The sequence below is a fragment of the Argentina silus genome (genome assembly GCF_951799395.1).
Source record: "Argentina silus genome assembly, chromosome: 8".
NCBI classification, from domain to species: Eukaryota; Metazoa; Chordata; class Actinopteri; order Argentiniformes; family Argentinidae; genus Argentina; species Argentina silus.
The window spans coordinates 5,649,431-5,710,820 of NC_139662.1; the positions used below are offsets into that span (position 1 = coordinate 5,649,431).

A 61,390-nucleotide genomic window follows, 5' to 3' on the forward strand; every position below is an offset into this window, starting at 1 on the left:
ATGTTGGACACTCTATACATATTCATTGTAGCCTATTCAATTACTTCACCTGTGAGAGTCCTGGCCAGCAGGGTATAGTGCGGCACTTGACAACATTCCAATGTCTTGTGAATCTGTCATGCAGATTTCTTGACAGAAAATGGGAACAATGGGAGAGTTCAGACTTGGGAATGATTTGAATGTGAGTTCCCTCACCAGACAGGGTAGGGTGGCACTTCACAACATTCCAAAGGGTTGGGAATGTGTCATGCATATTTCTTTATTGAAATTCAAAACAATAAGAGAGATGAGAGTTGAACATTATTTCAATGTGTGGGCCTTTGGATTCAAAGCACCTTTCTAAAAAACTAAGAACACAGCACAAAAGAGAGTGGAAAAGTAGGCTAAACAATTACATTTGAGTCTGGCATGGTTTTCCATGTTTCGCAGCCATAGAGAAGGACAGATTTTACATTTGTGTTGAAGATGCAGATCTTGGTGTTTATGGCCAATGGTATGGGCAGAGTAAAAGGCCAAGAACACTCCCAATTATGCCCCATGATATGACACCATATACTGATTGTTCTCTACATTCAGTTACTTAAGCTCCAACCATTTCTCAATGTCCTCGACCTTATACGGAAGTCTAATTGTGGCTGGCGAATCTGTTCAACAGAATGACCTTGCGTGGGAGGGAGAGGGGAATCGTGGGAGTTGTAGGATGAGTCAAATTGGAAATGTGGAGACATTTGGAACATCAGGAGTGATCAGGACATTCAAAGCAAGATATCTTGACTCTTATTGTGAATGTGTTTACTATTGACAAATCCACTGGATTACAGGGTAATTTGGCCTTGAAAATAGCAATAATATTTCAGACACACCCGCTCGCGCCACTGCCAGCTAAGACTGTTTTTTTACGCCGTTCAAATATAGCCCATAGATGCTAACAATATGTCAATGTAAAAATTCAAAAACTAAATGAATTATTCAATTTCCAATGGCATCCTGATATGTTTAGAGGTTGAAGGCCCTGATTCTTAAATATCATTTGCTAATACTATTTGTACATAGAGACAAACACACACTCTTCCTTTCTCTATCTTACACACACAAACACAAACACATACACACACCCCACTTACAGTTAATCAAGTAAACTTCATCTGAAGTTGCAGCCTCTCTTTGAAAATGGATGCGTCTGTGTCATTATGGGGAAATAATTGTGGCCACTTTCATCTGTGTGCAATTAGAGTCTCTTCTGTGAAGTTGCTTGCTAGATAAAGGACAAGCACGCATAGAACCTTTGTAACTTTAATCATGCATCTTTTTATTCTAATCTGAATGTGAATCAATACCTTACAGTTGAATGTCAACAACTCAACACATCCTTCAGTCCTCGTAATGATCTACTCTATGATGGGGCCTCCCAGCAGACCTCTGCACAGGAAATGGCTCAGCGTCCAGTAACTGCTACATTTGCAGGGACTGTGTACACCAGTTGTGCTGTGGCTAAGATGGCCAGGTAGTTCAGATTCAAATTCAGAGACTGCATCATGCATGCATGGAGAAGGATAATAAGCCAATACTTAATGTTGTCACTGCAGGAATTGCGTAATGCAATCATGTCATCATGGACCAGAATCTCAAAGGAATGTTTCCAACACTTTGTGGAATCAATGCCATGAAGAAAGTGACACTGTTATTGGCTAGAAGTACAAAGAGGGGTGTTACATTGCAAATGAAAATGGCAAGGTCATTGCAATTCTGAAAGCATTGACTAAATAACATAGAACCTACAGGAAATTATATGATATTAAGTACAGCAGCCTTGCCGACATAATACAAAGGTGACAAAGAGGTGTCATGACATAATTACATGAGCAAACTTTGCATTGATCATGATGTATGACTCCAATACTAATGTTCAAACAAAGATCATTTGAATAGCACTTTACATTACAGCTCAGTATAAGTGGGTAATACAGTAATATGGTAATGTACAGGTATGGTAGCTGTGTTACATTTTTATTCGTGGAATATTTTTCTCTGTTAGCAATAAGCAAACATTAGCCTCAGTTGAAAGTAACTAGATCTAACGTTAGTTGTGGAGCTCAAGCCACAGCCACTAGCTATTCAATACAGGTTTGTAAGGTCACAAACCTGTATTGAATATTAATAAATGCATATTTGCATTTATGCATATTAATAAATGCATAAAGTCTAGTTATTGTTGTGAATTAAATATTGTGGTGAATATTGGAAATATTATTCAGTCCAATAGAAGAGCCAACTTCATCCAACTCCAACAACAAGTGTGATACAAGGTCTTTCCATTAATTTTCCACTCACAAACGATTACATTACAGAGAAACATTTTCTACTGGACAGCTTACTAATGTCAATGTCTCAAGGTGTTAATAATGGAAAATGTAAATTTATATTAACTTATATTAATTTATATTTATATTATTATATAAACTCTTCATGTAGGTCTATGTATCAGACCCATTGGGTAGCTGATGCTGTGTTAAAGATGCAGTGGATGCAGGCATACAGCACTAATAGGTATGACTGTATTGGTCTAGCCATGGTGCTGTAAACATGGTCTTTCTTGTCAGATTGATATGGGATACAAGGGTAGAACAAAATGGAAACAGGTAATATAGAATGTTCCATCTCTGATACCACTGTCATAGTAACTACCTTTGTTTCTTGGTTCTAAATAAAATATGTGCTCATCAGTTTCAATGATTCAAGAACAATATGGAAACAGTGTAACAATAGGAAACAAGCATCGTTCATGCAACATAATTAAGGTAACTACAGTATCAGTAATTACTGGTAATTACCATGGTAATTACCATGCTACTACCCACTTATTCCGAGCTGTAATGTAAAGTGCTAGGGGTTTATTGCATGTATATGCCTTGTTTTAACAGTATTTACTTGTGATGATAGTCCAATAGTCCAATAAGTCCAACTTAGGTATTGTCATCCACACAATGTGTTACAACAGTTACGGTGGTCCAATTTATTGCCATCAGCCCACAGTCATCCTATTTTGATTCACCATACAGTGAAGTGAACTAAGACTGAGATTGGATTCCCCATCCCCTTCTAAACCGCTGATAAAATTGATTTGGTCTGGCACGTATTGTTTTTGCAAATAAATCAGTCGGCTCCTTCCACTTCATGCACTCATGATATCATTTGTTTTCCCTCTTAAATAAATTATTGTCACTTACTTCATCTGTGGGGCAACAATGACCTGTAGCTACAGCGACACAGCCCCCTACCTCTTCTATACAGTATGATAAACAGGAGGATTAAGGATGGTGACGATGCCTCTAGCTTGGGAGTTTGTCAAAGTCAAATAAAGGAAATCCTCCCGACAATAACCTTTAGGGAACAAAGTGTCATTTCTACTTTTAGATATTGTGTCATGCTACACACCAACAATAATCATTTAATTTGATTCCCATTAAATTTCTCTGTTGTTTGGTGTGGACTTGTGACATAACAGAATTGTTGTGAGTGTTTCATGAACAATTGCCTTTTGCTCTGAGATGCTGGGTGACAGATCACATGATTATTCTAGACAAATACATTTAAGTCTGTCCAATGCCACTGACAATTAAATAATTGTTTGTTGATAGTTTGTGCATCATTGATCATCTGTGGGTGATATCGCCAAATAAACTGATATCAGTCTAAAGTCAAGTTTCCTATTGGCATTTACAATTACAGAATTCAATGTATTCAATGCAGGCACATAAATATCGGAAACCCTCCATAAATATTGAAAAGAGGAAGCATTTGCCTTCTTTTAGCTCTATACTGCAACAGTTTGGATTTGAAATCAAACACTTACTATGGGGTCAATGAAGAGATTCTCAGCTTTAATTCTATGGAGTTCTTTTTCACCATTTAGAAAGTACATTTTTTAAACATACTCCCCCTATTTCAGGGCTCGAAAAGTATTGGAAAAAATCATATAATGTCCAAATAAAGTACTCATGTTTAGTATTTGGTCAACAATCCTTTTCATGCAATAACTGAGTATATACTCTGGTGATGCTCTACCAGGCCTGCACTGCAGCCATCTTCAGCCATCTTCAGTTTGTTTTTAGGTCATTTTGCCTATAATCTTATCATCAGGAAATTAAATCCATGTTCAATTGGATTTAAATCTGAAGACTTGACTTGACTTGGCCAGTCAAGAACTTTCTGTTTTTTGACCCTGAAAAACTCCCTAGTTGCTATGGCAGTATGTTTGGGGTCATTGTCTGTATGATGAAGTGCCATCCAACAAATTTGGAGGCATTTGCTTGTACGCAAGCAGACAAGATGTTTCTGTACACTTCAGAATACATTCTGCTGCTGCTATCAGCAGTAACATCATCAATTAAGACAAGTTAGGCAGTTTTTGTGGCAGCTATACATGCCAAACCATAGCACCCCCTCCACCATGTTTCACAGATGAGGTGGTATGCTGTAAATCTTGGGCAGATCCTTTTTCTTAATAATAATAATCTGTCCACAAGACTGTTTTCCAGACCTCTGCAGGTTTTTTACATACTTTTTAGCAAACTGTAACCTGGCCATCCTTTGCATTTTGCAGTGGTTTGCACCTTGCAGTGAAGCCTCTGTAGTTCGGCTGGTGACATATTCTGTGGGTGGTAGTCTCTGACACATTCACACCGAGCTCCTGGAGAGTGTTCCTGATCTGTGGGACAGTTGTTTTGGGTTTTTCTTAATTATGGTGGGCATTCTTCTGTCATCCACTGTAGCAGTCTTCTTTGTCCGTTTGCGATTGCTGAGCTCACCAGTGCTTTTCTTTTTTTGAATAATGTTACAAACTGTTGCTTTTGGTAAGTCTATGGTTTTGGCTATGTTTCTGATTGATTTGTCAGATATTTCAGCCTCATAATGGCTTCCTTGACTTTCATGGACGTCTCTTTGGTCCTCATGTTGACAGACACCAATAGCAAGGCAAATGCAAAGCTTAGAATCAATACTAGACCTTGACAGCTCTCTTACGCCTGCACACATGATGTCAGAACACACCTGACTAACCAGAAACACCTGTCAAACCATTTTCCAATACATTTGGTGCCCTGAAATAGGGGGACTATGTATAAAAAGGGTTGTAATTTTTAAATGGTGAAACCAATCTGAAAAAGGGAAAAAAAAATAATTAAAGCTGAGAATCTCTACTTTAACATCATCATAATTGTTTGATTTCAAATCCAAACTGTTGGAGTATAGAGCTAAAAGACAAAATGCTTCCTATACTTCTGGAGGGCACTGTACATTGTGATTTTGTTTTCAAAGTGATTTGAAAAAAAAGCACTCAAACATGATTGGACCTGTCAAGAAATGCTGATTCGGAATTACAAATCATAAGTGTTTTAATGTATTCTATGGCATCCAATTTGCTTGATCAAAACAGTGAGCAGTGATCAAGTTACCCAAAATAACCATAATATTTCAAATGGACATAATTCAATGAGAGTTTAGAGAACTGTAGTTATGGGGTTGACCATCCATGAGATCAAAATGATAGTTTTAACCATGTATTGAAGCTATACAGTGTTTGCTTACAATTATGTTGTTTACTAACAATGTAAAACAAGCATATATTTGGGGTTTTGATGGGCTGAGACAGTCAAACTAAACTCATGAGGCATGTATTAGTTATATTCTTCAAGTATCAATGGCTATATATCATTAATTTACAAGTCTAAACCTCAAAACTGTGTTATTATATTAATCAACTTTACCCTTTGACACCACATGAAAACATTGTAGTGCCTGCAAAAACACTCAAATGTTAAACTCCACCCAGTTTTGATGCAAAACATCTGCCTGTAAAAAGTCTGCCTCTTGAATAATCTAGCATTAACATGAAATGCCCAGACTTTATTAAATTCTGCATAAGCTTAAACTGAACACACATTAGAAAAGGTCGTTGTTGTGTCAATTAGTTGATTAAGTATCATCTACTCCTGTGCGCTCTGGCAACCTGATCTGTTTTTAAATGGATTCGTATTACAGAGCAACCAAGAGCAGAAAAAGGGGACATGTTCAATTACATGTCACTGTGTTAACTGACAGTTAGGCACTATTTGATAGGGCTTTTACTTTGATTGCTTGCATTTCATTAAGGGCAATCATTTATCATGGAAATGTATTAGTTTGAATCCAGCATTGTGCAACCAAGTTAAGGCAACCAGTAATTAGTACTGTTTACATGTAATTACTTTATGTGGAACCAGGTCAATATGTACAATATGTACAAGGAGACCTGAGGAATATGTTTATTAGCCACTTCTGTTGCAAAGTCTAAATGTGAAAATAAGGGTTTGTTGTCCATTTATACTCAAATATGCCCTTCTTGTAAAGGTAATCATTGTTAGATTTTCATGAAGCCGAAATTAAAATCATTCATGCATCATTGCTTAGAAATCGTACCCATTGAAAAAAAACAGAAAGAAAGAAAGAAAGTCTGAGCCCTATTACTAACTTTAAAGGAGGAGATGAGAGAGAGAGAGAGAGAGAGAGAGAGAGAGAGAGAGAGAGAGAGAGAGAGAGAGAGAGAGAGAGAGTGAGAGAATACAAGACTGCCTCTAAGGAAAGAGGATGAAGGCTCTGTCACAGCAGGAAACCTTCATACTTCAAAATATTTACCAAGCACCTGATCATCAGCTGATTAAACAGACTGGGCCATATTTGGACAGGAATATCACAAGATCTGAACCAGAACATCCACATTCATTGTTGATGAGTGTTACTCCAGTAAACCCCAGAAGCTTCCCAGAGTAGCAGCTGAGACAATATGTTGCACTGAAGGACATTTCAGTGCCATTAGATCATACAAAAAGTTGTAGAAAGACAGAGAGAGAAGATGTAATCAATGTCTGAAGATAAGAAATGATATGTCATTTCTCAAACATGACAATAAATCTGAAATCTGGACGTTGAAATGGCCATGAATTAGTGGCCACAGAGACAGACACCTTACACACTCCGCAAACAAATTCAACTATAGAGATAGAACAGTGTTCTGTATCTGTGAATTCAACTGATTTTTTCAGGCTCCAGTGGAGACCTTGACGATCTTTACAACTTATTGAGCAGTATTTGGCTATAGGCCTACATGGCTATAGGCCATAATGAATTCAGACCTCAGTACACATGCAATTTAAACTGCATGTCAATCCTCCACTGCTTTCACATCACTGTTTAATGTGAATGTTTGAATGTTCTAATGATGTTTCCTGTTCCACTGATGAAGTCATGAAGTGGGAACTGTTGAATCATTGATCCCTGCACTTTAGAGAGTTGTTTTGCTTGTTTGGTGTTGTTTGGTGTACCAACTGTACAGTAGCACCGTCAATCTTTTTTAGGATTAGGTCCTTTGTTGATAGATTTTCATGACATCTTCAACATAATGCTGCCTCTCAGTCAAGCACATTGTGTACAGACATCCTGTCTGTTTCAACATTAAGAACTAAATGGGATTTGGGGTGTTACAGTTTGTTGCGAAACAATGTTTCATGAGCCTGTGTCATCTTCCTGGTGTCATCTCAACAATAATCCATTCATTTAAAACGGAAAATAAAAAACAAACAAAAGAACACAAATGTAAAGCATAACCATGAGAGGCAGGCACATGAAAAGAACCTTTCGACTGCCTTCTCGTCAGGCAAACAATGAGGCGGCACTATTCATCCCATACACTGAGAACATCATGTGTGGGAGTGGGCAAACAGATGGACGACCTGATCTAAATTCTAATCTGGTTATCCAATGAGAAGAGGGACAACTCTGTATTGATTGGCATAAAATTTGCATGGAAGTACACACTGCTGGAAAAATACCATTGCAGAGGCATATGCAGGTGGTCCTCTGTGGCACAGTGGTGGTCCTCTGTGGCTCAGTTAGTAGAGCATGGCGCTAACAACGCTTAGGTTGTGGGTTCATTTCCCACTAGGACCATATATACTGAAAAATGTATGCACTCACTGCAATGTAAGTCACTTTGGATAAAAGCATCAGCTAAATGGCATATACACTCACTGAACACTTTATTAGGAACACTATACTAATACTGGGTAGGGCCTCTCAAAACAGCCTCAGTTCTCTGTGGCATTGATTCCACAAGATGTTGGAGACATTCCTTTGAGATTCTGGTCCATGATGACATGATTGCATTACACAATTCCTGGACATTTTTCAGGTGCACTTTCAAGCTGTGAATCTCCTGTTCTACCACATCCCAAACGTGTTCTATTGGATTCAGATTCGGTGACTGGGAAGGCCACTGAAGAACACTGAACTCATTGTCATGTTCATGAAACCAGTTTGAGATGACTTTTGCTTTGTGACATGGTGCATTATCATGCTGGAAGTAGCCATTAGAAGATGGGTAAATTGTGGCCATGAAGGGATGCACATGGTCAGCAACAATACTCAAATAGGCTGTGGCATTCAAGTGATGATTGATTGGTATTAACAGGCCCAAAGTGTGCCAAGAAAACATTCCCCACACCATTACACCACCTCCACCATGAGAAGGTGTACAGGTGTTCCCAATAAAGTGTCCAGTGAGTGTATATGCCTGTATATGCCTCTAGAGATCATGATTGAAGCTAAAGACGAGGGTGGCAATAGTTGCATTGAAAGGAATGAAATCTGAAAAAAATGAATGAAGAATGAATCTGTGCCACTGGCATTTTTGTTAACTTTTGTGTTTTGTTGATATTTTTGTGTTCTTGCATTTAGTCAGGCTATTTGAAGTGTAAACATCCCTGTTTAGGCACTGTACAGTATCGTTGAGAGAGAAGATACTTTCCGTATACTGTTGAATGTAAGAAGAGAGAAGTGCAAGATATGGGCAATATCAGTAAGTGCAATTTTAGAAATACCTCTGTGGACAGCGTGATTTTGAGAGTCATTGTGCAGCACCTTTTGCTTTGAATGACACGTCCCAGGTTTCAAAACATTGAAAGACAAAATGATTGTCCAAAAACATTGACCATTATCACTGCAATACTTAGCTCTAGCACACATTTACTTAAATCAAATGGTTGATAACATTGGTCATATCAACGAGGAACATTTTGTTTCATAAAAGTACTTTGCTCTTTCTACGCCTCAGAACAAATCATAAGAGTGGTAAAATCTTTTCCCTCTCCTCATCTTCTCTATTTCCTGTGTTTACTCTTTTGTATCATAATGGCAATATTTCCACAATGTTCTCCACCATCTGTGGGAATGTGATACCTTTCTGTAGCAGAATGAACGGGGGGTGGAAGTGATGTTTTCTGTAATCCCAGAATCCCTCACATCGAATCATGCAAATTTGGTGCACTTTGAAGCGAATCCAGCTCCTACCATATGCACAGAGAAAACAACAATCTATTATGCATGCATTGCACCAAGCTTATGGTAATGTTATTTCACTGGTATTCCATAAACTCAAATTGAAGATGCATATATATCTAAGTTACCTTTAAAATGGTATTTGTCTCGGATTGTGTTATGCATTTTTGAATTTCAAGTGATGTATTTAAATACAGCTTTTGATGGCTGTTTGTTTTAAATTAAGGTTATAGTTTTGTCTCAATTGATAGTAACAATGTTAAGACTTTTTTTGCTGCCATTTTCCTGGTATTTACAAAGAAACAATGTGCTAATAATGGGTGCCTTCCTGTACAGTACATTTGGACTTGCTTCAGATTTGTAAACACAACTGATAACTTTCTGGTACTGTAGGTAATGGTGCTTTCTGGTACTGTAGGTAATGGTGCTTTCTGGTACTGTAGGTAATGGTGCTTGATTCAATGAATCCACAAGAGATAATGAGTATTACGTCAATATTAGGTAATACACTCCTACCATGTAAAAGTAAATACAGATAATATTTCTTAAGTGACATGTTCAAAAATGCATTTATAGACAGTTATGTATCTTTATGTGCAGTTTAAGAATTTGTTCTGCATTGCCTATAAACATGGTTCCTTATTCAGCCTCCCTGCATTGACATAACCTCCTCCCTGCTTAACGGCAATCAAATAAGACAAAATAATAGCTGTCACAATGCTTTGCTCCGCTCTTTCCTAGCTGTGGATTAAGAACACAACATTAATGATATTTTGATTTGTTCCCTCACTAATTACTGTTCACAACATGCCAAGAATCATTTTCCATCACAGCTCATTTCTGATTTAGGGGAGGAATCATGCAAACTGTAATTGGCAAGCAGAGATGGGACTGAGAGGTACTGGTGTTTCCCCTGCGGATAGCAGTTTTGTTTCCACACGCAGTTCTTAATGAACAGAGTCACTGGTGCTGCTTGCTTGATTATGCTGTATTGTTGTTCAGTGCTACTGTAGCTAGGTCGGTCTGAGCCTGACGTGTATTGAAACAGTAATATCACCATGAAGCTGGAGTAACCACTTAACTGTCAAGGGATGGCTAGAGTTGGCATAATGCTATAACGAATGTTGTAAAAAAGTTATGACAGCTGATGTCAGCTTTTGTCAACTTACTTTATGGAGTTATTGACTTCACTTCAATGACGATAACTGTTGCCAGCAGTGATCAATTAGTAGATGACGTAATTTAACACTCTGTTTTGTCTCTACACTGTAGTTTGCCCTCACCCCAACCATAACATGTTACACAGGTATGTATTGATAACTAAACCTGTTCTGGGTAGTCCGATGCTGCTTCTTCAACATAATACACATACAATAGATGAGCCGCGTGCATTTCTTTCAAAGTGATTCTCTATATCGGTCACTAACTGATCATCACCAACAAGTTTGGGGCTGGTTGTGGGTCAACGTGGGTGGTGTGAAAGTGAAGATGGCACACTACTCAATAACACACACGCACACACACACACACACACACACGCACACACACACACACACACACACACACACACACACACACACACACACACACACACACACACACACATTGTGGTGTACCTGTTACTGTAGCTTAATGACAGGTACAGAGCCAGTAAGTGTGAACCAGCCTTTTGGTGGTGTTATTGTAAGGCCTATTTCACACACCCAAACACCCAATTCTGTATGTATTGCAACACCTTATCTATATGTTCCAGGCCATGCATAGATGACTCTTTTGCTAAATAACCAAAAGAAAGTTGACAGTGGAAAGTTTGTGTGAACTGATATCTTCTTGTGCTTTGATCTAATGATTTACAGTAAATCAGAGCATTCCTTATAGACGAAAACAATAGCATTTGTCAGTCAACAGTTATGCTACTGTTATTTGGTGGTGGTGGGGGCGGGGGGGGGGGGCTAGTGTACACACATCCATCTATGTACAGTTCAGCTTACACATAAACACACCACACCACACATCAGCATACAGAACACCAATCATTTCAATTTCATATTGTACATCATCCAGTTGTATGATCGTTCAATGCAATTCGTACTCACAAGCTCTCCTCTTTGAAAACACAAGCTTGGAGCCGTAAGATTTGATACAAAGATGTTAACCTACTATTGAGAGACAAGTGTGGGTGGATAGCCACTATCATACAAAATGAAGGGAGGGATGCTGGGTGGCTTTATCTCCCAAACTCTCCTCATGGAGCCCGTGCTGTCTGCCAGTGAGACTCTCAGTTATGCTTTGCCAGTGGAGCATTGATTTTCTACACTGTTAGCTCACATTATTCCCCCTTTCCTCAGAGGAAAATTGCCGGGATGAAAAAAAAGAACTCCCTGTGATCGATTAGACCACTACGCTGCTGAATTTAGGTTACCAGCCAGAGAGGAGGAGGAGGACGGTCCGGAGACAATGCACAGTAGGGGGATCACGTGTTATTCCCATTGAGGCAAATGTTGAGCCTTGTACTGTAGGACTGGTAAAGGCGGGACTGATAATACATATGCTTGCATGCTGGATGGGGATGTAATATGTATGTGGCCTATTCTGGTTCTCTGTCCGATGTAACATAACAGGTTTAAATCCAGGAAAGATGGTCAAAAGAGTTACATTCATTCTTCAGTGGGCAATGTATTTGACTATGTTTGGGCACATTATAGGGGCTGTGTTTGTAAGATGTTCCAGACTGATAACTTGTTGTCAAGCTTCTTTATCTATTGTTTCTACCAGTACAGTCACCCACCCCTTTTTAGTATCTCTCAAACATTTCTCAAAGTTTAAGTTGAGACATGAAGGAAAGATACAGTATCACTCAGAATTGCAATTGGCAAGGGCTACTTAAGTATTCAGAATGCCTTCATAAACATGACATAACTTGACACATTGTGTAGAGTGATAGCATCCACAATAATGCAAATCATTCACTTTCCATACAACCTTTATTCGACATACTGGCCTCAAGGGTAGTATTGATTTTATATAAAATAATCTTTAAAAGGGAAATTACAATGAATAGTTATGTTTTAGTTTCTGTGGGGAACACAACCGAATAGAAACAGTATGAAAATAGTCTCACCATCAACAGTTAGTCACTTAGGCTTACTCTATGAATTAACAATGCCTCCTCCACTCACCCTGTGTTCAGACAATTTTCTAATGACATACATTTTCATTAATGTCAATGGATATTTTATGCATCTTGTTGTATGTTATGTATGCCTTACGTGCTCCTCACATAAACCATTGTGTTACCAGTGATGCATATAACATTAAACTAATGTTCAAATGATAAATGCTTAAGATGAAGTTGCCTGCAGAGTGGAGCGACCCACAGTGGGGAAACCTGGTTATCATGAAGCATGTCTACAAACGGGAGTTCTCAACCAAAAGCAGATTTGCCTCAATGCCATTCTCTTGATAAGATCCTACTGTAGAAAAGGGGACCAATCAGGCACAAACAGATACTACATAACTGTTCAAAAAAAGCTATTGCTCAAATCTTCACCAACACTGACTCTACTAGAGTATTATTACAACTGTATTGCTGATGCTGATGTCAATACCAGTCCTAATAATTATTATGTTGATAATAACAATGGAAATGATTAACATGCATTTGATCTGACTATGTAAGAGAATGGTGATCCACACAACAGCAGCATCGGCCTTCTGTTGGAAGATAAACATTGTCACTCTAATTACATCAGCATAAATATTTCATATTGGGTAAATTAGATCTGTAGCTAAAACATTCTTGTAAATGGAATTTTATCTGTAGCTCAGTACCATTAGTGGCAGAGTTGGAGGCAGCCTAGAGGACTGTAATTAACTCCACTCAAGCGTGGCTAAACATTTTTGACGTTTTTCCTAGTCTGGAATGAACTGTCAGTGCAGAGATAGAGTAACCATCTTGTCACATTGTGTTTGTATAAGAATAGCAGAATGCTGTGTGTTTCATTCCAGAGAGTTAAGAGTTTCATATCAGAGATTTTTCATTATCAGCAAAACCATGGAAAGCGAGCAAAAAGAAAAAAATCTGTGTGTGCGTGCGTGTGTGTGTGTGTGTGTGTGTGTGTGTGTGTGTGTGTGTGTGTGTGTGTGTGTGTGTGTGTGAGTGTGTGTGTGTATTATTATGCAATCAACATTTGTTCTTTTAACTCTAAAACAACACAGTAACAATAGTAGGATATGAAAAATATGTGAAAGATTTCTGAAATGTTCTAACAAATACTGTAGTCAATGCAAAGAAACACCTGTTACAGTACAGTACATTGGCCTACCTCTGCCCTGTATTATAGTGCATGCAGCTTGATTGGTAATGCCATACACTAGTATAACACACATAGGTATAGCTTCAGCAAGTCCTTTTAACTAGCTGCCCCATCCTTAGGGACATCTGCATCTCTTTTACTTTAAAGGTTATGTTTTGGAGTGTGGTTCGCTCTCATATTTTCAGTTTTATTGGGTAGAGATAGCAGAGAAAGACAGGAATGTAAGGGTATGTAAACAGGGCATGGGCCGGATTTGAACCCATGCCAACATGGGCATACGTATGCACTATAGGACATGGTGCTAGACCACTGGACCACCACAGGCCACAAACAAGCCCAACAACATCTTTACCAGCTCTTAGTGGTGACCAGGAACCATCCACCCTGTCACTATGACATATTTTACAACCAGGGTTGTCTTGTGTGCCCAACTACTACACTCTGGCTTTTGTAAACTCATATGTTCAATGCGATAGTAAAGCCAAATGTGGATGTGCAGTTGGAACAACAGACAGGTTGTCGATCAGGTAATGAACCTGGGGGTTGCCCAAGTTTATTACTATAGATAATAAGACACAGTTTGCATCTGTGGAATTTTCCCCATTCATCGACAGATCATCCTATGGCTTTCTCCCAACTCTTTACAGAGTGCTTTTTTTCCCCATTCAGTGTTGACTGACAACTGCTATCCAGAACGTCAAAAACAGACTTTTGTTTTTTGACTGGTGTATGGTAGATGACCTACTGAACAGCTGTTATGTAGCTCAGTCAAAGGTCTCTGGGTAATTCTTATTTTAAGTCAAACTAAAGCTTCAAGACATCTTAACCCATGATAATCATTATTTGCCAGAAAAGCAATGCATATTACATTTAATTGTAATACAGTGGTTAGCAAAGGAAAGGGATTGACATTTATTTTAGAGAGAACATCTTTCATTGACTCAAGGATAACCAAAGTAATTCAAAATTCGGATCTATTCATTTTTTAATCAACCATAGAGCAATGGTTTGTGTCTGCAACTCTGAGAAAACTAACTGTAAATGTATTATGTTTATGAAATTGCAACAAATGGATGAATGTGCTTCTTTTTTTTGCTTAAACATGTCTCAAGGGACATCTTTTTTTATCACCACAGATGTTGCTTTCAAAATTCATCATTACACAGTAATCAGTTTCATTTTGCATATGTTTATATGTGTGTGTGTGTGTGTGTGTGTATGTGTGTGTGTGTGTGTGTGTGTGTGTGTGTGTGTGTGTGCGTGCGTGCGTATGTGCGTGTGTGTGTGCTTGCAAGCAAAAAGTGATCTCAAGAAAGTTATTCTGTATATCACTATAAATTGCGCTCCTCGCCTCGCATGGAAACTTACAGTACAGCACAAAGAAATATATCTGAGCACTAATGTGTTTTTCTCTTCTATTCAGATATAATGAGTTATAATGGAAGGTAAACAAAGGGAAGAGAGATAACAAGGTGAATTTAAATCAACCTCAGGAGATATTACTCAGAAAACATCCAATGACTAAATGGCCAAGAAAAGCATTTCATCAACTTCAGTAGGCTTGAGAACCTTGAATATCGTACATAATGTAGCATTTGCTCCTGAAAATGTATTGAAAGAGCGGCAATTAAAGGTCTGTAGAGCGGTACTGATTTTTTATAATTTTACTTTTACTTTAATTGACAAAACTGTGCCTCTATCAGTCCTTAGTTATAGACCTTTGTTCAAAAACATTGTGTCAAACATTGTGTCAACATCAATAAGAGATTTTTTTTTAAATTATTGTGATATACAGTCATTTATTTGTGTGACACAGGAGTGATATGATTTCAGCAGCGTTTAAGGTTTGACAGAATCCCAGTCAGTTCCAACAACAGTGAATTAGCTTCAGTAGAGAAAGAACAGTGAAGTCAAGCTTTAAATCTGGTTGTGTACCATGTGACTTGACATGGAGACAGAGAGAGAAATAGAGTGCAATACCCCCATACAAACCATCTCTGCTTTCAGTTCAAATAGGTCCTATCATCTCCATGACAACAGTCGTAATGGTAACATGGAAATATATTAATGTAAAACCATGGCAACGTTCTCCAATTGAATTAAGCAGCACCTGTGCACATTACAGAAGAAGATAAAAGACAAAAGGAGCCAGCTTCTGCTTGCCAAGCAGCTGTGGCTTTCAGACCTTCAATCGATGTATATTTTTTGTATGTGTAGCATTTGTTTTCCTATGTTTCTGTGCAGTAAATTACTCTAGCATTCAATGTTTTTTAATAGTTTCATTGGGTATTTGTGCAAACAGATCAGTTGTTGTATAAAAATGCACCTACCCTCAACTGCATACTGTATGAGTGTCACCTTATTATATCTGCTTAGCAATCAGCCCAATGTGAATGGCAAAGTGAGTGGGTTTTATGACAAAACTAATATGATACAGGGATGATTAATTTGATGTACTCTAGGTTCATGTCTGTAAGCAAAGACACATCATACATGCAAATACTCGTCACTGGGCTGATATCCATCCAAATGAGGGAAAATGGATGGTGCCGATGAGGTTTCTTTTCTTTCAGCTGGGCTGGGAGAGAGAACATTATCTACATCACCATGCCATCAAATCTGATGGATTTACCTCCCCCCCCCCCTCTGCGTTCAGTGGTAATGGCATTGTAACACTCTCTCACCCTTGAAAATGTGTGTGTGTGTGTGTGTGTGTGTGTGTGTGTGTGTGTGCATGTGTGTGCATACATGTACGTGTGTAAGAGAGAGAGAGAGAGAGAGAGAGAGAGAGAGAGAGAGAGAGAGAGAGAGAGAGAGAGAGAGAGGTAAGTGAAATTACCCTTAAAAGGATATTGTTGTTCCCAAAGAGGGTTGCACAACACCTCCCTTGCCATATTTTATTCATGCATTCATTTTACCTGTAGTGACGTTCAACATAGATAGTTGCCGTATATCCACCCTGGTTCAATGCCGTCCGTTTCAACAAGAATTTCCTCAGCCTATTGTATGTGCAATATGACAGTCGATAAAGCTCTAATTTTTACACTCTCAAATGAACTTGCTCCAACGGAAAACTATTTTCATTATCTGACTTCTACATTGTGTGATGAAACGACTTTCAGTCCCGAATCAATTATATGAATAGAGATCCAAAGATATTTTACCATTAAGTGAGCTTATATAATGCACTCAAGCCTCATACTGTAGTACCTTCCCTTTGATGGGTGAACATTGCATAACCATCTCTATAAAATCTCTCAGCCGTTTCATGACAGGAAGAGAGTGAAGGTGGAGAGGTGCCGAAGAAATTGACAACAACTGCAAACATTGGGTCTCACACTCTGTTTTGCTCCAGTGTGCAATAAAATACATAGTGTTGTTTGTTTCACACCTATGGTACTATAGCTCATAGAATTCTATTGCTATGTTATAACTAGGCTGTGTTTTACGCATTAGGTATCCACTGGGAGAGAATGTGTGTAGCTTTAAACTGCTTTGAACTGTGAAGATCTCTTTGTATTCTGTGACTTAAGGATTACAGGGCAGCCGCAGGCACAGACAGGAGAGGGATCATCTGTGAATCATCTGCGTATGCATCATATTGCCTGCATAATGCTATTGCATACATCACAAAACAACAATCATTTCATGGAAATGTATTTAACCTTTCAATGCAAGATACGTTTTGCTTTTTTGTCTTGCTGGGTGGGAAAAAACATTCATACCGTAGTGATTATATGTGTATGCACATGATATGTTAATAGACATACATTGTTATGGAGGACAATGTCATAAAGGCTCAGTCAGTGATAATTGTTCAAAGTATGCCTTGGAGTGGGGGCGGGGGGGGGGGGGGTAATTGACATATATGATGAACCGATTAATGGACCACTCACCACTCAAAGTTTATGAAATAAAACCCTATGTTTTTGATGTTGAAGTACCCTCCCATGGATGAGCAAAACTGGAAAGGAATGGCAAAAATTTGCACAAATGGGTTGTAATAAGATTCCACAGGGATGGGCTTTAGTGCTTGACCATGACCATTTTAGAGCTTGAGTGGTTTCAATAGTTTCTCTTCTCTCACTGTCGGTACTGGGTATTTTAATATACTGATGAACTTGGATTAAATTGTACATGATATCACAGTGGAATTTCTTTTGATGTTTTCAAGGCAGGATTCATTGTCTCATGTCAGATAGCGCAACTCTGTGAGCTTCAATAAAATACTTTTGAGGTTTGAAATAATGTTTTATGAATTTAGAATTAAAGTTATTTTACTTGATCATTTCTCATGACCACTCTTTTCTCTTGACAAACACTAACTGCTTCAAAGAAACTCATGACCCCTCCAGACATAAGCAAAATATATATTTGAAATGGTTTCAAATATTTGAACAAATTGAGGTGCTTGGTTTAGCTTGCCTTGCATGTAGTCTTCTGAGACTATTCCAGTGCTACTATTGTGCCTGACATATTCTTCAAATATTTTTTACATAAGAATTTCTTTAAAAATGTAAGCATTTTTCCCAGGCCTGGACCCCTAAAACATATACTTTGTTTCACACTTTGTTGCAGATCTGAAAGAAGACTGGATAGATGTACATACTATCAGTACTGGTTGACTTAATTCCATATTGCGTTCATTTATTCAGCCCAAACAGATCTACAAGGGAGAGTCAACAAGGGCATGACGAAAGGGAGCATGTTTTCAGAATGGACTTAAGCCCAGGAGATGTTGTCTATCACTAAAGGCCAAAGGTGCCACACTCAGTCCCTCAGGTTAATATCTAGCATATTTAGATAAAATACACAATTTAGAATGCTGCCCAAAGCAAGACCCTCCATTTTGCATGTTCCTATACATTTCTCTTGTTTTCTCCCCACAGGAACTGGATAGAAGCCAGGAAAGGCATCATCCTTCAGCCCAGATAAAGATCAAGCATGCTTCATTTAATCAGGCGATGGAACATGAGAAGCAAATGCATCATTTTACCACCATGACAAAGACTTCATAGAATTTGGACTGATGAGCATGTCTTGAAGTAAAAGCATATAGTTTAGTTTAGTTTAGTTTAGTTTAGTTTAGTTTAGTTTAGTTTAGTTTAGTTTAGTTTAGTTTAGTTTAGTTTAGTTTAGTTCAGGTTAGTTTTGTTTATTCACAAAGATAACGAAATGACAGTACAGGGAAGAAATTGATTTAAAAAAGTGCATGTGCAGATGAAGTAGGAAACCAAACGTAGATTAAAACCTCATGATAATTTAAAACAAAGACATACTGTAAGCTATTTAATTTGTGATAAAACAACAACAACAACAACAACAACAAAAACAACAAAACTACAAGTAGGACAGGAACACAATAACTTAATTTCTTCAATAGTCGACCAACATGAAACATGACAAAATAATGAAACTAAAGACTATACATTTCTAAAACGCTTTGTTTCTTGTTATATATTTTTAACATATTTCAGCTTTCTCTTAAAGATAGCCAGAGAGGGTGAGATGTCTACCAGGTGTGAGTCACCTCAATGCTAACCCATGAAGGTATGACTGAGATGTGCTGTGGATTATTTCACTGTCTAGTTGGGTAAGAATGAATTGGGGAAACACCTATCCCGGAATCTGACCTTGTAAATGAAAATGTATATTTGTAGAATATTGATCTCAAAAACAGTCAAAAGTTGAAGTTTATGAAACAAAAATGCAGATGGTTCGCTGGGCTTCAGAAAAAAAGTAACTAGTCCGATAAACTTTTACTGTAGTAAATGGAGTTTATGGATATATGTGGGATAAATACTGGCCCATACAACATTGCAGTAAGTAATGTATGGATACATTAAACTGTAATATACAGTTAATGAAAGAAAGACTTTAATATAAATGCATAGATTTTCCTTACAGATATTTTTCTTCCATTATAACACATTTCATAACTTGTTACACACAAAGTCAATTTCTTCTTTCCAACAATGTTTTTCATCAAAGAATCTGGTGGATAAGATAAGATAAGATACAATTTATTTTACTCTCAATAAAGAGTTTAACTTCCTCCTAGCAATACTTTATCCTTCCTGCAAATACAATGTTATTAGATAACTTGACATTTAACAAAAATTATATTAATTAGAACAATTTTTAATAAGCAAGGACACTGTTGTTTGCTTCACTGAAGGGTTTTTAAATGTGTGTGGGAAAGAACAAGATTTGTGTCAGCTGCAAATAGAATAGGTTAGTTATAGTTATTGATACCACAGCAAGATCATTAATATAAATACAATATAATAATGGACCAAGAATGGATCCTTGAGGTACTCCACATGGTATGATAGCTCCATTCAACTTTAGCAAACCTTTAGCAAAGACATATTGCTCGATGTCATTAACATAATTACAGAGCCAGTTTCAGTCAGAGGTATCAATTGAGCGGGAGGGGGTCAGTGGAGCGGGAGGGGGTCAGTGGGGCGGGAGGGGGTCGGTTGAACTTATAGCTTATAGCTTGCATGAAGAAGCTGTTCTGGAACCTGTTGGTCCAGGTCTAGATACTCTGGTACCATTTGCCAGATGGTAACAGAGAGAACAGGGCATGGCTGGGGTGGCTGCGGTCCTTGATCATCTTCCCGGCCTTTCTCTTGCACCTCCCGGAGTAGATGTCCTGTATGGCTGGGAGCTCACGGCCTGTAATGAACAGGGCCATTTTCACTGCCCTCTGCAGAGCCTTGTGGCCGAGGGCAGTGCAGCTGCGTACCAGGCGGTTATACAACCGGACAGGATACTCTCTATGGTGTACCTGTAGAAGTTTGTGAGGATCTGGGGGGCCATGCCGAATTTCCTCAGCCGCTGACACACTGTCTTGATCACTGTATGGGTGTGGTGTGACCATGTTATGTCCTCAGTGATGTGGACACAGAGGAACTTGTAGCTGCTGACTCTTTCCACTGCAGCCCCACCGATGTGGATAGGGGCGTGCCCCATCCCCTGCTTTCTCCTAAAGTCCATGATCAGCTCCTTAGTTTTGCCGATGTTGAGGGCGAGATTATTATCTTGGAACTCATACTATATCTATATATCATTTCGAAAGAATCTTTTAATAGTTCACAGTATCAAAAGCTTAAGAAAGATCAAGAAAATGCCTATGGCAAATTCATTACTGTCTAAAGCAGTGGAAATCTTGTCTAAAAGGGCTATGTATGATGAGTATATTTTATTGACAACATGATGGTGCACATATAAGATATTATTTGTGTTTAAATGTCGGAGAATTCTTTTACATATCAGTTTTTCGTTTTTAAAAAATACATTTGAATTGGACGATAGTTAAACTTGGGTCATTTGACTTAAATAGATGGATGACTGTGGCAACTTTTAGATCTTTGGGTCAACACCAGTTTCTAGGAAAGCCGCAAAAATATAGGTTAGGGGTTCAATGATAGAAGATCTTACGTCTTTCACAAGAGAAGCACTAACTTCATAATGTCCTGCTGCCGACATTTTAAGATTCTCTATGATATTCTCTCTACAGCAATTTAACTTTTTGGTATCAGGATTTTTCCAAGAAAAACACACACATTTACAAATAATTAATTTAACTTACTGGTAATATCAAAAGGATCCGTAAAGGATATTTCCCCATCAGAGAAGCTTGACAGAAATTCTGCAGAAGCCTTCTTCCTTTGCAGCAACTGATTTATAGTTTTCATGTAGCTTTGATATAATTTGATGACTCCCTAAATGTATCACTAAATAACGTATTTGTTGCTGCTCTAATGAGATGACTTAATTTGTTTTTATATGATTCATTAAGGTCAAGGGTGTTGCACTTAATAGATATCTTGAATCAAATGGGTGACATTTGTGAATAACAATCAACGTCTGAATTTTACGTTTTTAAGATTTTCAGTCAATCAATTAGTTACAGTGTGAATTTAGAATCTGCAATGTAGTCAAATGGCCGTAAAAGTTAAAAAATACTTTTAAATAAAATTTACAAAAATGGCATGAGACTACTGTATTCTGTAATGGCTGTCAGTGTTCATATACTGAAGTATATCATTTTACATGGTAATTCAAATTAGCTCAGCATGTTTTCTCTCTGAATGAAATCATCCATGATTTCGGCCACTCCAAAGTGCTCTTAATTGCTTGACTGAAAGGGGCATGATTGGATGTTCTGCTTTCTTTATATAAAAATGAATCATCATTCCACTGTTTAGATATAGTATACTGTCTCCTCATGCAAAATATGCCAGTTCTTTACCAGGTACTGCTGATCATATGAGCTGCACTTTTATGCTGGCATATACAGAAAACATGAATGTTGAGTAGTTCCATCACAGTATGAAAAATGAAACACTGAAATTAGAAGTGGATAACTGCCATTGAATATTGTCGGGTAAAAGTCAATCCAAAAAGTCTATATGTCAGCCAGATCCAGAAAAGTGAACATATAGCTCAGTTGGCTTCCTTATTGTGGTGTGCTAAAGTTGATATCTTAATTTGTGAAAACGTTTAATTCAGCTTCAGATTGGTAATACACACTCCCCAATGAGGGCTGGAACACTATAGGCAATTAGAAGAGTCTCTTGAATTTCCTTGAAATGGAGTGGTAAATGAAACGTGGTTGGACTGACAAATCTGGTCGTTTTTCAAAGGGCTCCTCTGTCTCTCTCTAGTTCATCTTGCATGCAGAGAGGCAGGTACTGCACTTCTGCTTTACCAAATCAAGAGTAAATGCATATTCGTAGTAGGGTGATTTGCCTAATTTTGTTTGAGGGCAGTTCTCAAGGGCAAGGTAGTAATAAATAAAGGGCATAATGAAATGACTTAATCCCGGCAATTTTCATGAATGTTATGTAATTCACAGATCATTTTCTGTTTAACTTATTGCTCCTTTTTCTGGAGTATTACACAATGTATCAGGGAGGAAAACCCCATATATAATACTGGATACAATCCGGTCTTAAAGGACCAGCAGCTTAAACTCCTATAGTATATCAACATCTGCAAAGGAACATGGGAGCTGTTGTTGACCTCTGTAGTTTGTAGGTCATGACCTTCTTGTGATTCTATGGGCACATGAGATCCAATGGAAGACAGTCAGAAAAGGGGAAAGGTACCTGCAGATATCATGGCTTAGATCAGTGGTTCCAAACATGGGTCGCGGCAAAGATTTCAGATTTTCATTGCAACCAGAATGTTGCCTCACTTAGGACTTATGATTGGTTCACATGCCCTTGTAGATGATACAAGGTCATGCATGACCTTTTTAATCAGGGTCAAAGGTCAGTTGCTCTGCTGTTCCCAAGATTCCTTCAGGTGATACCTGTAGACATTAAATTAAGCTCAATTCCACCTGAACTGGAGAAAGAAGCCCTTTGAAACTCAGATCGATAATATATAAGATAGCCCATTGGAGCTTTTGTTGACACCCCTGCACCAACGTTTGAAAACCTTTGGTTTTCGTCAGTACACTTGATTTGTATTTATCTAACCTTTTATTTATCCAGATCTTACTTCAGAACAGCTTCGGCCCAAAAATTGTTGATAGATATTCTGTGTCTCTCACCAATGTTATGTACTCTATGTTTTCTATAAATGTTCAGATGAGCTTGTTACTCAATAGCCATTGGAGGGGACAGGCCTTGATAAGTACGTACTGTATATAGACCCCCAGTGGAACATTTTGTTAAGAGAAGACTGAAATGTTCTTGGAATGTGCGGTTTAGTACTTGAAAAGACATTCAGAGTAGCATGATGTTGCCACTCACAAATTGATCTGTGAGGGATGAAATCACAATGTTCTTGTGTATCCTATAGATTTGACACCAAACATATAATTAAACTTAATGCATAGCTAACATGCACTGTATTTCTTCAAAACATTTAATATGATGATTCCAGTCATTCTCAGAATTCTGTAATGATGCCATTTCATTTCACATAACAACATAGATTTGAATAATTATTTTTAAATGTGTTTCAACATCAGTTCCAACAGAAAGCAGAAAGCTGATTGAGTTCTTGGTATAGGTCTTTGTATATTTTGTCCTGTAGCCTACACACAGCACATGTACACTCACCGGCCACTTTATTAGGTACACCTTGCTAGTACCGGGTTGGACCCCCTTTTGCCTTCAGAACTGCCTTAATTCTTTGTGGCATAGATTCAACAAGGTGCTGGAAACATTCCTCAGAGATTTTGATCCATATTGACACGATAGCATCATTGCTGCAGATTTGTCGGCTGCACATCCATGATGCGAATCTCCCGTTCCACCACATCCCAAAGGTGCTCTATTGAATTGAGATCTGGTGACTGTGGAGGCCATTGGAGTACAGTGAATTCATTGTCATGTTCAAGAAACCAGTTTGAGATGATGTGAGCTTTGTGATATGCCACGTTATCCTGCTGGAAGTAGCCATCAGAAGATGGGTACACTGTGGTCATAAAGGGATGGACATGGTCAGCAACAATACTCAGGTAGGCTGTGGCATTTAAACGATGCTCAATTGGTACTAAGGGGCCCAAAGTGTGCCAAGAAAATATCCCCCACACCATTAGATATTTGCGTTAACGAGCAGTTGAACAGGTGTACCTAATAAAGTGACCGGTGAGTGTATGTAGGTACTGTCTTTCATTTTTATTGATACATCTTGTGTGTGTGTATGTGTGTGTGTGTGAGAGAGACTAAGAGAGAGAGAGAGAGAGAGAGAGAGAGAGAGATCCTAAAAGGATAATATTGTGTGTGTGTGTGTGTGTGTGTGTGTGTGTGTGTGTGTGTGAGACAATGGAACATAGACTTTACTGTGATAGCAGCCTCAGATGGTCTTAGCAGTCAACCCCCTACCTCGACTTGCTTATCATTATTCATTATTCCCCCAAAAGCAGAACTGAAAGCTAAATTATCCTATCCAGCTTTCATCTTTACTTTTTTTTCCATACGCATTACATTTTATTTAGCATTAGAGTGGGTCATGTTTTTTGTCCCGCTAATTGCCATAGAACTCCAGTAATTAAAGGACAATAAAGCTTTATTTAGTTTAATTAGTTTCTCTTGTTGGTTGCTAGCCCATCAATTGTGCTTCAATAATACTGATCATTAGCATTCGGTGGGCAGTGAGGGATGCTGGGAAGGGAGCCCTACACATACAGCACTCCACATTCCATTCCCATGAAGCCATGGCACTGGGCCACGGTGTTAACCCTATGTGTGCTGGCAGTGGCAAAGCAGATCTACGCAGTCAGACTCTGACTACATCAGGGGCCTGCATGCAGGTATATATCAACTCATTTGGGGGCAAAATGTTATGCCATAGCCACCCCCATGGATAGGTTCTCCCATAGGATGAAGATTTTGCTTTTACAGAAACATTGTTGCCTAGAATGCCTAGTGTCAAGATAACATCATGTCATTCAGTTCTATTACTATGGTACTACAACAATAACTTTATTCAAATCTATAATCTGTTAATGCTGATAAAATCAACTATCAATAATAAGGATGGGTATGGAGTGATTGTATGAAATAAATCAGTATCCCTGTCAGATTTCCAATGTTTCAACAAACAATAAACATATAAAATAGGGCACATGGAATGTTCACCATTTTGCGCAGGAGTGAGTATATGGAATCTGCTGCAGACTGAGGTATGATAATAACACAATGCTGCAGAGTGTATTCTCTACTTTGCCTTGACATGATTGAAAGACAATGGTCCCATGGATAGGCCATTTCAACATCAAATGTGCATGCACATCACAGGGCAAGGGAGCGCTATCCATCAAATTCAGTGAGCTGTCAGAGGGGGCTCTCACAACCTCTCTCTACACATTTGCACTCACTTGGCCATAGATTGAGCCTGTGTGCATATTTCACACACCTTTGAGAATGCAGCGCATGCTGCACTTACTGTCAGCATATAGCCTACTGTAAAATTGCATACGGTAATTTCTATTTTGTAACAGTATCTTTATGTGTGCTTTAGAATCATTCAACTAAAAATAGTGCCATATGACATGATAGCATCTGTGAAAGTGTAAGCAGAATTGGCAAACATATTATAAAAATAACTTTAATGTTCAAATAATCATAATAAATAACATTCATTCTATTGTTATTCATACCAGTAACATATAAAACACCTTAATCACTTAATCATTGAATATGTTCTTACAAATGGAAAGCGACATGTGCAGGTTTTGCAACTGCCCATGTCCTAGAAGTACGCCTACACTCGGTGTAGCCTATATGCGTAAGGGTTTTTACACACTGCTTTTAAATCATTTGCATATGTGTGATGTGCTCAATGTGTATGGTTAACTTATAAAGCATAAAAAGCATAACAACCATGCTGACTATACAATGTTTCTACCCTCTCTCCCCCCTTCCATTTAGGGTTGGCACAATTACCCAAATGAAACCTTGGGAAGCACTGATAGAGGCAGTGTGCGCTTTACAATGCACAGCCCTGCACACTACTACATTTCCAGCTAATCAGAATCGCGCAGTTGCAGAAAGGAGAGCGGTTGCCAAGGCAGCCAACAATCTCCCCTCCCCCTTTTCCCTCCATTCCTCTTTTCCGTTTATTATCAGCAGAGGTCGCATGGCATATGGGGAAGAACAGTCCAACCCCTTCTCTGTCCTGGAACCAATGCAAGAATATGCACCTCCGTGACAAAGCCTATGGAGTATGAGAACAGCGGGAAACAGAAGCGATATTCAATGGGCTTGTTTGATGCTTTTATAGAAACCAAATAAGTAAGGGGAGAAGCTTATTTTTTTTCTGGAAGAACGGAATAGTTATACTGACACGTGCATACTTCAGTTATTTTTGTTTTGTTGAGTGATAACTGTTTTGATTTTCAATAGTAGCTGTCTTGCAACCGAAAAAAGGACTGCGCATCACCAAGACGAGTTGGTGCTGAAGTTCGACCGCGAACGGATGTGAGGGAAAAGTGCGCTGAAAAACTCTACCCCCTCCTTTTCCTTTCTCTCCTTCTTTCTTTTTTGTTTGGTTAAACAATAGCTTGAGTCAAAGACACTGAAACTGATTTCATGCCGTCAGTCTTGCAGACCCTGAGATGGACGTGAGATTTTATCCTGCGCCCCCGTCAAGTGTGGGTTCATGTTCTTTGCCGACTGATCCAAGTTGTCTGAGCTCGTTGGACTATTACCACTCGAACAAGGTAAATACAAAACTGATGACCTCTTGCGTTTGTGCCTTAAATGAGTGCACATTATTTTCTCACCTGCCTCCGATTCCCGTCTAGCAGCATGCAACGTTTACGCAATGCACGTGCATGGAATGTGTGGTTTAATAACTGAAACTGGATACTTGTGTTTCCATCAACGCGCATCTGATCCGTTTTGAACTAGTCTCTCATCAACCCACACTACGACAGCCCAAGTTTTTCACCCAACAAGTAATAACTTGTTTTTTAGTGTCACATGACATGTCTACAGTATTGTATGCTATTTATGCAATGTCCAATACAATTTACGAATAAAGCATGCATGAAACAATTGTAAATAGGCCTAGGGCTACTATCTCCGGCATCATATTGGGAAAATCCAGATGAGGATGAAGTTCACTTTTCTCATTGTTACTAGTCTTATGTTTTAGCACCATATGGACAGCTCTCGCGCTGAAAGTGTCCCACCCGATATTATGTTGGATTAAACGGCTGCATGGAGTACCCCTCATCTCACACATAATATCTTTGCATCATGATTCTGAATCGAAAACACGATGTCCCACTGTGAGTTGAATGTTACATGGATTTCTGCCAGTAAGCAATTATGTTGTATTAATTGAGAAAGCACAGAGACAGACCAGTGAAGGCTACGCATATTTTTTACTCTCATTTTTGGCACCCCACTGCTTTCTGACCTGTGCTGACTTTTCACGGACAAGTGCGCAGGTGGAATAGTCTAGGACTATTAGAGAATATGAATTTGAAGACATTCATATGAAGACATTGACTTGAAGACATTCATTAACAAAAATGATAAACGTCTGAGATAAAATAAGAACTACTCCCAGACAGTTGAGTTCAGATAAATATATATATATATATTGTAAATAACTGCAAACTACTGAACATCATAACATTGTCTGCTAGTCATATCACCCATAGATATACATAGGCCTACTATCTAAGATATACTATCTCTCTCTCTCTCTCTCTCTCTATATATATATATATATATATATATATATATATATATATATATATACCATTATTGTTGGTATTTTCCAAATATCCAGCATTGGGTATGATACTGTTGAATCTCAGGGTACAGCTGCTGTCTTGTCCTTTGGATGATTATGTTGGACACAGGTTTCACCTGACTGATTTCCATCACAACAACAGTGAACAACAATGTAGCCTAAACCTACTGTTTTATTCTGCTATGTGGGCAATGGAAAATCTTTGCAACTGAAAAGTTGAAGGATGGTACAATCATAATCATAATTTATGGTAATGGAAGAAATGGTCTCTTTGAGCGTTGGTAAGAGGTTATAGTTCAGCTACATTCCTGCAAATGAGAGAGAGAATAGGGGAAAGTCACCAGTCAGATATCTCTGCATTGAGCCATATCCACTATATCCAAATCATGTAAATCTGTGCATTGAAAATGCATTTAGAGATAATAATAATAATAATAACATTCAAGCCATATTGAGTGCCAGCTTATGTAAAATGCAACATATACAATTACCCAGGCTCTATCTATCTACCTTTTGTAGGTCAAAAGAAGAAAGATTATTCTAAGGATCACTATATGTAGCCTATATGATATCATATATTATCTAAAAACAAACAAAGCCATTAGACTTTATATGATCCTGCTGGGACCATATACACTGACAAATGTATACACTCACTACAATGTAAGTCGCTTTGGATAAAAGCATCAGCTAAATGGCATATATTATTATATTATTATATATTACTTGATCAGAGTGGTGTGATATAGAAATAATAGTTGTGTGTAGTTCCTTCAATTCCAGGTACACATTTGAAATATTAGAACATATAATCATGAAAATAATTCATGAGATAAAGCTTCAGGGTTGGAGAGGTCCCTCTCAGGGCGAGATTGCAGCCATCACACATGTAATACTAACTACCTTAATGGCATTGCAAATGAGACTAAGACCATTGGGATCATCTGGTCTCATGTTAACAAGGTGCACTAGGTCAGTTTCTTATCCTCAAACAGTTTTCAAACTGGCTGCGGCATCAGAGTTGCATCTGATCTCTAATGTAGGCCATATCTATGCATCAGATCTCTGCATAGCTAATCTTCTTGGACGGGCTCAGTTCCTCAGGAATTCTTACCAACCTTAAGCTACAGTATGGGTCTCCTTTCAATGTACACTATTTTTTACAATTAGACATTTGGCTGCGTGGTCTTGCACAAGGAATACGTCAGTGTATGATTGGCTTAGAGATGGGGTGATTTCAATAAAAAGAAGTCCCAGTAAGGTGGTTTTCTGACTGCACTCTGACCCCCCTGAATATCCTCGAGCCAAATCTCTGAAAGTAGGAGAGATTAGTCCTCTCTTGTTTATCAACATCCCTCTAAAAAGCATTTACAGCTTGAGAAAATGTTTTCCCTTTTTTATCACCTCTTGAATTAACAATGTTTATTTTTAGCGCTCTTGAATTAACTATTATCTTGAGTCTCTAATCTGACTTTAATTGTAAAACATGATAAAACATTTGCTGGCATTTTAAAAGGGTGTATTTACTTGCAAACATTTTGTGCTCCTCTGTAATCTAGTGCATATTTCCTAACCCTCAAGCCCACATGAGGTCACAAACCTTGTTACAGTAATTAGCAGGCTTACGTGACTTTCAGAGAATGCAAGGATTCTACCAGGGTTTTAGCATTTTTCAATATATCTGCTCATATTGTAATGGCTGCTCTTATACAGTATTTCTATTGTCATGTTTGTTTCCAATCGCAGCAACTTTGTTATAACTCAAGGTAATACCTTGACTACCATGAATCTATTACCTTATCCACTGTGTGGCTTTATCAATGACCTTATGATTCGACTCAACTACCTATTGGCACTGTCCATTATTGGTTAAAATGTTTTTTTAAGAGAAAATATTAACCTTTTTTCAGATTTCACTTATACCCCGATAGTTTATTGCATATTGATTTCTCTATAACGTCTTAAAGATCCCATAGCTAGCCACTTGAGTTGGGTGAGATGAATCCTGCTCATTTGATGGCAAATGGTATTCATCTTAAATTCCTGTGAAATTACCATGGAAAAGGTTGAAGGATGTGGAATTGCTATAGAGTTGAGATACTGTACAAGTGCTCAGAAACCTAGCTTCTCTTAAGACTTTTCACACATGCTCATGAATAACCCCATGTCTTCAATAATACTCTCTTTCTCTTTCTCTCTCTCTCTTTCTCTCTCACTCTCTCTCACTCTCTCGTTCTGTGGTGCTCCCGCAGCCCTGAAATAACATCAAACGTTGCAATTACAGCAATGTTTGTGCTACTTTGGAAATACAGTATGAAACAGTGCCACGTTTCAGTGGTCTATACCTTTTTGCTTGCAGAACACTTTGCTTGTCGATAGCTCAGAGTAGGGCTGTGTTTGGCCTTCTGTGGCCCCACCCAGCTCATATATTTTCAGACAACTGATATCTGCCTTGCCGTGTTTGGGTCATGACTGGTGAGCTGTTTTGGCCTGAACTGGGTGGTCTTTCTTGGGTACAACAGGTAAATAGGCCTACATAGGCAGCCTATAAATGTATTCTGTCAATAAAAACACATTATCTCTTAGATAGTGTTTTTGTTGCCTCCTAATGCCATCCAGTTCATCCACTATTTTTTTCACTTTGAACAGAGGTCATACTCAATCAAAATGTGTTTTAGCATTTTAATCATACTAGCCTACTGGTGCGCCAGAATCAGCATGTTATGTTCATAAGGAGTGCATCTGAGATTAAACTCTATCAAACAATTCAGATACTTTTTCTAATATCTTCAGTTCTTCCAGATATTTAAAGCCTATTTTATGGGGCCGCCCGTGCAAAGGAAACACTCACAGTAATGCAAGCTACTGTATGTTTTCATGTCCTAGGGCGAGTAATGTTGTAGCTATTAGCTAATGACAAACTCTGGTATGTGGTGGAGAGTGAGTCAAATGGGTTGAAGTAATCAGTGGTCCAGGGAGCATACGGACAGTATGTGCTCACTCTGATCTCAGCCATTCAGCGGTTTTGCTGACTATTGAATCACAATCACAATTGCTTTTCTAGCCCTGTGAAGAGGAAGGCTGTGCATACCACAGTATGGGCTTATGACACAAAGAGCAGAGAAGGAAAAACACACAGTGAATCATATTCTCATAGGACATTTTTAATGGGAATTCCTACCATATGAAATCATTTCAATAAATGTGAAATTGGGTCTGACTGACATAGGCCATGTCAAGGAGCCTGCACATGGGGCAGGTATTTTGCACAGGAGACCTATGTTATCGAATATCTGTGATTGTCATTGTGAAATAGTTGAAGCTGAGAAATGGTCTATGGCCCCATTTTGCTTGAGCAGACCATTTTGCTTGATTTTTATGGTGCTTTGTCTTAAACAATGTTTTTGAGGAACAAGTGAGAGGTAAACAGTGTACGAACGTATTGCACACCATAAAATGGCTAGCTGCCATATTCAAAACTCCCATTAGATTATGTCCCATCCTATCTAATTGAAATATTCTGGTTATTTGGGACAACTTTGCTCACTGTTTTGCTCAAGCAAAATGGAGCCCTAAGTGTGTGAGAGTGAAAGAGATGGATAGTAAGAAAGAGAGACTGGCACGAGAGAGATCCATATACAGTATGAGAGAGAGAGAGAGAGAGAGAGAGAGAGAGAGAGAGAGAGAGAGAGAGAGAGAGAGAGAGAGAGAGAGAGAGAGAGAGAGAGAGAGAGAGAGAGAGGGAGAGAGAGGGAGAGAGAGGGAGAGGGAGAGAGAGGGAGAGAGAGGGAGAGAGAGGGAGAGAGAGGGGAAGGGATACCCATGCGTTAATTAGTGGGCCTGGCAGCCAGAGTTTGCCTGTTTGTGGGAGAGTAGTCTCTTCCTCAGAACGTCTGTTGCCATAATTAAGAGCAGTCTGCCTGCTCCAGTAAGACTGCATTAGTCAGAATAGGCCTCCCATGGGGCGAATCCACTGCACTCTCTTTCTACCTGCAGAAAAACAAAGGAGCCGTGCCAGGCAGCACCTGCTGCGGAGTAGGCCCCTGGGTGTTGTATTAAGTGTTGATTATGTTTGTTAATGGTAACAAGTGCTAAGAAGTCAAAAGCGCAGGTTGTTAAAATGGATGTGCTAATAACAGATAACATCCATCAACATTGGTACAACTTCTTGTTCTAGGACAAGCACACAAGGATGAATGGAGCATTCAATGAAAGATTTTAATTGTTTTGTTGATTCACACGCAATGCTATTTCCTTTGAACCCAATTTCGATGAAAGAAAGTATGACTAATCAATGGGGTTTGAATTTGTGTTGACAATGCCCATTTACAATGGGTGTGCCATCCTTTCCAGAGTAGAGCTAACTACAGTATACTCCATGTTGCTGTGCTTCACCAGGAGCATTCCAGCTCAGCTCTGATCATGACTCGAAAGACAGGCATTTATTATTGTTTCAGTGCACTTAATTTTTTTTCAAATCTAATTTAGATTGACAGGTCAAGACAAAAAAGTGACTTGTCACAATTTACCTTTTTTTTCTCAACCTCATGGTATTGTCAGACCTTCCAGGTATCATGTAGTATTTCAAAATAAGGTTAGTGAACGTAGGAGAACTTGAGGGGAAGTACACAGTACTGCTGTTGGTGTCTGTTAGACCCCTCCCCTTTTGGTAGCAAACAGTAGCAAATAATAGGAAGGAGAGAATTAATGGGGAGGAATGCAGCCAGGGTCAGGGCTGTATGTATGGAACAGGCTGTGAGCTGGACAAACATTCCCAGTTGTCTCAACTTCCTGAGGTATGTCCTGTGCAAACAGTACAGGCCATGACGAGGTCCTCTGCATGCTTTAAGGCTCTCTCTCCCCAGTTGCTTTTTTGAATATCCCTCACAAACATTATCAGACTAGTGTCAATGCCATGTTCACCCTATGGCTCGAAGGGATAGTACCACTGCCAACAAATACGCTCGATCGATGATCCGCCTACCAATGAAAACAAACAGTTGTAGATGGGGGGAGCCAGTCTAGCCATCCAATGGGTCAAGTAAATGATCAAATCTACTTATGAGTGATAAACCCTGTCTTTTATGTAGCCTTACAATTATTCTGTTGCAAAAAGATGGTTTTGTATCACCCTTGAAGATTCAACCCATCATTTAAGTGTGTTGCAACTAATGGGTACTGTTCATTATAGATTCACTTGTATTCATTTTTATTATTATAACCTTTATTTGTCCAGGTTAGTCTCAGTGAGATAATATTGCAATATGCAAGTGAGAGAGCAGCAGCAAATACGATCCATTGTAAATGCAATCAATCATCATAACATAAAATGTATGTGTTGTCTCTTTCAGAAATCCATAGGCTCTATTGATCCTGACTGAAATAGGTGTCCAGTGGGAATTGGTTGACTGGGATGCACTGTAGTATTGCCTCTCTCTCTTCCACAAGCCGTGAATTTTGCCTTGTCCCCAGTCTGTCAGGAATGTGTGATTATTGTGTGTGACATATTTAGCTAGCAGATATAATTGCCTCTGCGAGGTGATGATAGCCCGCGTCCAATCCAGTCACTGGAGATGGGCGCCCGCAGCGCCACAGAGAGATCCAATCTGCGGCTCATTCTTCCTCATTGAGAGCTAATGATGAGATTCATTCATTCACAATGGGCAGAGGGAAACATTCACAGTAGCCTACGTACGGCAGGGCTGAGGCCATGTTTTCCTCTATGCAATTTTGAACTGTGGCAGTGTGGCAATAGAGAGAGAGAGTAGCCCTCTGTCTTGGTGTTGTCCGTCTGTTTAGTTTCAGCTTGGCCACAAGCCATAGTGTTGACTGATGTCGCTAAGAAAAACAAACAGAGGAAATACAGTATGATTTTGGAAACTATGACAGCAGCAACAGTGTTGTGCTCAATTTACTGTTTTTATCAATCATAACAACATCATGACAACTTAGTAAGGTTGTTAACACTGCAACACAGGAAAGAGAAACTCAAGCATATCTTTTTATAGAAACTGTTAATAACACAGTAGACAGTAGTGAAAAAACATATCCTGGGGCCGCACTTACTGGCATAACCTACATGAACAAGCCTCAGTAGTGTGCGTATGTGTGTGTGTGTGTGTGTGTCTGTGTATGTGTGTGTGTGTGTGTGTGTGCATGCGTATGTTGGGGACAGCGGGTGATAGAGAGAGAGAGAGAGACAGCAACAAAATGTTGGACAATTGCCCCTTTCAGCTTGGATCTTTAGCTAGAAATGTATAGTTTTCTGCCAGTGATCCATGTTGGACCACAAGTTTGTCCACAATTATGAAGTTAATGTGTATGTGTTGAGTCTGAATATCAATATGTCCATACATATGCTTATGTGAAGGGTCATCATTTTAAAGGTTTTCTACTTAAAGTCATGATACTCTCATTTCAATCTAAGAATAACATGCATATAGCAGTCTCGCAGTCATTAAATAGTGAAAGATGCTTGAGTTTTAACTCACGATTTTCCCTCTGTCAATCAAGTAGCCATGAAGCCTGAGTTGAAACGATTTTTGGTGGGCTTTGCTTGACCGCACAGGATTGAAAATACACTGACGACTGGCTTTGTCCTACAGTACGTATTACATACCAAAATAGCCTGCTGGTCAATTGGACGTCTTCACCCATAGCTCACTGTGGTATAAAAGCCCATGTAAAGAGAACAGTGGCTCGAGGGTGCTATGTCAGAAAGGCTAAAAATAGCTTTGAAAACACAGTAGGCATCCTATTTTAGGTAAGCTGAGATGGTATCGACGATTCACTGAAGACCTCTGATAATAAGAAAAGAGACTAGTGTAAGAATGTTTGACTTTCACATTTCATCAGAATTTTATGTTAATGTTAATTTTTGAGAGTATGGGATACACTTCACTTCCTTGTTGGCCTCTTGTACCTGATGCTGTAGTCAGGCCCTCTCTATGAAACGAAGGGACAGGGTATGGTTCTTGCTGTAAGCAGGAGAAAATGTTTGTGGTCCAACAGGTAATGTACAATAATATCAAGTGAAACTCCGCAGAGCCAACAGAACAGGGACAGTCATGTTTTATTAAGCATGATAACTTTGGCTAATCTCAGGCTCAGGTTACCCAGTGCTTTGTGGGTAATTAGAGATCATGTTGTACGCCTGGCTCGCTGAAAAATTGCACCCCTCCCTAATCCCCTCCCATCCGCCTTTACTCTCTCTACTTCCCTCCCTCGTTCATTGAACCGCATGCTACAGTACTCATAAGCTGGCACCCTGTCGAGGGCCAAAAACAAACAAACGAGCAAACAAATAAACAAACATGACAGCGTTTCAGAGGGTAGTGATTACAATGAGCCATGTGAGTAGGTTGCAATAAGATATCTGCAGAATTGCTTACATGCCCCAAAATTCAATGAAAGGAAGTAGCACACGAACACTTTGTGGTTTAGCTTCGTGGAACTTGTTCGATGGGTGACTAATGACTTTTGGCAAGTGCCCAGGGTTTACTCTTACCTAAACAATGCCACTTGATACAGAGCAGCGTGCCCTTGGTTTTCACACAGAATTTCAGACGTTCACTGTTTGACTACTTACCTAAAACGCTTACTTGTCATTTATGTCCCATACAATGGAAATACTCAACTGACAGCCAGTCAACAACAACAACATTCTGCCTCCTTTGTTCTGCCGAATTTTGCCATTAGCTAACCAATTACTATATTGGTCATAGTCACCTACTGTATGTTTGACAGTCTTAACTAACTACTATGACTAATAGTACATTAGTCATAATGTACCGTACATAATGTACATAATACATTGTACATAATGTACTAATGTAATTAGTCAACACTACCCCACATTCCAAGCAAACATAGAGGAGTAATGCATTATATATACAGTCATTTATGAATGAGTTGTGGGCCTTGCTATTTTTCTTTTCTCTCAAATGAGACTAGTCATGTTTTTGGGCATAGGGGGGCAGTTCATTCACGTGTCATGTTGGAAATGATGGTGAGATCTCCCAGGTTGGCCAATTAGGAGTGTACACATATCAGACAAACCATGGAACCCTGCAGAACCACACGCAGTGTCTTTATGGTGCTAATGCACTCATACCCCCATAGTGCTGCGGGGCATTTCAGAATGTCATGGGACATGGAGTCATGTGACTGCTTTCTTTTAGAGATAAGATTTATTGAGTGTTACACAACCTATAGGCTTAATGAATGCTATACTGTATAGTTGTGCTTTCTTTGCAGTATGTTTGTATGATAAATAAATTCTCTCTCTTTTGTTCTATAAATGTGAATGCTCTGTTTTTATTTCTTTCTCTCTCTGTGTAATTGTAGTTGCCACACTTTCCTTTCAAAGGCTAAGAGTAGATCTATCGACTGTACCTGTTCTGACTCTTGACATCATTGTGGGTTACATTATATTATGCAGGTTTTGTTCAAGACATACTCACTACAGTACATGTTCTGAACAAGGGAATGCACATCAGAACACATTCCATTTTTAACCACCTGTGTATAATGCATTATAAATGCATTTATGTAGTGGCTTGTGTCACATCATAATGCATTACTGGTGCTACCTATAATATAACCTTGTTGTTCCCTACCCCAAGCAGTGAGAAGACCCTTGATGATACAGGGTTGCCAGGTATTCCCGGTGTGATTCAGCACAGGGCCATTGTGTGAGTTTCAGAAGAGACTGTAATTAAGTCATCTCAAAGCCTCGCAGAGCACTGAGCTGAGACCAATCTGCCGCTAATTGTCCTGAGTTTTAATTTCTAATAGAATAAGGGCCGGAGGGAATGCCGCTTAATGAGGTGCAGTCAGTGTGTAGTGTGTGTGTGTGTGTGTGTGTGTGTGTGTGTGTGTGTGTGTGTGTGTGTGTGTGTGTGTGTGTGTGTGTGTGTGTGTCTTGGGTCTGTATTTCACTGTTCTGTGCTCTCATCCATGCTAGAGCCCCTGTGAATTTAAAAAATAACACTGACTTCGGATCAGAATTAAAAGACAACCGTTACGCTTTCATCATCAATTCATCATCCTTTTAAATTGGAGCCCTGGAGGTTTTCATTTGTATCCAAAATAATGAAACTTGGACCTGAATTTGGAAGTCACAGAGGAAGTCACAGAGACTCTTGACTATTTTGTTGCATGTTATGTTCTAGCACCGGTAGTATCATTGATGGACAGATAAAAACAGAACAGTAGATGTCTGGCCTGGATAAAACTGAGTTGCTCTCTAATGAAAGCTTTCCATGTGTTATTAGGCATTATTTGATGTTTAGTTATGTTAGTTATCTAAGTGTAGTGCTTTTCACCTGTGTAGAGTAACTCCTGTGCTGTAGCCACATGGGTACAGAATGAGCCCCGCCTGCCTTAGTAATTGAATGGTTGGGGAAACCCTTCTAAAAGTGTTTTTGCCTCTGGCGTTGTAGTGTTATTATATAGAAACCATGCCTGTAGATTCTAACATTGAATGTGTTTACATGGCCTTGGGAGTGTTTGTCTGATGATTAAGATTCCAGACATTTCGACATCGAAACAAATCAGTTTTGACTTGTGTGGGCAAATAAACTTTCAAAAAGACATGTTACAGCTGTGCAAAATATGCCCTGACGGTTTTTACTGATATTTTGTTTCTAAAGCAATGAACACATAGGCAGGAAGCGACAGTAAAAACTACTGTATAAACATCCAACTGTTCATTAATACTAACCAGTTTGCCCACATAAGGTCCTGTAGCCTTTGTTTATTAGTTTCTGTCTTGTTTTTAAAGGCTATTGCATACAACATGATCAGATCATTGCATACGTTCTTCTAAAACAACAATAGTATCTGAGTCAGTTGATAAAAAACCATTGAGATCCTTGTGTCAAAAACCATTGAGTGTCATATCTCCTCATGAAGCCTAACACAAAATAAATCCTCTGCTAAGTTTGTTCCGCACTGAATTAATTCTTCAACAAAGACGAGTGGACGAACTGTCATTTTACTGTACGCTTTGAGTTGCTTTTGCAACTGGCTCAAGGCCCTTCCTCTTATTGTTTCAATATGTCAAAGCATTGTTTGAATGAGGTCACCCATTACCGATTTGGCCCTGGGCCAGGTTGACTTCAGCTGATTTAATTGAATCTACAACATGACTCAAACTCAAACAAGCAGAGATTGCTCCACCATGACAGTCTCATTACTCCACATTAGGGGCTCATTTCAGAATGCATTGTGACTTTGCGCTTGACAAACATTGAAAAGAGACAAAATGAAATAAGTGAGCTAGCTTCTGAGAAATACTAAGACATTGCTGAACAGTCAACAGTCAGATGTGGAAACATTTTGGAAAAAAGAGGCTTGTGTTGGTTTGTACAAGTTGGAAGTGCTTATATCTCTGGAAGTATAAAGGGAAGATTGATTGGTATCTGGGTGAATCCTTAGTTCATATTATGGAATGGCATTGACAGTCGCTTCTTCAGTAAAATGGAATATCTGACAATGTGTTATGTATGAATATACTGTAACTTGCCTTGAGATGTTATGTGAATAAAACCTCAAAGTTGAGACTTCACTGTCTCAAACACAAGTGAAGGATGAGGCCATTTCCACAGATCCATAAACTATTGTATTGATGTATGATATCGTCTAGAAAGTACTTTCTGATATTTCCTCCACAACATTTCTCTGCAAAGCTCTACATAGAGGGGGCATTTCTGTGATTGTCCGCCTCGACAAATTTCTCAATTAACCACACATTCTTTGAAAGCCATCGTCGGCTTAGGGAAATGTATGGTTGGCTCAAACTGCCAGTGCCTCCCCTCCACAATAGGAAAGGAAATGTTGAGACTGCGAGGGCTGCAGAGAGGAGATAGGGCAGTGTTTGCTCAGGGCTAGATATCGGGCACAAAAACAAACATGACTGCCCTTAATGAGCCTGTTTGCCTGCCAAAGGTAAAGACAGCTGCTCTCTCTCACCACAATGGAACAGTCTTAACCGTGCCACAGAGCACAGTTGAACACACTCAACGTCCCCATAGTAACGTTCACCTTCTATGTACATTAGGGGGACTCATGAAGTCTTCCAGAGACATAGAAGTCAGTTATATGTAAATGGTGAGGCTACAAGTCCTGACTTCTGACTTGAAATTGCTTGAACGAGAATGAGTAATAGCTAAATGACTGTTATGCAAGTCGAGTTGAAAGAAGAGTGGAAACTTTCTCTAAAGTTAGTGAGTGAGACTTGAGAAACATTTTTTAGAGCATGATATGTTTGATATGACTGGGTAATGACTAACAAAGATACACACAGGCTTGCAGCTTTGGTTTGTCTGTCATACTGTATTTGTCTTGCCATCACTGTGTATACAGTACACTCGAGTGTCAGAAAATTCAGGTCATTTTCCTTTCAAAAACCAAATGTGACTTTTTGAAAATGTCCTTAATGCATAGGAATCTAAGCAAAGTGGGGGGTATTGAAACGTTGAAAGCACTTTCCTCGCTTACGAGAAAATTAATACACTTTCCCTGTACCTGTCTGGCTGAATCAGCACTGACAAGTTTAGGCTCTCTGGGGCTATATTTAGCAATAGTTTTGCAGGGTCGAGCGTATGAGAGGACTGGAAAAGCACTGTGTAGAGAGTAAGACAACAAGCAACTGCAAGTCGCAGCCGCTTTTCATATATGTATTGGTGATTGAATTAAGAATGTCCTTAATCTCAATTGAACCTTTTTTAAAACATTTTTTAATTTTTAAAATGTTTTTTGTTCATTTTAAAATGTTTTATTCAAGATAATTACCTTTTATGTTGAAAGTTGCAGGAGAAAGCTAGCTATGCTGTTCGTCTGTTTTACCTATGTTGATGGACTCTTTGCCTTAGTCAAGGATCTGTTGGTATTTTCCAGAAACATATACATATTATCACATATTTCTTAATATGCATTATTAAGAGTAGGTCAAAATGTCCCCAACCACACATTTTACACCACAATAAGGTTACGTGGTGTGAGTGGTTGGCTGTGCTGACTGTCTTTGGCCTAGTTCCTCACATGAGCCACAATGGTGACACACTTATCATGCAAGAGTTTCACATGTGGGCGCATTTCTTTGGCTGGGACTGCTGCGGCAGCAATGCGAGGGCACTATTGAGGACATTTGATCGTTATCTGCTGAACTTTTTACTCCACAGTAAAACATGTTAGGAAGTAATATGTTTGATTTAACTGACTTAACTAATGCCTGTGGTGGCTTTGTGTACAATTATTTTGTGTCCTCATATATCTGCATTTACAGTATTGCACGTATTGGAACTGAAAGTTCACAATACTGTATGTCTGGTTTACTCTAATCTATACACACTTCCCCTATGTACTGGCAGGGGCATTCTCCTATCTGATAAAAATCACAATTACTGAGATTGAACTGTTCAAAGACTCCCAAGACGCATGGGGAAATGTCTGAACACATCAGACATGTCGGACCTATATGGTTAGTAGCATTGGGGATGTCCATTTCAGGAATCAATTCAGCTTGTCTTATTATTTAATTATTATTCAATGGAAGGTTTTGCGCGTTTTGGCATTGGATGTGTCCCTTATTATTTGAGATTGATAAAGTAAATTAATTAATCCATTTTAGCCCTCAAATTGTAGCCTACACTCTCACCACATACGGGGAATGGTGTCGTGTTGTTTTGTCTACTCTTGCACATTGTTTACATTTTAAACACTGATGTCAAAGATGTTTAAGGTTAAAAGTGCACTAATCAGAGATTATTAGTTAATAGCCTTGGCTGGTTGTTGATTGAGAAATAAAGCCCAATAAAAAGGGCAATTAGCGTAATAGGATTCGGAATGTAATGGCAGAATTAAATGCCTGTGACAGACACACAATAGGCCTCCTCCCTCACTGCCACAGACTGACTCGCTTATTAGAATTAATCTTCCCTGATTAAAAATGCAAATGGCTCAAAGTCATTGACGAGTTTACATGTTTTTATAACGTTTAACTGATTTAATTACATGGAAAATGAAATGGGGACGTGTGATTGAATTTTTTCTCTCCTGCCGAATGCCACATTGAAATGAATATTTATTCTCTCTCTTGCCAGGAAGAGAAGGTAATGAGATTATTCCTCTCTCAGGGAAACTGATGGCATGGTCTAGAGAACTAAGGCACGCAACGATTTAAAGAGGGCTTCACGTCGACAAAACTAGGGGTTACAAATGTAACCTAGGTTCTCTGAAGGAGATGAGGGAGACCCATCACTGTGAGATATGCACTCTGTGTACCTATTTGCTGAAACCCTATTTAATCATACCTGTACAGGCTGAGGACGCTTGTAGGCACGTAGCCTGGCCCAGTGCCCAGCCTGTATAGCGTGCTCATTTATTCTGCGAACCACTCATCACGTGCTCAGTGCGAAAGGGTCAATGAGGGGTATCCCTCATCTCCTTCAGAGAACCTAGGTTACATAGGTAACCCCTAGTTCTCTTTCAGTCGACTCGGTTCCACCCCACACTATGGGATCCTTGCAAAATGTCACGATTGCCTGGTCCAAACAGAAACCCTTACGGATACACAGATGTACCCTAGCTACATCACACAGTCTCCCAACCAGCACTTGGGACAGTCTGGGCCACAGAGGGATTGGTCATATCCAGGCTGTAAAACCTTTGAAAGGTATGTGGAGAAGCCCAGCTGGCTGCAGCACATATCTCTGAGACAGGGACACCCTTGAACAACACCCAACCTGTGGGTGCAGGGTGCCTGGACGCCCAAAGGGGGCTGCAATCCCCGACAATTGTAAGCCTCAACAATGGCCTCCACAATCCAATGAAAGGGGCGTAGTGTAGACACAGCTCTTCCCATGGCAGGGTTTGCAAAGCAGATGAACAAGTTATCACAGACCCTTAATGACGCCGTCCTGGCCGTGTAAACATGCAGAGCATGTACCGGACAGAGGGTGTTCATATGCTCCTGCTCCGGAGAGGAGACGATTGGGGAATGTAAAGGGAGCACAACAACAGCTTGGTTGCGGTACACCATGGAGATGACTTTTGGAACGAATGCTGCGTTATGGTGTAACACAACCTTAGTGTCGCCAGGGGCAAGCTGGGTACATGTAGGATGGACCGTTAGCGGGCGCAAGTCAGTCACGCGCTTGGCCGTGGCCATGGCTACGCGTAACAGTGCAGTCTTGACAACATCTTTGCATCAACAGTCTGAAGAGGTTTGAAGCTGTCACTAGTGAGCGCCTCAAGAACCAGAGACAGGTCGCAGGAGGGGACACACTGTCTGGTGACCAAACGAAGACAGTGTACTTCCTTCACAAAATCACAAGGGGGTGCACCCCAGGAGCTGTCCCAGCTTCTACACTACATGGTACGCTGAGATGCCAGCCAGGTAGCTTATCAAGCAAGTCTTGTAAGAAGGAGAGGGTCGCAGGGAGAGGGCTCTGAAAAGACACACACCACATCTCCAAAAGCCTCCATTTAAGGTCGTAAAGACCTAGGTAACATTCCACACGTTAACCAGCTAGGAATTATGTGCCTGCATGTGTCCTTAGCCTGTACAGGCGTGGTTGAATAGGGGTTCAGCGAATAGGTACACAGAGTGTCCAATAGTGAGGGGCCGAACCGTCAACTGAAAGAGAATTCACATTTTCACTTGATTTTGCACCTTGTTATGTGGTCATTATTGCCATGAGAGTTACTTACAAGTCATATGGCACTATTTGTGCTATGTTAGACTGGTTTTCTGAAGATACTATGACGTATGCATACATCAGTGAATTGTCACATCAAGCCAACATGAATATCTATTTTTTTCCTTGCAGTAAAATATTAGCTCATTTTAAAACTAAGGTATGATCACATTCTGGCCCTCTCCCAAAACACATTGTTTTCCTTTTTTCATCAACTATTTTATCAGATTGGGTCTTGGCAGCTGACACACCTTACAGTGAGCTTGTTAGGATGTAGATTTATATTTTCTCAGTTGAAACATGCTAGTTTTTTTTTTGTTCCACCTTTCAGCCGTGGTCATAAAGTATCCTAGCATAAGGCGGACATCCTGTTTGGGAAGAAATAGATTTTCTGGGAGTTGTTTGTTCAAGGCTGGTGGTGGACTTATTATTCATTTATTTCTTGGTGGATCATTTTATTGACATGTTAACATGTTTTATGACCTTTATTGTTTTACTGCTGTTTAAGAAACATTTTATTTAAACCAGTAGGATATGTATTTTTTCCACAATAAAACAAGTTGTGTTCAACAGAGGACTGCAGCTAGTCTCAAGAGTAAGTCTCATATGGTCATTTGATTGATATGAGCCAGATGTTCTCACCTATTTTAGTTCATAGTAGCTATGTCCCGTGTCACTTTGTTTTCCACCCACCTTACCTTATGATGTCATATTTTTCATGATTGCACTCAGACAATAGATTTTGGAAACATAAATCAACTTTAAGGCTAACTTGCAGAGCTCTGTTCAAAGCTCTAACTTATTTAATTTGAGTAGGGCCTTAGCTGGGCAAAGGAAAATGTTGGGCATTGTTCAAGAGCTCTGTCCAGGTGTCATGTTCTGCAGTCACACAGTGAAATGTCTTAATTCAATCCCTTACTGTACATGCTCATATGAGTTGATGTTGACCTATTTACTCTACAACAAGGTATAATTCATAATAATTTGATTTTATTAATGTATTTGCATGAGGCAAATGAAAGAGGATATTTTATTATTAATTTAGCTGATAATTGAGCTTTTTTTGCAAGGAAAACAACAGCCACAACAACAACCATAGATGTGGTTATTTTATGACTTTTGCTTTTGGAATGGTTGGTACTGATTACTGTAATGTGTATTCTTGTCTTTCAACAGTTGACTTTTTACTGTATGTAGGAAGAAAAAAAACGTTGCATCGACAACGTAGGATCAATTCCAAATGTGTGACCAAGCAAATACAGGATGGTGAACATCAGCGCACTGTGTTGCAATGGAAAGTATGCTATTGATCCTTGTGCATTAGTGCTCCACGATATTCAACCTCAGTATTCACTCTATATTAGAGGTACACTACAGTGTACTACAAAAAGGACAGTACGTCTAAACATACTGTAGTTTGTTCGTATTTATTTTCATTGTTTCTACTTCTAACGTTCCAGAATTCCAAATTTCACTCACTCATAGACACCTGGGGGCAGTTCAGCGGTGGATGTCCTATTAAAGATTATGATTTGTTTGTAGGGTATGTTTTGCCTTCAAGAGAAGGCATAAAGAATCACTGTAGTGGAACAACACCACATTGTTAGATTGCATGATCTTCCTCTTACCAATAAAGGATGTCTACAGACCTCAATAACGTCTTTTCTTTGAGTTCACAGTGTTCTGTATATAGTGCGGAAATCAAGTTGTTCATATATATTTCCACAATGAGTTTCCTAACTCAAATAAAGAGTTTATAAGGCTGCAACATATATATCCTTCACAGATATTTTTTTTTTTCGCTCACATTTTTCCTCAAGGGGAAAAAACACAATTACTCCATTGTGCTGTGCAGTATATCACATTCTGCACATTTCAGCCCAAGAAGAGAGGCACTGTTGTTTGTGGCATATGGCATCATGATAAATATGCTTTAGTGGAGGAGGGGAGGCCGTTCACTGTCAGGCCACAAATTGAATGAACTGTGGTGTGGTGATTGGATTAACATACTGTAAACAAAGGGTTGTTTTTTAGATATTCCAATTCAAGCATTTACGGATTAAATGGAGGTGGCCTGATAAATATTTCAAACATTTTCTACATCAGAGGAAAAGAGTTAGAAATGTTGATGATTGAGTGTGTTCTTCTTATTTTGGCCAATTTTGGAATGATCATCAGGACCAAATACTATACATTTTGTATCTCAACAGACATGTCACATGCCTACAGCCTAATGGTAATAAGTAATTCAAGTGAAACTCAGATTCATTCATGTTTTGTTGCAGTGCTTTGCCTCATCACCGAAACTCTGATAGTTTGAATAGAGCGCTTTAGTATTTGTTGACTCAATGGCACCCCTATTGTTCACTACCCGTTTCCCTGGGTCAGAACTTTCCATTAGGACAGGCTTTGCCACCACCAACTTGCTTTACCGTTCCATTGCTCACCCACTCTGGGGAAAAATATATTTGGCCAACACAAAATCTCTTGGCTTTATTTGAATCTATAGTGGTCTTCATAGAAGAATCAAATGTGTGTTTAACTGTGCATAGACACTGAAGAATTTGTCCAGACCGTCCACACAATATTTACAATGAACTAAAAAAGTTGATAGTTTCAAGATATTTGTGCTTGTTGTTTTAGGTAATTAAGAAACCAAATGCTGTGTCAGAGAAAGAAAGCTGTTGAACTGGGCCAGCAGCACATATACAGTACACATCCAACACAGAAATGACAGGAAACGTGTCTGTGACAAGGAAAACCCTGTCAGTGGCACACAGAAGAACGGGGAGTAAAAATAGGGCACTTGGCAAGAGAACAGGAAGTTGGTGGACAGTGGCTTCGAGTTGGGACTTTCTTCTGGAGGCCCAAGATAAGAAACATAACCTTTGCTTTCTGGGCTTTTGGATCAATCTTACGTTTTGTCTATTTGTATTATCTACCCCATTTCAAGTGTGTTGTTTAGTTCACCAAAAGGCTAATGGTAGTCAACTAGAGGCAGGAGTTTTTTATGGACTATTTGACCATACCATAAAACATGCCCTGGTTATATTCTACTATATACAACTAAGGCCTAGAATTCCTGAGTCTACCCACCCCTGTCTCCCATTTAAAACAGGGGGTCGTGTACAGTCTTGTGTGAGAGAAAGTTCCAGTATGGTAAAGACCTTACTTATCAGAGAATTGTGTCCCAGAGGTCAAGACCATAATATCTGGTCGTGGTCCAGTCATTAGTGAGGGTCAAGCGGTCAAATAGGTGGCACCCAGCGAAAGGCATCATTTGTCCCATGACTGAAGACAAACGATGTGTCCTGACTGTCCTACTCCTCCACAGATCGTTTCATTCATCTGTGTTTCTCGGTAATGGCTAATTACCTGTAATTAGTGAATCATGTCGTTTTAATGAAGATGCTAGGAGCTGCCAGAAGGAGCAGTCCAGATTCTGAATGATGTGCAAGACGGTGCAAGTCATTGAATTAAACGAAGCGAGAGTGGCCCACTTCCATTTCGTCGGCATGCACATGCATTTGACATTTTGACAAAACCTCTTAGGGCATAGATGAAAAGTATACTGTAAATAAAGATGTTATTCAGTGGCTGCTTGTTGCCTTCAAACCTGCATTTTATAGAGGTATTTCAGGTAGCGTAAAATCAGCTTAGTAGCTCTATTTCACTCCATGTCTTGCCCTGCATTTTTCATATCTTACCATCACTCTAGTGACATCATCATCACCTTTCCCTACTCTGAGGGGCGAGTGTGAGTTATTACATCAAAGCAGGCTAATGGGAGAGATGATAGCCGTGTGTGTGTGTATGTGTGTATGTGTGTATGTGTGTATGTGTCCGTGTGTCCGTGTGTCCGTGTGTGTGTGTGTCCTCTCCCTCTCCGCACAGTCACTGTTTAATCTGGCCCAGTGGCGTGCCATTGGCCCGGCTAATCATAGTCTGTCTGTAGGAGCACGGTGAGCCAGGGGAGCACGCCGTCGCTAACAGTGCCTGACAGACTCATTAGTGAGACCTGGCACTGAGCTAGCAAGACTCCACAACGCACCCAGGCACAGACTTGGGCACATACACACACGCTCACACACATACTGTACGCAGAAACACGCTCACAGAAACGCATTCAAACATACACACACACACACACACACACACACACACACACACACACACACACACACTCCATGTGTGAGAACAAGGCAGCCGGTGACCCCTTGCAGTCGCAGCCCAAACACGAGCGAGCACTGGGAGAGCATCTGGGAGGGAGGGAGGGAGGGAGGGAGGGAGGGATGGAGGGTGGGAAAAAAGGAGAGGTGGGGAAGAGAGGAGAGGAGGGAGGGAAGGGGACAGGGGAAGTAAACTGTCTGACGCAGCAACTTTTCTCATTTCTCAATTCATATAGACTGTCAAATGACTGTTTCAATGGACTCTCATGGTATATAATCTACTTAATGGAGAATACGTATATATTCTATGTAGAGCTTTTATAGATTGGCCTCATTATAGTGCAGTGGATTCAGATGTGGGACTGCAGTGTGTGCCTCATGTTGATACTCTAGATAGAAATTCATTCTAAACTGTTTCCCAATCTAGAATGAATCCGTATACATTACATTTTGAATCTCAAATGTATACGCGACTAATGGGAATGGCTTTTGAAAAGCACGCATCGAGGTTGACTCTTTAAAACAACCATATCAGTCTTTTTCACCTCAAATAGTATGGGCTGGTGTTCGGCCCAGTAAGCATAGACCATGAGATGCCCCTACACCCCGATAACTGCATGCTGTATGCAACTTATGAGCTGCATCGTCACCCTGCCAAACCTATGACCTACTACAATGATGGATCCTTTTACCCAAAATGTATAACAAGAATTAAGAATGAGATGAACTTCTATTGGCTGGTAAAGACTGCTAATTGTTTGCGGTATGATTGTGGTTTTGCTATTATGATGATATGAAGGGTTTCTCGGTCTTCTGTACTGTACGTGTGGATGAGAGCAGAGAGACACAGAGAGGTGGACTGTTGCACCTGGCACACACTGATGGGCAGATTCTAAGAGACAAGCTTTCCTTGCACACAGGGGTTAATTGCAGGTCAGGTGCGTTAGACGAAGTCAGTGGAAACATTTGGTTCGGCTCACTAACAGGTGATGCAAAACAGGTCAGAATGTAGTCAAGTATGGGCAAGGCAGCTGTTAGGTCCCTTGATACACCACCGCACAGCATGAACACACATGCTTGCGTACATACACGTGCACATGTACATGCGGGCACGCACACACAGACACACACACACACACACACACACACACACACACACACATACAGACGCACACACGCATACACACACACACACACACACAATTCACCAGTTGAGCTGTTTCACCCATTGTGGGCACTGCTAAGATAACCTTCCAGTCAGTTACTTCAATCCTGTAGAGTAGCTGTAACATGTACAACCTTCTCTGACGACCTTGTTTCACCCAAAACCAAATCAAACAGGCTTTAATCTTCTCTCCCACTGTACACAGAGGCTGAATCTACCTTCTCAAAGTCAGAGGAGCACAATGGCTTTTTGCTCTGTGCTACGCTCCCCTCTCCCCTGCACAAGGCTCTGACATTGAGGGAATGTGATGTGATGTATTGTAGTGAATAATGTATTCTGCAAGGATTGTACAGAGCGAGCAGAGCAGATGGCAGCAGGTTGGTGTGTGTGTGTGTGTGTGTGTGTGTGTGTGTGTGTGTGTGTGTGTGTGTGTGTGCGTGTGTGCGTGCGTGCGTGTGTGTGTGTGTATGCATGCATTTGTGTGTGTAGGGGGAAGGGTGAAGGGTGATGAGGGTGTGTGTGGGGGTTGGTGTTTGAGCTTCCTTTGTGAAGATAAAACATGCAAATGGTGGATTATTTTAATGCATTTTTTTCTAGAGCTGAAGCTGTAATCCCTAAAGCAGTTTGAAATGAAAATAGTATATGTTTTCTTTCAAAGTAACCCCTCCCCCTTTTTTCCTGATGGGAATTTACAACTACCAGCTGTCTAGGAATGTGATCCTTTGCACTTTAATTTCACTGTGGCGTAGTTACGGCAAAGGGAGTGATTGCATCACCATAGCATTGAATTGACTAAACCTAGTGGGGCCCAAAACTGTACATGTTGTGTATAGATAGAATGAATGGATGAACCATATTGTTTCGGCTTTGAAGATAATGATGGTTGAAGAATGAAGGGGTGTTTTAGCACCTTCTGTATTTCCTACCAAACAGTATTGAAAAAAGGATGCACACACACCCACATCCTAGTCACTCTGTTGATGTTATCCCCTATAGAGCAAACAGATGGTAAAAGCTATTTGCACTCACTTAGATGATGCTGTATATATGGTCTAAGTATACCAGGAGGTATAGGAGGGAATTCTACATGGGCTTGCACTGAAACAGTGCCCTTGCTTTTTAAATTAAAATAGCCTACTGGTCCATTGCATTCAGTTGGTTGGAACAAAAGTATAGTTTTGTGTTATATTATATTACAAGTTATATGAAATCATCATATATATCATCATATCATACTCTCTGTAGTTATATAATATCTCAGTTGTTATTTTGTATCAATCAGTTATCAAATAGCATTTTTCTGTTTCATAACGGTTATGGTGGGGAATGATGTAAACACTGTAGTAGGGGTGTGTGTGTGTATGTGTGTGTGTGTGTGTGTGCGTGTGTGTGTGCGTGTGTGTGTGTGTGTGTGTGTGTGTGTGTGTGTGTGTGTGTGTGTGTGTGTGTTGTGGCTCAGATGGAATTCCCTACAGGGCTTACACACTCCGAGTGTGTGGCGATAGCCTGCGAAAGCCCCAGGTCTTCCATTTGGGTGTGAATTGCTAAATGGGATATGCTGTAGCTAGTTCAGCCACAACAACACATACTCCTAGAATGTACTATAGCAGATAGCTGAATTATGTTCATTGATGCTTCTGTTTGTAGCTGCCAATCTTTAAATCACTCGGAGTAACGAAACAAAACTCTGAGGGTGTTAAAAAGAAAAGAGATCAAAGTGAACGTCTCCTTGTGTTTCTCATATTCGGGACAGCGGGCATAATTGAACCAATGTATTTAAGTATTTTACAGCGATGACTCACAGTCTCTGTGGGATCTTTGATAACTGTACTTAGAGAAATGTGGCCCAAGGCAATTCATTAACTGTAAATAATTGAGAAGCTGGGCAAGAGAAGCACTAAGGTGAAATGTGCCTTATTATTTCATAAAGTTTGTGTTCTTAGGGCTTTCCAGTTAAGAGTATTAAAAATGCACAAGCCTCCGACAAATTACTTACTAGAAAGATTTGCCACAGGCCTTAATAACTAACCATTCATCTCCCATTGTTTCAAATTGATAAAAAGATGTTTCCTTTTATCCAGTATTATTTTCATTCTGTGGATAGGTCTTGTATCTTCTCTTTTTTTAATGTTTAATTGCTCAAATTATTTGAGGCATTTACGTAAGCAGATACTCTTATCCAGAGTGGCTTACAATACGCATAAATGGAGAAACTGAAACAACCCAATAATACATTGCATTGTACTGTACTTATCAACCTTCCTCAAAGACTACAAGTATTCCATTAAATGTATAAACCAAATGCCATTATGATTTTGCTAATATCTACCTAGCATTTTTCAATTATTTGGATTTATGTTTTATGTGTTTGTCGTTAAATTACCTATAGATCAAAGCAGAAGTTGCCCATTTATCAACCAACAAACAGAATAAGAACAACAAAAGGTAATGATTATAATAAATAAAATTCGGCACCCCCGCCCCCAAGTGAATACCTCTTGTGGTTGTGTCCACCCAGCCCCCAGACATATCTCCATATCAGTGAGATTGGATTGATCCACTTGTTCTCTCAACAGGGGGGGTAATGGAGCTCTTCATTGAGCCAGGCTGGCGACAAGCCTGTAGATGAGTAGCCAGGGCTCACACACGCCAGCTCTCCTAGGGGAAGTCTCGCTGGCAAACAAACACATCTGCCTTGTGCCAATGCTGAGTGCAGCGGCGTCTCTTTACCGCAGGGATGCTCTCACAAATGGAGTGTGTTTACATTAGCTAGCGCCAGCCTAATTTGTCATCTGTTTACAACCCCATATCAGTTTTATGATGGTTTACCACCCCCACCCCCACCCCCCCCCCTCTCTCTCTCTCTCTCTCTCTTTCTCATTCTTTTCATTTCTCTCTCATTCTCTGTCTCCCTTTGTCTTTTCTCACCTCACTTAGTACTGGGCTCAGAGGTGCTCATACATACAGTATGTGGTTGGTACAGGTTTATGGTGATGCAACGTAAAGGCCACTGAGGCTTTATTTAACATTTTATATACCCTCAAACCACATGACACATGAGAAATGGGGAAGTTACCAAAGCCCCAATTGGTTAGAATGCATTTTCTTATAAAGTGATAATGACCATAATGCTTTGAGGTCCTGTTTTGTGTTGTGCGTGTGCAACTACTGCACATACTGTGTATCCTAGGTGATGCTCAGTACTTGTATAGTGTCTCAAGTGTGAGATGTGTGGTCAGAGTTGTGCTTTTCTTGCGTAAGTGTGTGTGTGTGTGTGTGTGTGTGTGTTTCTGTGTGTGTCTGTGTGTGTCTGTGTGTTTCTGTGTGTGCATGCATGCTTATGTTGGTTTATGATGGTTTCCATTCATCCTAACTCTTATACACTGCTCAGTTTTGCTTAGACAGCCACTATGAAACTACCAGGAGCTTCAGTGGGCTCTTCTTTAGTCTCAAGAGAGCTGGCTCAGTGCCACTGTTGAACCCCACTGTCTTCTTGGGGGTTGGGGTGGGGACCACAGGGAGTGGGCGTGATGGGGGTGGAGGGGTATGTCAGCTCATTAACCTCCATTCTTCCCCAGCGCTGCTCTGAGTAGAATCACTGTTTAAGTCTCATGTCATTACCCCTCCCCCTGCACGTGTGTGGCGGCCGTCGAGGGGATGGGGGGTGAGACTAGGGAGAGAGGGGGAGGGTATTGGCGCTCAATATGTTTCTTTTTGAAATGCCCTGCTTGTTTCTCAGAATTTGAAGCCTCTTCATCAACTTTCTCCCCTTTTTTCTTCTTCTCCATCCTCTCTCTCTCTCTCTAACCACAGGCCCGGTACGGTGTGGGTGAACGAGGGGTTAGGCTCCTCCACGGTACCCCACCCCCAGGCTCCAACCCAGCTGCGAAAAGGGTGAGATTCTAAGGCTCTCCTATAACCTCCCTCTCTCTTGGTTCTAAAAGCCCTCAGGTTTCAAGGGTGTGCCCCAGGGGTTAGTGCTGAGCCTGCTGAAGGTTCAGAGGTTGTGATCTGGGGATAACACTCCCTAGAGTCAATGTATTAGTGTCCCCACACACACACACACACACACACTTGCAAACCATTGTATTATAGACCCCACTCAAATCTTAAAATTGAAACACAGAGGCACCAGAACACATGCATGCAAGCAGACACCCATAGAGTTTGTAGCTAGATGTTCACTGCTAAATGTGGTTCATTTATTTATAATTAAAGCAATGCAAACACCTACAGTATGTGTTTAATGTATTTCAAAGGTGTGAAAAACTCCTCTATAGTTAATTTAATAGGGTGACAATATTTTAGAGGTGGACTCCATAAAGCAACTCCATAAAGCAATTGGCATTGGGGTTTTGCCAACATTTTGTTAGCTTGTGCCACATCATTTCCCTGTAAATTGCCAGTCATGTATTTTCCTCTGGCCATTTCTTTATTTAGCTGGAACTAGTGCAAGGGAATATGCTCTTGGCAACAACCATTGTAATTATGATCAGATATTGTATCATGGTCATTAACATGTACAGTTGGGTTTTCCCAAAGCCATGTTTATAATGGTTGTGCTTGATATTATTGTGTAATTCATGCAGTGTACCTCAGCAAGCTACACCTAGAGTGTGTTTATATGTTGTTATTGTGCTCCCATTATTTCTATTTTAGTTGTTTCCCATTGATACCTTTATGGAAATTGTAAGAAAAGCACCACACACCCTACTGAGTTCCAATATAGGCGAGAACATTTTATGAAAACCACTCCTCCACTCTGTACCCAATACGTCCAATCCATAAGTCAACCATGTCGTCTATTTCAATAAGATGCAACAAGGCACCGACACAGAATACCTTTTGCAGCCAAACCAAGGAGAAAAGAAAAGGCAGCAGATGTAAATAGACTGATACATTTCCTTTGCTTGTAATGATTTATTTTTGTCACTGCCAGAACAGTCAAACTTTATCCCCGCTTTTTTTTTCCTCTTCTTCCTTTTCTCTTTCATACTTCATTCTGTGCAGGGAGGCAAGAGAGCAGTAGATTGCATTAAGATAACCAATTATATGCTAGAGGAAACCAGAACTTTTTTTTCCACTACAGTTATCTGATGTTGCGGCGAGCAGAGGCAAAGGGCTGGGGTAATGTGACATTCACTCTGCCCATTATCTCCCCCATCGCTGTTTACCAGATTCAGTTAAAAGTGGGTTCTGCTCTACATCCTCTACCCTGCCAGAGAAACCTCACACACCTTCCCCCCCACCCCTCCCCCCTCCATGGCTGCACCTTACCGTTAAATTTGAATGTGCGTATACGTGTGTGCCTTTGTGTGCACAAGTGTGTGTATACACAGTACAGTATGTTCGTCTTGTGGGTGGGCGCTTGATGGTTAGATGTCTTTGTTTATTCATACCTGTGTGTGTGTGTGTGTGTGTGTGTGTGTGTGTGTGTGTGTGTGTGCTTGTGTGTGTGTGTGCTTGTGTGTGTGTGTGTGTGTGTATGTGTGTGTGTGTGTGTGTGTGTATGTGTGTGTGTGTGTGTGTGTGTCTGTTCAGTGCTTTTTATAGGCATATGTCTGCACAGTCTGTACACTCCCTTCCACCTAAGAAAGTGTTTCCCTCCTCATGCTAAGGTTAAGGTGCTTGCCAATGGTACTTCAATGGTACTTCAATGGTACTTCATAGTTACAAATTTCATGTGATGCTATGGGGCCTGATGCTAAGGAAGTGTTTCCCCTGACACTGGTTAGCAGGCAGGCCATCAAAGGCCTCAGTGGCAGGATGAGGGAAGACAGTGTGGGTGGCACTTGGGTCAGAGTCTGACACATTTTCCAGGATACTGTTGAGAGAGTTTCACACACACACACACACACACACACACACACACACACACACACACACGCACACGCACACGCACACGCACACTCACACACAGGTGTCCTCTTTTGTGTGTCCTCTATTTCTCTCTATCTCTCTCTCACCCACTCTCTCTCTCTCACCCACTCTCTCTTTCTCTCTCTTTCTCTCTCTCTCTCTCTCTCTCTCTCTCTCACAAACACACACACACACTCACACACACACACACACACACACACACACACACACACACACACACACACACACACACACACACACACACACACACACACACACACATACACACACACCTGCAAATATAAACATAACAGAAGATCTGCAAATATAAACACATACCAAGACCTAAGCCCTCATGAAAGTTATTAATCATAGAGCTGCAATTTTTTTTTTATTTCCTGTCCCCAATTCTGGGCTGTCTACTGGCTAGATCATGCATATTAGGGGCAATGTTCAAGGTATTTCATTTTGTACTGTGATCTTAATGTTATTGTGTGGCCTTGAATCTCCAATAGAACTTGAGCTAACTCTAAACTCCATCTGTCACTGTAGTCAAATGATTATTTCATATGTGGAGTGAGTCAAACGTTTAGAGTTTATACTTGTAGGTGATAGATTGCAAATCATATTATATGCCAAAAAAGACTGAAAACAAGTCTGAAAACGGATTCAATCTTTCTTTAAACTATTGACCTGCGAGCGTCGCTTGAATGGAGGGTGGCTATTTTCATAATGGAGATGTTTATCCTATTTTGAATACTCGCAGTGAAAACAAGACCTTATTTCGAGTCACCCCACCCAATTCCATTCCACACACCCATTTTCTTTTCAATCTCTCTTTCAATCTCTCTGTTGTTCTGAGTCTCTGCTGTTTTGTGGTTGTTCCACTGCAACAGAAAGTGGATGAGTAACAACTATCTCAGTCTGCCATTTTTATTTTTACACCCCCACGCTATATGTGCCGGAAACAGTGGAAACTTGCACCTGTAGTTTGTAAAAGTTCTGAACAGGGTTAGTGCTCTTCAATGAGGGAACAGCTAAATCAATATCCCAAATAACTACAACAAAACATTTTTTCATCACTCTTTGGAAGGATAGTTGACTGAAAGATTTTGGTTTCATACAGTTGTACCTTAATCCTGTATGTCTTTTAAATCCTGTATGTCTTTTATCATGTATATTGCTGTCTTGCTGTAAAGGTTGTGGAGCAAGCCTTTCTTAGTTTGTTGGTAGTAGTGAGGCCCTGAGGTTAGCAAATAGGCCTCCGTCCTGAGTGGAATACTATCCTAATGGCACTTACTGTTGGGAGACACTCACCCCTTTCTTGCTTGCATTGATGCTTTATCTATCATAGGGATGATCATACTATACATTTATTTACAATTAGTACATATGTCATTTGCAGTTTGCAGATGTCCTGGTAGTACAGTAGAGTTGAGAGAACAGAGGTTGAATTGAGGCAGTGGTGGATATGTGTGTGTGTGCATGTGTGTGTGACCTCAGCTAGGCTGCAGCTCTGTGTAGTCAGGATCAAGCTCTCAGACCCAGGAAGAGGCCCTGTTTCCCTTATCTAACGACAACAGAGCATGTGTCGCCATGGCCACGGGCTGCGCTCTTTATGGGCTTTGTGTGTGTGTGTGCGTGTGTGTGTGTGTGTGTGTGTGTGTGTGTGCGTGTGTGTATGTGTGTGTGTGTATGAGTGCGCGCGTGTGCGTGCGTGCGTGCATGCGTGTGTGCGTGCATGCTTCATGGCTATTGTTTGCTTGGGGCGTGGTAAAACATCAGAATTGTCACTGTAGTCACACTCTCCTCTCCTCCTCTGCAACTCTGAAAGCCTTTTTTCTTGTGCTTATTTTCTTTCTTTCTTTCTTTCTTTCTTTCTTTTCTCATATGCTTTCTTTCTTTCTTTCTCTTTTTCCTTCTCTTTCTGCCTGTCTTCCTTTGAGCTGGGAGTGACAAGTAGGGCCCCCTCAAAATTCAGAGACACATCGGGATTGTCTCAGGTTGAGGTTTGCGAGGACCTTCTGCAGTTAATTGCACAGAAAGAGAAAGGGAGAGGGGGAAGATGGAGAAGGAGGGTGCTCAAACAGACATACATATTGCATGAGTCCCCCCCACCGCACCCCCTTTCTTCACAGAATGGCTGAGCAGTGCTTATTAATTCCGCTCGGTGGAAGAATTATTTTTAGAGAGTTAGTGTACGGGCAAAGGCTTTTAAAGTCACAAGTATTACACATTCTCCTTCTACACTCTCTTATATACATTTGGAAAGTTTTCTGTCCACCGTGGTACTATGACACATTGTGGCCATTAGCAGACATGCAGAACTTAGGATCTGGTTTTGACGTTTCTTAGCTGTGAACAGCTATGAATGAGCTACATTATCATGACAAAAAGCAGTAGCTCTTTCCTCATCTTATTGTTTCTATGCAATATGCTGTTTGAGGAATTGATATCCTGGAAATATTTTATAGCACTTCTATCTCACAGTCTGCAGCATTGGAGTCACTGGTGTCAGCAGTAGCATCCATCTGTGTCATGGATATTTGGAAACCCAGCTTTACGTTATGAACATTCATTAGATTGTTTCCCTGTGAGATTGTCATTAAACATTGTCATTGTATGTTTCAAGGTTAACACCAATATGTGACATGCCATGGCTAGTCTACTGAAGTTTTTGGAATCGTCACTATAATTGTTGGATAATTGACATGCAAGTGCATACAGTACCCCCCCCCCCCCCCCCCCCCCCCACACACACACACACACACCTTCGACAACCACAGCCCCATATGTCCCATCGAAGACATTATAGTTTTATGTATAACCCATCAATCAAAGGGTGTCTTCAATGCAGTCTGTAATTTTCCTCAAATCCAGCAAGCTGAGATAGATGAAAAGATCCCACCATTGTATTCCACCATTAGCACTCTGTAAATATTACATGTATTCCCTAGATACGCTAGTTAGCATTACTTCCACCTTGAGGGTTCATTATTTTTGAAGCACCGATCTCGTCGATGATGGCAAGGCGTGACCTAGTTTTAGGCCGTCACTTTTTTTTTCTCTCTGTCTCTCTTCCTCTCTCTCTTTCTCTCTCACAGACACACACACTCTCTCTCAGTTAATTCTCTCTCACACACTCTCACTCATTCTCTTTTTTCTCTCTCTCTCTCTCTCCATCTCCACCACGTGTCACACTGGGAAACATTGCGAGCGTCAGTCCCTGCTGAACAATTACCATGCAAAGCAATCCAAATAGAGATGTTTGCCGAAAACAACATGTGTGTAATTACTGCTTAATGAGCCCCTTGTCTGGGCAGAATGCACAATTAGACCAGCGATGGGGAAGCAATGCCAGGGCCCACTGGAGAGAAAGAGAGAGAGAGAGAGAGAGAGAGAGAGAGAGAGAGAGAGAGAGAGAGAGAGAGAGAGAGAGAGAAAGAGGGAGAGAGAGAGAGAGAGAAAGAGGTAGAGAGAGAGAGAGAGAGAGAGAGAGAGAGAGAGAGAGAGAGAGAGGGAGGGAGGGGCAGAGAGAGACAGAGAGAGGGGGGAGAGGCATAGAAAGAGGAAGAGAGAGAGGCAGAGAGGATGATTCCTGCAGTGAATGTGGAGTAATGGCTGCGCTGATAGCATTCAGCCGAGGATAAATTGGCATTTTAAATGGGAGAGAGGCAGTGCAAGGAGAGCTATAGAAGATCAGGGGAAAAGCCTTACATTGGAATATATGGGCAGCCATGTTGAGGCACAAAATGGCTGACCTTTCTCTGTTGTCTCGAGGCAATTTGATTATTTGATTTCTTCTCTGCTTCATGTTGAAAAGATTTATAGTTTTATTTTGTATACATTTTGTTCATTGATCAAACTTTAAAACAAGCCATGGTAAAAAATCCCAAAAAATTGCACCATTTGTTTTCTCTACTGCAAGACCTTTCATGGATCAAGGCTTAGGGTCTGTTTCAGCCTGAGAGGACCTCTTGAGCTTGATTTACGTAATATCGATGAGTCTTTCATAAGATTCTTACATGCGTTTAACCAAGGTCTCAATCACTTAGTCCCTCTTATTGATTTAAATGATACTGGTGGAGGTAGAAATCCTAGAAATCCACCAGCCTCCACTGGTTGAATGGCTTTAAAAGAATAGATACCCCAAGCCTCATCAAGCTAAATGTCCTTCCACCATGTCTACTGGTATTACCTATTTAAAACAAAAATAATGCTTACTGTAGCATTCAGGCTTAAGTCTTCAGCAAGATTCTCAAAAATAGTTTTTCAGCAACTAATCGATATGCAGTTGTGGTAAATGTGCTAGATAACATCTGGCTGACATGAAACTGAGTCAGGTGTCATTGAGACATCATATTTATGTGCCTTGGTGTGGTGAATGTATGTGGACGAATATTAATATATTCATTAGAATAAGCAAGTAGACCTCACAAGGTTTTCCCTGAAATGCATCATTACCCAACCATTGCCTGAGGCCACTTCTCATTCCCTAGTCATTACTAGCAATAATCTGGTGTAATTTTTGTGAATCTCTCCCCCCCCCCCCCCCTCTCTCATCTCCTCTTTCTCTTTCTTTGAGAAAAAAAATATCTAAATGTATTTCATTATATTCTTCCATTGTGGCTATTTGATTTCATCCTCAGGGATTGTATCCATTAGTCCTCTCAGGTCATTCTTTCTGAGATATTCTATGACCCATTTGTGTTCACTGATATTCTACCTGTGTTTATATACTGTATAGCAGACCTTCAATCCACTTCCAGGAGCTTAAAAGAGACCACCCATGTCCCTATATCTCCACATCTGTGGAATTTTAAATGGAATGCTGTCTAGTTTGATCATGTTTTCCATGCTGTCTGTTCCCACTCACTCCTACATTGAGATAGCTAGGTGATGTGGCCTGTGCTTTGCAAAGAATGGGTTTAGTCAACAAACAAGAAAAATGGTGCTACATTACCTAAATACAAAATACTGTCAGTGCCATGGGAAGTGGAAGGTCACTCACAAATGTCTCTTTCTTTGCCATAAAATGGTCTCGATTACAATAATTGCTGATAAGTGTGCAGTCCTGAGCAATCCTCTAGCAGCAATACTCTAGCAGCAATCCTCTAGCAGCAATACTCTAGCAGCAATACTCTAGCAGCAATACTCTAGCATAGTAGCATACTAAGCTTGGGCCATCTTTTACTTTCTTCATGGCAAGAATCAGATTTTAGATGACTTTAGTAGTGATTGAAGCCTATGTTCCAACAATGGGAAGACTGACAATGGTGTGCTCCAACCAAAGAGGGACACTTGTCGTTAAGTGCTGCGTTGACTTGGATCTGAGCCCTCAAAGAGCCTCTTTCTGAGAAGGAATCTCTCCAGGGGCTGCTTATTAGCGGGCAGTCACTGCCATTCAGCCAGCTAGCATGTAGCCATGTATCGCTGTAGTTAGCCTGATCTATCCCAGACGCCCTCAGGGTCAGAGGTCAAATGCGGTTGTGTTGTCACCTGCCCTGTGGGTTAGCACTGTTTTGGCACCTGCAGCAAAGTGTTTTCTCCACATTGATTAACAGACTCCTTATTGTCCACCTCATGCGAGAGACATGACATGCCCTCCCTTCAACCCCACACACACACATGCACACACACACACACACACACACACACACACACACACACACACACACACACACGTACCGCATGGAAGACTCCACAGGGAAAAGCCATCGCTCGTCACTCGGCTCAACTAGCCTAATTACCGCCCCGCTGATGATTAGTAATTACTGTCGCGGTGACGAGGTTTAGCGAATGTGACGCTAAGTCATTAGACTCAAGCTTCAGGCCACCCGCAAAGCCTTCTCTATTTCTTTCTCTCTTTTCAGAATTCCAATTGACACAATGTTTGTTGTTCTTACTATTTCTGTTCACAGTTTGATGGTGACAACATGTACATGAATGACAATAACCAGGAGTTTCGGTCACCAAACCACGTAAGTTGGCCCACTTTACAATGCTTTAACAGTTAACTGTTTGGTGTATATGTGGTACCTAATAACATTCTAAGTTACTTAAAACACCAATCTTGATTTTTGACAAGTGCTAAGTGCTTACTGATACAGTAGCATTGATAACTTTTTGTGTAAATTTACATAAAATAGTTTATATTATTTGTTATGTAATGCCATCGGAAGTGTTACTGAAACCCATATCGACCTACAGTAGGAGGTATGGTTGTGTATGGTAGCCTGTTAGAATGTACAACACCAGGGCCAGCCAGACACTCAGTTGTTAGGACAGGAGGGACGCAGAGCACTCACAGCTGGAGGAAAACACATGGGTCGACATATGGCAGAGTTTGGGTTCCAGGATTTGTTGATACAGTGGGAGCCCTTCATGTTTTAACAAAACACAACAAAGTTGTGACTCCTCATCAATTAACACTTGGCTTAACACTGAGAGAGTGCAGGAGGCAAAGGGCTGGAGCATTAGGCCTGAGTGGAGCCCCTGTTCTACTTTCACCACTAAGGTTGTCATTTCTTTGATGTGTGGATCGAGGGTTTAAAATTAGGGGTCAAGGGAGGGATTTAGAGGCTTATTGTCTAGTCTTAGCTCACTTCAGAAGCACCAGGTCCGCTGTTTGAGTTTGATGCCTTGATGAAGTACTGGTCATTGGACACACATTGGCTGTTAACCGACTGGCATGTAACTGTTCAGTCCTGTTGTCTGTCATGGTGGTTGTCATATCATATGTAAATCAACACCTCCTACTTACTGTAGACTTTTCAAGGTTATGTCAACTGTTATCACTGTGAACAGAAGGCCTTTCTCAAAAAACGTAAAAGATATCTCGAGTTGAATCCCTCAGTGACAGTGTCTGTTAGCGGTATTCAAGCGTCAGACTAGTGTTTGTCTGGTCTATACATATGGTCTCTGGGGAGTACTCAGAGCACAGGGTATAGATGGTTGACTGTGTGTGGGATGTTTCTGTTTTTTTATATCAACTCCTTAAGTGCGTTATCATTATGTGCTTATGAAAGTATGAAACAGATATATCTATCTTTCTGCATCAAGTTTTCAACTCTTTTTTAGTTTTAAAGGATTTTATTCATCATGTATTTATATAGGGAAAGCACCTTGAGACCAGGGTCTCTTTTTCAAGTGTGCCCTCGAGGCTATATATAGATAAACTAAACATGTCACTGTTTACATTCCATTCCATTGACAATACATTTACATTCAGTTTTTACAGACAACTATCATTCACCAATAATTTGGCAATCAAGTTTCTGAAATGGCCCAGCGAAACTAGGGCATCAAGTCTCAGTGTATTCTGCAAGTCATTCCATGCCCGAAGAGCACAGTAACCAAAGAGCAGAGTGTACCCATTTCCAAACGTTACTGTATTTTAGAATTAAAACGATAACAATGAAACTATGGATTTAAAGGACAATACGTACATAAAATAATAAATGAATAAATCCTTTGTAGCTTGATTTATGAGACAATGCATTTAAAATGAACTGGCTACATTGTTGGGATGCTGTCCAATGCTCTTAAGTGCACATTGCCTTGAGGCAAAGCCTA

The 61,390-nt window shown here is 40.1% G+C and overlaps 1 long non-coding RNA gene across 1 annotated transcript; it reads left to right on the top strand.

The window, feature by feature from the left end:
* Positions 1–26,298: 26,298 nt before the first annotated feature.
* Positions 26,299–59,796, top strand: LOC310808485. Its single transcript, XR_014554361.1, has 3 exons — positions 26,299–26,874; positions 51,770–51,850; positions 59,737–59,796. It is a non-coding gene; the product is annotated as an uncharacterized lncRNA (long non-coding RNA).
* Positions 59,797–61,390: the final 1,594 nt, after the last annotated feature.